Source organism: Nymphaea colorata, chromosome 2 (genome assembly GCF_008831285.2).
Source record: "Nymphaea colorata isolate Beijing-Zhang1983 chromosome 2, ASM883128v2, whole genome shotgun sequence".
Taxonomy (NCBI): domain Eukaryota; kingdom Viridiplantae; phylum Streptophyta; class Magnoliopsida; order Nymphaeales; family Nymphaeaceae; genus Nymphaea; species Nymphaea colorata.
The window spans coordinates 28,781,344-28,832,419 of NC_045139.1; the positions used below are offsets into that span (position 1 = coordinate 28,781,344).

The 51,076-nt window shown below is 40.7% G+C and overlaps 4 protein-coding genes and 1 pseudogene across 7 annotated transcripts; 1 reads left to right on the top strand and 4 right to left on the bottom strand.

Moving 5' to 3' along the window:
• Positions 1 to 362: 362 nt before the first annotated feature.
• On the bottom strand, positions 363 to 3,765 carry LOC116249081 (cyclic dof factor 1-like). Its single transcript, XM_050075734.1, has 2 exons — positions 3,349 to 3,765; positions 363 to 1,727 (listed from the first exon to the last, which is right to left on the bottom strand). Exons 1-2 carry the CDS (start codon positions 3,748 to 3,750, stop codon positions 819 to 821), a joined length of 1,311 nt encoding a protein of 436 aa, XP_049931691.1. The 5' UTR covers positions 3,751 to 3,765; the 3' UTR covers positions 363 to 818.
• Positions 3,766 to 14,811: 11,046 nt separating this feature from the next.
• On the bottom strand, positions 14,812 to 16,535 carry LOC116248915 (uncharacterized protein At5g19025-like). The gene is made up of 2 exons (XM_031621949.2): positions 15,875 to 16,535; positions 14,812 to 15,695 (listed from the first exon to the last, which is right to left on the bottom strand). Exon 2 carries the CDS (start codon positions 15,685 to 15,687, stop codon positions 15,037 to 15,039), a length of 651 nt encoding a protein of 216 aa, XP_031477809.1. The 5' UTR covers positions 15,688 to 15,695; positions 15,875 to 16,535; the 3' UTR covers positions 14,812 to 15,036.
• A 4,580-nt stretch (positions 16,536 to 21,115) lies between these two features.
• LOC116248347 (peroxisomal membrane protein 11C-like) lies at positions 21,116 to 27,793 on the bottom strand (annotated as a pseudogene).
• A 9,930-nt stretch (positions 27,794 to 37,723) lies between these two features.
• On the top strand, positions 37,724 to 42,403 carry LOC116248279 (protein PHR1-LIKE 2-like). 4 transcript variants are annotated; one of them, XM_031620971.2, is made up of 8 exons: positions 37,724 to 37,863; positions 40,234 to 40,750; positions 40,846 to 40,922; positions 41,011 to 41,068; positions 41,165 to 41,252; positions 41,365 to 41,434; positions 41,542 to 41,691; positions 41,802 to 42,403. In XM_031620971.2, the coding sequence occupies exons 2-8, from the start codon at positions 40,621 to 40,623 to the stop codon at positions 42,273 to 42,275; spliced, it is 1,047 nt and encodes a 348-aa protein (XP_031476831.1). In that variant the 5' UTR covers positions 37,724 to 37,863; positions 40,234 to 40,620; the 3' UTR covers positions 42,276 to 42,403. The 4 variants fall into 4 exon arrangements, with proteins under 4 accessions (XP_031476831.1, XP_031476830.1, XP_031476834.1 ...); XM_031620970.2 differs by lacking the exon at positions 37,724 to 37,863 and adding an exon at positions 39,923 to 39,939; XM_031620972.2 differs by lacking the exon at positions 37,724 to 37,863 and adding an exon at positions 40,123 to 40,138.
• Positions 42,404 to 49,097: 6,694 nt separating this feature from the next.
• On the bottom strand, positions 49,098 to 50,679 carry LOC116246958 (E3 ubiquitin-protein ligase MPSR1-like). The gene has a single exon (XM_031618882.2). It carries the CDS (start codon positions 50,221 to 50,223, stop codon positions 49,354 to 49,356), a length of 870 nt encoding a protein of 289 aa, XP_031474742.1. The 5' UTR covers positions 50,224 to 50,679; the 3' UTR covers positions 49,098 to 49,353.
• Between the last annotated feature and the right edge of the window lie 397 nt (positions 50,680 to 51,076).

The following is a 51,076-nucleotide window of genomic DNA, read 5'->3' on the forward strand; positions in this document are numbered from 1 at the left end:
ATCCTTGATCAGCATTGCCCTGCACTGCAGGACGTCCGGATCACATTCCAATCCCACCTCCTCCAATGCATTTTGCTGCACTCCCCAGCCTTAACCTTATCATGTATAAAAGCTCCTTACACCTCCCATCGTCTAAAGCAGCAGCCAACCTTGTTTGTATGGGGAGGGACCCCATTACCATTACTCCCATGTCTAGTCCTGTTTGAAGACAATCTATGATTTTAGCCGTTCAACTAAAGTATCTTGATTTCAAGGCATACTTGACGTCACGAATGACGGAAAATAAGAGCTTTACCGTCGCGGAAGAGGCGCAGCATTTGACAGTTAAATCTGTATCTCATTACATTCCAAATTACTGCAATGCGTAAACTTAACAACAACACCTATAATCTTTATCGTGCCACGATCAGTTACTGTTGCAGGTTATGAGTGATGGCGATGGGGATGGTTAGTCTTTACAATCCACTATAATATTTATAAGACAATAACGTATAGACAAGGACCTTTTATGCATAAAGTATCCAAAACCAAAAAAAAAAAAAAGGAAGAAAAAAGACGAGCATTATTAATGATCCCTGAGCTCTCCCCTCCTTTCTACCTTCAAAATGAGAGCACCACCAGCTGTCTATCTTGGTCAACTGCAACAATTTAGCTAATCGGGGATTAGTCTTCTACCGCCACTCCTCAAAGGCCCAACTGGCTGCATCATCGTTTCTGTAGGAAAGGGTCGGCCAAACTAAGTAAAACAAAACTACCTCTTCTGTACAAAGATTCTGGTGATTTCTTCACTCAGGCTTATGCTTGCCTCCTCTGCTCGCTCACGGGCCCTCATGGAAACCCATAGATCGAGACAGAGCAGCGGGGTTTGCAATCAGAATACTAGTGATCTCAGCAGTGCGATTCTCATTGTGAACCTTCGAATCTTTCGTCTTGAAGAAACCTGTGAATGGTGATGGTGCACCAACCGTCTTTTCCGGCATCGTTCCCGGCTTCTTGTTTCCCACATCCTCTGAGACGCGCTCCTCCGCTGAACCCTTGTGCGGCCTTGGACTCATGTCCGTCGCATGCTTCCCTAGATTTTCAGAGTTAGGCCCCATACAAGGTGGGTAACAAGATCCGTTTCTCATGTCAAACCAGTATGCAGAAGGCTGAATGGTGTAATAAGCCCATGGGAACACGTTGCCGAATCCCTGCTGACTCGTCGCGTTAACCCAATTCATTTCTCCCACTGTAGGGTCTGAAAGAGTAGTGAGAATGGAGGAAGAGGAAGAAGGCCCACACAGATTCTCGCTAAGGCTCTCTCCATCCTCATTGCTCCTTTCTGCTCGTCTCTTGCTTTTCCGGCGACCGGCTCCCACAGGTATGTTCCTCATCGACCCTCCAGCAGTCCAGTACCGCTGGCACTTCCTGCAGAAGTGCCTTGGTTGGTTGACATTGTAGTTGTTGAAGTAGCAGAATTTGGTGTCCGTACTGTTACACCTGGGACAAGGAATCACATTCTCCCTGTGATGTTTCTTATCAGCAATATCCTTGGGCATCTTCTCGTCTTGCTCCTCTACATCTGAATTTGTTGTTGGTTTGTCGGACTCTTCTCCTTTGACGTTTGGGATTTGCGCTCCATCCACAGACGATGAGTTTATCTCTGATGCGTCGTCTTCTTTTGGTGAACTTGATGAACGGTCATCTCCCTTTTCGAGTTCAGCAGCTTTCTTATTACACGCAATCTCCTGAAAAGGATTGAACCCGGTGGGGTTACATACTAAATCGAGCATGAGAGAGCGAGACAGAGAGATTGAATTCTATAATTATAGCAGAAAATGTGGAAAACAGATAAAAGATTTCAGAATGAATGAACAGAACTAGGGAGTTGCACTTGGGGAAAGGGAGTTTTCAAATTTCTTATTAAAGCTTCACAACCATCACGCGACAACGAAATTGTCCTGAAAGCACATAAAACTAACACAGATAAAGCCCATAAAGCATCAACTGGTTTTCCTAACCAGAAAATAGAAAGTCAGGGTGCCAAAATCGTTTGAATTTTCAGAAAATCAAAGTGGACATCTTAATTTATCATTTGGAGCTACTAAAAGTCCCAGCAAAGCCGAAACACAAAAATCTGCCATGATTGTCCAGAGGTTCCGAGGAAAGAAGGAACTATGCAGCAGGAATACAGAGTAAAGTATATAAGGACCTTTTCAGCGCGCTTCGATCCGTGTAAAGAGCAAACCTTGCTCCCTTATGTAGAGCTTCAGCCAAAGCTGATGTTTTCTTTGCAATTTTAAGATTGGTATTGTAAAATATTAGAAAAAATCATTCCGAGAAGCTTGATGTATAAATTTAAAATCTATAGGGCTGCTAGATATGTGACTTAAAATGCTACCCTTTGTGAGGCTGGTTGAAGAAATAGACTCTATAAGGACATGTGTGATAGCCAACCAAGGCAAATAAATCATTAAACGGATTAGTAGCTTCTAGGGATTCTACTGTCGAATGCCAAATTTTGATTAAACAGGTTTTGCTACTTAGGCTTACCTGGAAAATATACGGTAGCGCCACAAGTCCATCAACTTTGAGCAAGAAACATTGACAACTTTGAAAAACCTTGGGAACAGAAGACTCAGAATCTGAGAACATAGAGGCAACGGCTTCTCCTACCCAAACACCCCAAAACGGAAAAAATCTGAAAGGCAGAAAATAGGACATCTAAAATTGGCAAAGAAATGATCGTTTTTTTTTTCTTCTTTCTTTGTCTTGGTAAACAAGTTAAAACTTCGGAATGCTTTTACTGGAAATTTGTTCCCGTCTGCAAAAATCAGACACATTTAGAAAATTCCCTAAAATTCAAGAAGCCGTGCTGTAACTCAACAGCATAAGCGATAATTTGAGAGAATGAGATCGCACAAGGAGAAAGGGATCCAGAATGCCAGAAAATCGCAGAGAAGTAGTTCAAAGTCGAGAATCCGATTTCGAAAACGACTACGTATCAAAGAGAGAGCTAACTACATTCAGCCGTCAAAATTTGTCCCTCACGATCGCGAAAAGCATCTTGGTAACAGTTTCAAATTTTTCACAAAGCTAACAGGCCTATTCCTGCAGAACAAAATCCAAATTGAAAGCTCGGAGCATCATCTGTAAATGAAACTAAGTCCCGACTTCTTATCGACTGGAATGAAAGTAGCTTCTGATCCCAAAGTCCGTCCACCTAAAAATCTGGTCGCGAATTTCAAAAATCTCGGGGGATTGACAAAGAGACTGCTCCGAAGTTCAAAAACTGCCGCAAATTTCCGGAGGATGGAGAGGGGGAGAGAGAGAAAAGGATGGTGATGATGACTCTGAAAACGGTGGTACCTTGTTTATCTCCAATTGAGGAAGGAAGACGGTGGGATCGTCGACCGTCTTCTGCTTCTTGTTGGCCGCGGAGGCCCCTGCGTCGTCATCGCCGGCAACTCTCCGGCAGGATATACCGGGACCGAATTCGTGAATGGTCTTGCCGAAGAGCTTGATTCCGGGATCTCTGGCCTGCAGCGTTCCCGCCATCTGTTGGTCGCTTCTGTCTGGTGACACGAACACGATTACACGAAGAAGAAAGAAAGGGGAAGAGGAGGATAAAGAAGTGGCGGGGAGATGAGGGTGTTGCTTACTAACGGCGTGGATAGACGGCGACGGAAAGGAGGGGGGTGCCAAGTCAGCAGAGGGGAGGGCGACGGAGAGCCACGAGTTTAGGGTCAAGTGGGCTTTTGGGGCTTCCATTATTTGATCCTCTAAAGCGGGATACGGGCTCCTCTCCTCTCCTCTCCTCTCCTCTCCGCCCACGGGTTCGAGCTTTCTTTCCCGGCCCCTCCTTTTCAATTCCTCGCCGATCTATTCGCCCCCGCCTTTTGCATTCTTATCCACTTCCAATTCCCAAACCGCGACTGCGACGGACACGCCTCCTAAGATCTCTCCCCAACTCTCTTTTTCTTTTCTCTTCTCTTGTTTTCTTTTTATACAACAATCAATACACAGTTAGCTACTCTTCTTCTTCTTCTTCTTCTTCTACTCTCCCGAATCCCATTCAATTTGTCTATATAGTTAGTCTGCTTTGAATAATAAATTTGAATAGTTATTGGTTGAGATTGAAGCGGAGAAATCGGCTGCGGTGGCCCCTCTCCTCTACCTACTGAGACTGTGTCTTGTCCTCTCCTGCACTTGGAGTAAGCTTTTTGCATTGTGGATGTCGGGGCAGGGTATCCAAGTCTCGATTTTTTTTTACTTCTTTTCTTACACCATTCTGGCGACATGAATAAGGACAACTGATGATGACGATGACTCTCAGCATCCATCTTCGAACATAAACGGAAAAGGCAAGGAAAAATCATAAAACCTACTCCAGAAATTGGTCGGCCTTTAATTTGCTTGCATCCAGTGGTACCAACTTGAAAATTCCTTTTTATTTATTCCAGATATTTTGAGAGCCATTCAGACATGTCCACCATTCTCTCTCTAAAGGAAAAGAAAAGAAAAGAAAAGAAAAGAAAATGCTTTCACATGCACAGGCATCATATATGGTTTTCCATATCATTGGGAAACAAATTCAAAACTAACTACATACGTATCCAAGCCCGTGGAGCAGTTTTTATAATGTTTGCATGTTTCATTTGTTTAACTTGTAAAAATTCTTTCCAGAAAACTACTTCCATTTTAGCAAACACAACGCGCGCGCGACCTTGTCCCTTGGAGAAGTAATCGCCCTTTTCTGTCAGAAAACACACGAACTGGTCTCGCTAGGCCGTCCATATCTTCTTTTTCAACGTTAAGTGCGATCTTATAAAAAACAATGTTAGGCAACCGTTTCCTGGATTATGACGTCCGTTGTTATGCATTTTCCAAACATACCTATATATTTTTAATTATGCAGTTATCATTTGCATATTCCAAAAGTATAAAAGAACATGGGAATTATGTTATGTATATATATATTGCAAATGTAGAATGGGGAATAGACGATGTTTGGGGTGCGGCCGATTTAGCGGGGCGGGGTTCCACGTGAGCAGGGCGTGATTGGAAGGAGGCACGTGGCACTAAGAGCCAAGAGAAGAGAAGGGAGTTGCTTTCATCTCATCTCATGGTATTGATGATAAACTCATTGCTGGGCCGTCCATCTGGCACCACCTCGTCCACGTGTGAGAGCACAAAGATTTGCAGGAGCCCTGGGGGCGGGCGGGCGGGTCGCCGTCGCCGTCGCCGTCGGCCGAATCTTTCTCGTGGCCACCGTTGCTCGCACGCTTCTTCCTACCCGCGCTCCGCTCGCACCCACAAGTTCCCCCCCCCCCCCGACGGACCCACACCGCAACCACGAGCGCCCTCGGTTCGGTTTTGGCTTGGGTCCATGCTGGTTGCGGCGCTCAACCATATTCAATTGCCGACGCAACGCTTTTATTTCCATACCCCAACAACAACACATCCTCTGTCCATCACAGTAAAAGATAAACTGTGATGTCGCGCTCTTATTCTTCTTTCATTTGCCAGATATTTTAAACGCCCCTTCCGACTATTGAATTTTAAATGATAAACTGGTATGTGATTAGAGATAGTTAGTTGACAAAGCTGAAGGAAGGATCCACGGATTCTGCGCTTTTAGGATACGATGCCATTTGGACTCGGTGATAGACACCATCAAACCTTTCATTTGCGGCAGATTCCTCTCATTTTTCCTTTCATAGAACCCGTGGACGCTAACTCCATCGCTTAATATTTAATTACGTTTCAGTCCTTTGATTACACAGGTGGCAGTTGGAGCGCAGGGCAGTAGGCCTCCCGGGAAGCACGCCATCATCTTTTAGTTTTAGTCCTTCTCTTTTCTTTTCTTAATCTCTTCCTTCCCCCTCAAAAGCAAGACCACCTGTTTGTCCTCTACAAGGACAAACGCCAAAACATTATTTTTGTCATTTTTTTTAAAGTAAAAAAAGAAACTGGAATACCTTCAAATAAAGCTTGAAGTGAATTTCTATGCTAGCTGTATTGCTTTTATCCAACTTGTTTTGTTTTGGCCCTTTATCTTTCTCCCCCTCATATTGAAGGCAGTCTGTTTGTCTCAAACTTTTTTTTTTCATTGGAACTCAAGCTTTTATTTGACAGCTTTCATGAAAAGCATGATATTTTTTGAAACTATGAAAATTTTATTATACCTTTTTCAAAAAAAGAAAAAAAAAAAACTTTTTCTAAAAATTAATAAGTGAAGTGAGCTTTTGTTTCGTTTCCGTATAAATTTGATTTATTAGTTATGAGGAGGGATTAAAGAGGTGAGAGGGAGATAAGGGTACCGCATTGACCTTCAAGGGCGCTTTTCATTTCTTTTTCTTTCCTTTCCAGCAATAAAAACAGAAAAGAGATAAGGTTGGTGGGCGAAGAGGACGCGGAGAGAGAGAGAGAGGAAACATTGCTTGATTGGTGCATGTCTTCTCACTTTTTTATAAAAATGCCAAGTTGCTGATGGAAAGCGAGAGGAAGGCCCGACCCACCGCTGCACACGTGGCACATCTAAACTCCAGCGCCTTATAATCTTCTATATTATAAACAACTAATTTACTTAATATTTCAAAAGATAGATAGATAGATAGATAGATAAGCACTTGTGATACATCTGCTGAACTAACAATTATGCGAAAATATTCCTCACATCACATAATAAAACTATACAGACAATTAGAAAAATAAAAATATTTTGAAATCTAAATTCCATCAATCCACAAAAGAATATATATATATACATTGTTGGTCTAAAAAGATACCCTTCTATTTGGGGGCGAATATTTGTTGGAGGTCCACGGCCATCCCCCGTAGGCAAAGGCAGAGATGAGTTTGTGTCATGAGACCCACATCCGCCGGGGGGATTAAAGTTTTAGTTTCGAAACTTTTTCCAGTAGCCAGGTGAATTAGAGCTCCCTTTTCCACGATTTGCTAGTGCAAAAGTTGGATGACCCAGAAAAAGGAGGGAGGAGGTGACTTTTGTACCCAACAACAAAAAAAAAAAAAAAAAAAAAAAAATCAGCGGGCCCCACAACTCACTTTTCCCAAAAAAAAAATAAAAATAAAAAGTATTCTCTCTCTCTCTCTCTCTGGTATGGTGTATGAGAAAATTAAAGGCTGGCCTGGCAGTGGTGGGTGTATTATACGGACGGTTCAAAATACTTACATAAATTCCATGGTTGAAAGTGCATGATTGTTATTTGTTCATGCAAGTTGCTGATGGATGATGGCAAGAGTGAAAGTACGTTGCAGGTGAGCTCCAAATAGGAAACAGTGTATAAAAATCCACAAAATAAATCCCCGACCACCCAAACAAAAATTGGGACGATCTTTCAATCTTCATAAAATTGTTATTAAGCTTTCAGTTTAGCCATCCACTTGTTTATCGTCGTCGATCATTGGCTCGAGTCCTTACATCGAGTGTTCGTTCACCTCTTGTTTCAATAATGGCAAGAAAAAAAAAAGGGGGCGTGATGCACAAACTGAAGTGCTACAGGCTTCCACCACAACTTTACGAGAGGAAGTTGAGGGCTTCCGATCTCGTTCCTTTCCCCGGCTGTTGAAATTTTTAACATACAACAGCAGACCCCACAAATGCAGCCACACGTCCACCTTTCGAAGCATGGGAAACCCCTCATAGTGCACTCGTGCTTCTCAAGGAAAAAAAAAAAAAAAAAAAAAAACTGTCCTGTCTCCCCCTTCTTTCCTTCTTTTTGTTTGTTGAATCTTTTTCCTTTCCTCCCCACCCCCACCCAAGTCATCATCTATCACGGAATTCTATCCTTGCAAACTCAAGATCCATCTCCACTCTCCCTCACCATTAATGCTTCCTGTCATTGTACATCCAACAATTCCAATTCCTCATCATGATCAACTTTGAGTTCATCTCTCCTCTTCTGCTTCCCCCTCTTCATAAGCACTAATTCAGATGGTCCTTAAGCTCACCAGAATAGAATATGATCCTCCAGGTCAGTCCTTTTTATTTTATTTACTTACAAAAACTTCATTAATTTTCAGCTTTTTTTTTTTTTTTTTTTAATGTAAGAGTGCTGCCCCTTGAAGTTTGAAATTTAAAACTTTTATAGTGCCTCTTAGCAAGATATTTCTGGCTCCACCACTACTAAATAGTAGGTTAAAATCTCTGGCGAAGACCATTTTTGGCCTAGCAGAAAGGGCCTCTACTCTACCGTTTGATGGGCAGTTGCTGTTCAAACTTAACTTCATGAGGTGCGGTCAGTCCCTTTTCCTATACAGCCCCAAACCAACCTTGGAGTTTGGTGTTGTATGTTAGATGAGGTCTTTCGACGAGAGTGCAGTTTCCCCCGCATGAAAAACAAAATAAAAACTAATAATTCATTGAAGCCTTTACCAAGCAATCTTTTCTGTGCGCCAACATACGTGCGTGCATTCACAGATAAGCGCACATTCGTGCACACGCACAAGCATGGGCATGGATATAAGATCATTCAGCAAATGGAGCACTAAAGTTTGTAATGTTGATGTTAATTTGGTGTTGGGTTAGGCCGATAGTGCCTTGTGAAAATGTGCCTGCCATAGCGGCCAATGTCATGTGAATATCATGAACGGCTGATCACTTCCACCGTCTATTTTAGCTTTTGCAGAGCACTCGAGAAGACAAACGCTTGACGTTGACTACGACATCGAAGGGGGAATGTGCATCTGTATATGCGTATCTACACACACACACAAATATATATATATATATATATATATATGGGATATCATCACACGCGGAGTTTGGTGGTTGTCTGCACCAGAAGGGCTGTGATCTGAAGAAAGAGATCACAAGCAACCAGGACTGGATATGGTTGTTGTACTTCAGTCTCAGTATTCACATTATTTCCCTACAGTCAAGTCTTCGTCGTGTAGTCAGAAAACTCCACGAGTTCGCCAGACAATCTACTTCTCTAATTTAGCCGAGCCAGCTAGGCTCCCACAGTCAGCTTTCCACACACACAGAACTTCATCTACAGATCATATTCACTTCATACATTGGGTCTGCTAGCGGCCAATAAATCCACATCATGAACAGAAACATTTACTTCTAGTCTTTGTAGCAGATAAAAGGGAAACACAACTAGGAAAGGAAGGCTTGTGTCTTTTCCTTACCCGTTAATTAACTTAAAGAGAAAACAAGCCAATGCTTAATTTCCATCCTTTTTTCTCCTTCAACGCGTGAAAGCATGTAATGAAACTTTGGCTGAACTCTGAAGGGATAGGCAAACTACACAGGCATGTCCCTTTACTTGAGTATGCTGGGATGGGGATCACCTGGCATAAGCGAAGTGAGGTTGGGCCACCTGCTGAAGATGGTACACAGAAAAGGAAGCGGAATGTTCCGAGAGTGATTCGCGATTTCTAAATTAATCTACGCTCCACAAGTTTTACAAATAGAATGGGTTGAGAGAAAGCATTTTCTGTATCAACACTCATAGTGGACAATCATTGCCTCAATGGACTTACAATGTGGCACAAACCCATGCATTTTTCTTTTCAAACTTTGAGTTTCATAAGAAGTCAGAAGTCTTGACAGGTGAGGCTGGAATTCATACCAGTTTGAACGGGTTCAGCTCTAGCTATCACAAGATGAATAACATGAGCCGAGTTCAGCTAGTGAAATGAACTGATCTTGGTGGGCCACATGCTAGGCTTTTCGTTAACAGACTTGCTAATTATAGGATAAACTGATTGTACAGGGTCGTTTGAATGGAAGGGAGATCTGACTGAGGACTTTAATTATTTTAAGCTCATAATCTCTTTCTACCATGTGAAACCAGGCGTGGAGACACACAGTCTCATTTTCAGCCATTTTCTCGTGCTTCAGTCGCACTGATAGTGGTGTAACAGAGAAGTAGGCATCACATGACACCCTGGCTCCTGTCCAATGGCACCGCTCTCTCCCATTCAAACATGCCTTAGCAGTATGTTGGATGGAGACAAAAGATATAGATGGGAAGAAAAAAGAAAATTAGTGTGAACTGTGTTTGGGTGTCAAATTATAAAGGAGGAAAGGATTGGAAGGTAAGGAAAGGATTGGACCAAACTACGCTTGAATAGGAAAGCAAGGAAGACAGGAAAAAGAAAGGAAATTTCCAATCCCTCCAAAAATGAGAAGAAAGAAAGTGTACCAAAAAAAAAAAAAAAATCTGCCCTCATTAATCTCTTCCTTTCTTTTCCTTCTCATGCCTTAATCTGTCAGTTTTTCCCTTATCATTTCCCTCGATCCGAACACAACCTAAATGAAGTAACATATTAAGAAGGCCTTTGGCATTTCACCAGAGACTTACATACTGTTGTTACAAGTTCCAACGTGTCGGCAGGAACATGTGAAAACGGCTGCTAAAATCAAGGGGATGATCATACAGACAAACGATCGGTCCATCACCCAGCGCATGTTGTCTCAAAATAGATCTGTCTAAAGCTTACGACCGAGTGAATTGACAGTTTTTGGTGGCTTCGCTTAACGCCTCTCGATGTGTTTCTCGACAGTCTCGGCTTCAGTTCTTATTGATAGAAAACACTTAAAACGTAACGGCATGTGGCCTATCAAACTCAATGGCTGTTCAGAGGTATCCTGAAAGTACTGGACAAAGATTACAGGTGGTCCGATGGATTCCGAGAGAGGGGAAGATCAGGTTTTGGCACGACAATTGGTCGGGAAAATGTCTGGAGTAGCCTGCTGAGCCCTGATGACTATCTTTGGGCTGCTCACTTCCTCCATCTCAAAATCGAAGAGCTGCTCAATACCGATCTACTTTTGGAACCAGACTTCAACCTGTTTCTACTCAGGGTTGGAGTTCAACGTCCCTCCATTGCTGCCACAGATACCTTAACCTTTTCTGGTCAGCCGGTTAACGCCAAATACTTTCTTGCTGTTTCGGAGAACGTTCGGAAGAAAGATATCAAGGAAGATTGGAGGGCTTGGATTTGGTATTCCTCAAATTACCCCCACGCCTAGTGGTTCACCCACTTGGCTGTAGAGGGAAGCCTTCCCACCCTATACCGACTCCAGAGAAAAGGTAACTGATGTTATTTTTGCAAAAAAGGTGGAGGAAACGGCGGTGCACATCTATTTCAACTGCGCTTTTGCTAAATCAGTGTGGGCAGCAACCTGTTCTAAGTTCAAAAAGACGCCTATAACAGTGCATCACATGGTTAACGGTTGAACTGAAATCCCTCCAGCAGGCGCGTTTAGGCATTAATGGTTGAACTCTGAAATCGTTCTCATTGGTTTTTGTAACACAATCGTATCTATAATATTTGAGATCCCTACTTACTTGTTCTCATTTCCTTCTCATATTTTCATTCATTTGATCCACACTCGTTTGCAAACCCGTAAAAACTCTACCGCAACGCCTACCCACATCTTTGAGTAAGTGTAGCCGCATCTACCTCGAGAAATAAATGCCGAACGATCGCATCTGAAACCGAGAAAAGATGGTCAACCAAAACCAACCTCCAGTAGCAACACTACATATGCATTGCAAATGACACTTCAATACAGTACATTCACCAGCTTGCACCACATCGTGGCTTGACAATTGCGACACAAGAATGACTTCCCATTTCTAAGGTTATCCAATTTTCAAAAAAGCAGAAGTTCTATGCAGAACAAGTTTCACCTTGTCCAGTTTGATTGGAAAGAACAAGTAAATCTATCTTTAATAATAATAAGAATGATTCAGGTAAAAACACTAAGAGTTCTTCATGCATTCGAATGTGATCCCTGTAAAGAAGCATAAAAACATCAATGTAAGCAGTTATCCAACTCCTAATTTTTTGGCTTTTTTCTGTTTCCTTTTCCATGCTTCCCTTTTCATTTATTTTTCCATGGTTTCTTAATTCTGATTTGAGTATTTTTGAAAGGATACAATTGTAAGATATGTCAATTTCTCCATAGTTTTTTTCCTGGCCAGTAGCAACTTCATCCACAATGATTCAGATGTGATTTTCAAAGAAAACCAGCAGCGTTAAAGCTGCTCCAGATTATGAGTCTCAAGGTTCGAGAACTTTACAAAGCACACATGATTCTGAACAGCATAACTCATCGGAGTACAACTTCCCACTGAAATTACTCCACGGTTCTGTGGAGACCTATGCTATGGTATAAGAGAAGCTACAACCAAGGCTTACAAATGACGTAGGCAGCAAATATAAGCAACATTAACATTTTTTTTGCATAAATGTACAGAAATGATTCAACAGTTTGAACACAAATATCAATGACAAAGCTCAGAATTGCATCAAATCTAGCAGCCGGCAACAGAAGCTGGGCTGTTTTTCCATAGTTTATGTTGATACTTATGTAATCAAAATGGTTCAAAAGTCTGCATGACCAGATTACCACCATAACATCTGAATAACTTCTCGACCTGACAGATCCAACAGGAGCATCACAATGGTTGATGTTACATTACATAAAAAGATCATGAAAAACATAAATTTTATATTTCAAATAGGAAGTATTTCCTTTATGACATCAGAAATAATATCTAATCATGGGAATTACAACTCCAGGCCATATCATGCCAGAAACATTATGCACATCCTCTTGGAAACATTTCACTAATAGCGGAAAAATCAGCCAGTAGTAAGCCACCTTTTAAAAGGAACTCAGTTTTCCAAATTATAGAAGCAACGGTTGCCTCATGTAAGGAGTGAGCAACCAATTATACATGACCCTCATTTTGCTCAACAAATGAACTTGGAAAATAACTTCAATGGACTTTTTGAATAATAAGTTAGACTGCTTAATCTTTTGTTAGAAAACAAAATATCTTCAGTAGCTTCAGTTTGCATTTTCTCGTATCATCAGCATGTTTAATGACAAATGCATTTCAGTTTACTCTGTTTAGACATTGCCAATACAGATGCACATATATACATTTTATATCCATGCACATGCTTTTGTACTTACAGATTAGTGCTCTAGCTGGATAAGCAACCGTATTTATACATGTTATCTGCTTGCACCGTGTTGATACAAATTAATGTATTTTTACTCTTTGTAGACACTTGAATTATGTAAATATTTTATACATTTTTCATCACCAAAGAAAACTATTCATATATATGCAAGTTGCCATTTTCATGATATAAGATAATAGATAAATTAAACAATACAGGCACACATATTCAGGTACTTTTTACACATGTAGAAATAGAATAATTGAAGACTATGATGCCTCCAAAACGTTTCCCACTTCCCAATCATTCATTTACCTTTGTGGTTGTTCTTGCACATAAACACAAAGGAACTAACATCCTGGTTCGGTCAAAATTTCCCTGCTTTATTCAATTCCTGGTGAAAACAATTCAATCCAACATTGTAAGCTTGTGACACTTTCTAACGCTTATCTTATGGCTATAGAGCTGAAAATATCACAAGGTATGTTCCTATTGAAGCAGCATTTATTTAGTAGCTTTCTTAGTTTCATGCAAAAGATGGCTAAATAACTTAGACCACCAAATCTTTAAAGCTGAACTTGTTTTCCTGCAGAAAGTTCTTCATTCTAAAGAGTTTGATATCAGGAATTTATAAATTCAAGATTGGAAAGAGAAATAAGAAAAATAAACACAAAACTTCAGAAAAATGATGAGACTTTGACACCTGTCTACTTCTGCAGAATAATCGGTCTTCCATTACATGTTATTGTTCTCCAAAACATTTTATCCAATAAGCAATCATGACAGGATAAGTATTCTTGCTTTATCTCTTCGACTTCTAGCAAGTATAAAGTTTTCAAAGTTACTGTTTTAGCTACACTATGGCATCTACTCTTATTTAAATCTGTAGTCATTTAATGGGGCTAAGGGATGAAAAAATTTACACACTTCAGCACTCTTAGTTGATTATCAACTCTCAGGTTCTTGGGCTCCCAAGCAAGACAAAGGATGCAAACCCTTCAATTAGGCATAAGAGAACACATTTTCTGGGTACTGCTTCATTTAACAACTGCTTCATTTAACATAGGCATCGTATATAGTTCCAAAAATAACTGTTGAAAATCATCCTTCCACCATGCTCTGTGGTTATGACACAATGAAACTTATAAAAGGCTTCACACGCCTTGCCTCACCAAATCCTAATTAGTGACATCACATGCATTTCTTTTTGATAGCAGGACCAATAATAATGAAGTTGTATGGCTGCCTTCTTACACTAAATTTTACTCTAAATATTCAGCTACGTTATAGAAAGACCCAAAAGCCCAAAACATGTCTTAATTCTGGTACTGAACCAGCTTGAATCCATGACTGCAGCAGATATTCTTACTACTAAATTAGGGCAGATGCAATAACAATTAACAAATCCTATGGAAGCAAAACATGAAGAAAGGCCAAAAAGCTAACAGGAGATGTTTCGGTAATACAGGGCATGCAGATCCCCAATCTTTAGCCACGTTCTGAATGCTATGCAGGAAGCAACAAACAGCGTGTAGTTTAAACCAAAAGCTGCACAGATGCATCAAAAGTTCTGGCCCCAAAACGATAACGTGCACAATTAGGAGATAGGAAAGCGATGTCTCCTTGAAAGTCCAACGAGTGCAGCTCACACCATATGGAGTTATTATTATTATTATGATTATTTTAATAGAACTCACTACAAAATAATGAGCATAAAAGTTAAGCAGGTTCTCTAGCACATAAAGATTAAAGGCACCTGAATGTCATCGAGGTCATAGGACCTCCTGCAAAGCCAAGTAACTGAAACTTAAATCCAAAAGGTCGCAGTTTATAAGAGCTTGAGATACTAACCAAGAAAGATAAGCAGGGGAAACGGAAAAAGAACGAACAAGGGAACTATATTATTATTGTGATTCAAGAATCGAATGAGTGCATATTATTCCGCTATATGACTGACATTATATGGAATATAGTATGTAAACACATAATTTAAAAAGACATACGACTCATCTCCTCTTTACTAGCTAGCCAAGAAATAAGCTGAAGGGCAATGAACAGCCATCAGTATGTATCAGCCAATTCAATCAGCTTCCACGGGATTCACTTCTTTATTTTCCCATTTTTCTTATGGCCCCAAACCTCCACTCTTCCAATGGGACAGCCACACTTTGCCCGAAAGATAAGAACCGCTCTGCCATTCGGAGGTGCCAACTTCCTGAGATCTTCTTCCAAATCCTTGTGTTTGTCCCCAAGTTCAAACAGCCCTCTACCACCATAATCATCTCTTGAGGCGGACTGAGAATTCTTTATGCACTCCTCAGGTTCGAGCTGGATATCGAATTCTGCGGATTTACGGAGGCCTCGGCAATTTGGGTTGTCGCATTTTCTGGTCATATAGCGAATGATCTCCCAAAGAGATATTGAAACCAACAGGGAGGATGCAATAACTGATGCATAAATAGATGGAGCTTGACTAACCTCTTCCACAATGATCGAGAAGGCAGCATGAACGATCTGCGACACCCCATGACAGAAGAATTTGACATAAGGGAGGACCAAGAAGCCATAAGCACCGAGAACAAGGATCAAGATTATGATATCGACGGCAGCGGCATGCGATCCATCGCAGAGAGAAACAGACGAGGAATTTGACGAATTGGGGTGTTGGTGTTTCTTGTTCCGGTGATTGTTTTGTGGGTACCTGGAATGGCCAAGATGGGGGCAATCCGCTTGGGCGATAGAATAAGCCATGCCGATTCCTAACAGGAGCAGACAGGCACCACACGAAAACCATTCATAACAATGAACCGTCAGTACAATCCCAAACCGACGAAAAACATAGAAAGGTAAGAAAACCGCTACTACCAACGTAAGGATTGGATGAAACCTACCAGGAAGGAAAACGGAAAAGGGGGGGGGGGGAATTTTAGAGATTTACCTGGACAAGAGTTGAATTTTGGGGAATTGCGTCCCCGTCGGTTGATCCTGAGAACGATGAATTCGTAGGCCAAAGAAAATCTAGTTGGTAATTGGGGAAAAGGGAGATCCTTCACCGCCTCACGGAATAAAGCAAAGGAGAAAAAGAAGGCATATGGGATTGCTGCCCTCCAAAGGAAAGGGCTCCTAAGAAGGCTGAATAAGAGAGAAATCCAGAAATTCCCTTCTCTAGGTTTCTGGGGAACAGAGCAACTAAAGGCCAAACCTTACTTGCTTCCATGAGGAGGCCATCTCCCCCAATCCCCCACGCATCGTTATGCAATTCACAAGAGACTCACCACACCAATTGCGGAATTCCTTTGTAACGAAAGTCAACCAAGTGGTGGAGGAGCTTAGGGAGGGAGGTAAGAGGAGACCCATGATCCATCCCACCCAACACCCTGCAACCATTTACAAGTTTTTGACCAGGCATGCCAACGGACCAGGTCCACCCTCCTTGCTTCTCACCGGCAACGGTTGTTCATGCCTTGTGAGAGGTCTGATGAGCTCAACCGTTTCACGGTGAGCTACAACTGGGCTCGGCCGGACTCCAACTTGGCTGGGGCCGCACACTGGCTGACTCGCTATGCGGGGAATCACTGGACCTGGCCAAGTCAAGTTTTGAAGGAATTTTAATCAGATCCTACGAGAGCGAGCCAGTCAAATGGCCACTATGGGAGACGCCGTATCTTCCGAAATAAGTCAATGGGAAGGGAAAGCGCGAGTGGAGTGGAAAACTCTCTCAAGAGAGAGCGGCAGGAGGACTGTGTGTCTTTTCTGGATCCCACAAGACACGCCTTTGCTCTGGTTTTTGCCTCTGGAATTTCTCCATCTCTGACATCCATCGACTTGACTTGCGTAAAGTCGAGTTGAACGCTGAATTGATTGCAAGAATGTGTGCAGATACACGCCTGTGATCTTCATCTCGCCTTAACTTATTACTCCCATTACCTTCTTAATCGTTTTCTAATGGGCCGGCTTATGAACCTCGACGATTCTTTGTTACCATGCGCGTTACTTGCTGGGAAGTATGCATCTGTCAAAGAAAGAGCAGATTATTTTAGAAGCTCGCTATTTTTCTTGTGAAATACTGATTACCAAATGGATGTGTGCTCGTATTTTTTCGGTTACCAAATGCATGTGTGCTCGTATTTTTTCGGTTACAGAATTTAGTATCAGAATTGGTACCAAGGCTTCTTGGGTACTCTTCATTTAATTTATAAAGATCGGGGCCACCTGGTTGGGTATTGATCGAGAAGCTTGTGGCTGGCCGACATTATCCTTTCTTCTTAGTTTGTCTTCTTTTTCTTTGCTTCTTTTTGTTTGGACCCTTCCCAATAAAAACAAGGCGCCCTAACTGTTATTACCACGCGAGAGACAGAACCAGTTGTGGATCTGGAGGCATATGTGGTCTACATCTAGATCGGATGCGCTTGGCAGCCTTTTATCCTTTCCAAAGAAGAAGTTCCATGCCAAATTAGATCCATCCTTGCCCTACAAACGAACCACTTCTGGTGAAAGAAATCTATTCAAACTCGATCTTCGTAGAGAATGAAAGTCTACCAACTTCTCCAAACAATGCGCTGAAGCTTGGTGCTCTCTACGATGATCGGTAGCCGAATTTTACAGGCATTTCGCATTACTTAAGATCGATTGTTAGTCAAGACTGATCAAATAATAACCCACAGTGAAAAATCAGTTTTTTTTTTTATAACAATATGTGGGCGAGGAAGGTGAAAAGGAGAACAGAAAACCATTATCTAGTGTCCCCATTTTGTTGACGAACAAGAAAGCGTTGGATGGACATTCAAAATGACAAGAATAAAGACAAAGACTGCTTTCGTGTGGATTGAGACCTCCTTTCTTTTCTTCCTACTCGACGTTAGCCTTTTCTTTTTGAGACTTTAAACACAAGAGTTTACGGTGCAGATGTCTCATCTGGTAAGAAATTAGGAAAAGTGACGGTGGAGTCACAGCCTCAGCCCTTGAAATGAGGATAGATCATCAACCTCATGCAACCCCGATCTCTTCCTTTTCTTCCTAACATCACCAGATGTAAGAATATTTGACACCAACTGAGACCATCTTTTTCATGTAACTGTCACATGCTTTACGTTCACTAATGGCGGAACTAGTATTGCCAACAAACTGCTCTTTAAAACCAAAAAAGAAAAAAGAAAAAGAAAAAAGAAATGGAATGATGCTCTGGTTCTTGAGGACCACACCAGATTGACTCCAGAAGAAGGTTGTTTTCAAAGCTGAAACGAATGAAACTATGTTCCTTGAAAGATGCAAACTTTCTTTTTTTCTTTCTTCTCGTCTCAAGCAAGCTATCAGATTATTTATGGCTACAAAGTCAAGCAGCAAGTATTTAAACTTTTTGACCTTCTTCAAGTTGGAGGACTCGCACCAGCCCACCAGCCAGGTCCTACACCTAAGTTTTCTCTTTTCAATTTAAAAATCAGGATGAGCTCAAGGGAGCAAAATGAAGCACATTTTAATTATTTTAATATTTCATCATCTGACTAAAAAAAAAACATATTTTGTCTATATTGCTGTCACATATTGACCCTTTTTCTTTAGAAGCAGAACCAATAACTTTTCACATTAGTAGCCATCCTATGACATTCATCAACTGCCAGGGAGCAACGCCAACTAATGGAAAACCACTGCGCTGAGCAGATGCGAGGGATCTAAGGCACGTTTGGATTGTAAAAGTTTATTATTTACCATGAAATCTAGATGCATAGCGAGTTCATAAAGTTGTCAGGATCATAGGGAGTCCGTCCCCGATTTGGGTCTTGAAACGATTCAATCTGTCCCACTAGGTGAGCGGATGAAGCTGACTAGCTTGACAGTGTAGCTGATCACTTGAATCTTAACACAGAAGGTCAAATTGAACAACGTCCTGCGAACTCTTGCTTTCTTGCAGGTAAGGTAGAAAAAGCGATGCACGAGTTGATGCTGCTGAATGGCTGATGTGCTCGTGGGGTAGAATTACGATGACTTAAATGCTTCAAGGAGGTCGTTTTAATGGAAAAGAAAGCAAATATGAGCAGCAGCCCCACTGTGTCTTTTCTGGGAAATCGAAAAGCGTTCGGCAATCGCCCACTTTCTTCGTCGCCTTCTCCTGATTTCTTACGCCAAAGCCAAAGGAAACCACCCAATAGTGCAACCGCCCCTTCCATCCACAGTGATTACAACCGCAAGTTTCTGAAGCCCACACACGTCGGTGCCAATAAAGTGAAGTCCACGTTGCTCCTTAAATTTCATATTCACGCAGACCTATGCATCGCCGGTTGCCCATCTCAAAGAATCGGCTGATATAAGGCCGAATTAGCCGCCGTATATCGACTGATACGGCTGTTTAGCTAGCTAAAATTAATCTAAGCTTTCAAAGTCATTCTTTTAAAGTCGATACTGGCGAATGGGTACATGCCCAATTATGGGTCGGTCTTCGAGGTTTTCCGATACAAAACAGAAATGAAGATTCACAACAGTGCCTTGCAGTTCATGTAAATAAACTTGTGAGATGCATATCGGTCCTATGTATCATCTTCGATGTTGCGTCAAGTACATACGAACTCCACCCGTGAAGAAAATGAAGCTCATTATTCCTTGCAGTACAAGGGATTGTGGAAGACAAATAAGTCAAATAGAGATGGATGGAACAACCCTATGTCACTGAGAGGCCATTTTTTTGTCCCCGTCCCCTTGCCGACAACCAGAATAACCGGAATGTGATATACCTCAAAATTACGTTTTGTTAGCTTTTTAATGACCCAAAAGGGTATAAATTTATTATTATACTTCGCTAAATTGTTTATAACTCTCACTGGTTTTTCATTACAATGACTTTTCAATGTCAAAAACAGAGGATTAAAGAAAAAAAAAGGCATGTTCACTTGTCAAAACTTAACAAAATGAGATACCAATCATTCAGATTGTAGTTTTAGATCCAAAGAAAGGCTATAATGAGATTTCATTGGGATTGTGGCAAACTCACCCTGGGGGTTTAGTTCTAGACGTCCCAACCACATAAATTCTCCCGTGCACTACTTAAGCAGAACCCCATGAGAACCATAAGACCATCCGAGCAAGTTCCTCAACCTACAGCCCACAACAAAGTGAAACCACAATCCACAAAACCTTCTAGAAACAAAGGGGGAAGGAAAGATTTACTTCTTGTGAATGCTAATCCCATTGTCTGTAACAGATCAATCCATGGTCATTTGATGCCTCTTGGAAAGAAGCTTCCTCGCATACAGGTCCAATTAGACTTCAAATGCTGGGTGACACTTGGGGCTTGGCTAAAAGCTGCAAACCATGGACTCGAAAACCAAATGGTATCTAATCTACAGGGATTCCAATGAATGAAAAGCAGGGAAAATAACAGGACTTTCTCTAGATTGATCTTCTATGTTATGGAACTTTATGGAAAAGGAAAGGCCTTGAAAATCCTGAATTCAAATCCTTGCTTTTTCATAAGGCTCCGTGCAAACCTCACGGCAGAAGACCGCGCAGAAAAATCAGCATGTACAAGGATGAGATATCAAAGGGTATCTCAAGTTTCCTCTATTTATGTTTAAATCAGCTCATTTTGACCATACACTTTAAGGGCCTGTTTGATAGGAGGAAAAGAGAGAGAAATGAGCAAAAGGTGTTTGGCTGCAAAGAAATGGAAAGAAAAAGAAAAGAAAATGAGAGATTGTTTAGTGTAAATCTCTTCTCTCTCAAATCGGACGGATTGGGAAGGAAAGGAAAGAAAGGTAAGTGGAAGAGTTTTTTATTTCCACACTACCCGTCATTTTCTTTCTCTCCTTTCTAAATCCATGTGCTATTTAGTCTTTTTTTTCATTCCATTCATTTTCCTTCCCTTTCTATCCAAACAAACTTTTTAATCAATTCTTTCCATTTCTTTCCATTCCATTCCTTTCCCTTTTCTTTCTCTTCTCTTCTCTTCCCTTCCCTTCCCTTCCCATTCCCTCCCTTTCCATCCCTTCCTTTCTCTCCAACCAAACAAAGCGTAAAACTAACATAGAGGAGCAATCTGAATCTTTTTATACGCTAACGGTCAAGACAGAGGTAGTTATGCAGCTGAGTTCACAAAGTGTCCACGCATCTTAATCTACATGACCCTGGAGATTCCATCCACATCCCTTGGAAATCATGAATGCTCCATGCAAAACATCACCTTCCACCTTCACGATGCCTTGCTCTCTTCTCCTGAGGGAAGCAACTGTAAAAAACAAGTATGATGTCCTCAATATTATTGCACAAACTACGATTCAACATGAAAACATTGCTTTTTTGGTAGCTAAAATCACCTGGTAGCACGAGATGAGGGAACTGACGAATCCAAAGCCTCCAGTTACCCGAGGAGTGACTTTCCCTGGTGCTAGCTGAAGCAGACCAACTGCAACTATAATATCAATAGAAGCTTTTGTTATAGTCGTGTCCCCCAATAAGAATGCTTCAACAACAATAAAATAGGGCAAACCACCACAAAACTGCTGAAAAACGGAATTACAGGGCAGCGTGCATAAGATCAAGATTCCAACACCAATGTTGCAGCAATATATATCAAAATATATGCTAGAGATGCAGAAAAAAGGAGACACCAATTTACGTGGAAAACCCCCCAATAATGGGGTAAAAAACCATGGGCAAGAGAGACTTTCTATATATCAAGAAAGGGAGCCAAATACACGAGCAACAATATCCCTACTGTTTTAAGAAAAACAGTGAACTCAAGAGAGCAATAACAATCTCTTATGCGAATGAAAGAAAGAGCCCCAAAGATTCAAGAAAGAAATCACCCAATGAAGACTCCCTTCATTTTCTCTTTCTTCTTTGTCTTTCCTCTTTCTTCTTGGCGTGCCAATCGACCCACGCGCCTTGCTTCTCCTCTTCTCTTCCTTGCCTTCCTCTTCTTCCTCTCCTCTTGATGTGAGCAGCCACAAGATGAAACCCTTTCTTCTTTTCCCAAAAGAGATAACGAGAGAGAGAGAGAGACGTGAGAGAGGACCGTGAGGAAGGGGCACCATCGGGTGCCCTTCCTTTCTCCCGCCCGTCACTTAAGTGACGGGCCGGGTCGGGTCTTGAGGCTGAACCCGACCCAACAAACTCCCCCTCCAGCCTCAAGAGAGGGAACATACCTGCAAAAAGAACAAAATTAATACACTGCCTTAAAGGCAGTCATCCCCACTAGGTCTCTACACATGTCATGTTTCTCCTTAGGTAGAGACTTCGTCATCATATCTGCAGGATTCTTCTCTGTCTGTATCTTCTCTAACTGAATCAATTTCTGCTCAAGCACATCACGAATCCAATGATATCTGACATCAATGTGCTTAGTCCTTGAGTGGAATGCTGAATTCTTCGCCAAGTGTATAGCGCTTTGGCTATCACAATGCAACACATAGGTCTTCTGACTAAGGCCTATATCATGAAGAAAACTCTTCATCCACAACAACTCTTTACAAGCTTCAGTTGTTGCAATATATTCAGCCTCTGTAGTGGAAAGAGCAACACACTTATGCAACCTGGATTGCCATGATACAGCTCCCCCTGCAAAAGTAAAAACATAACCAGAAAGAGACTTCCTAGAGTTCAAATCACCTGCCATGTCTGCATCAACAAATCCTTGTATCTCTGGATTAGATTCACCAAAACATAAACAGTAAGTGGAAGTACTTTTCAGATACCTTAGGATCCACTTCACTGCTGCCCAATGCTCCTTGCCTGGATTTGACAAGAACCTGCTAACTACACCAACTGCATAAGCCAAGTCTGGGCGTGTGCAAACCATAGCATACATGAGACTCCCTACTGCGGAGGCATATGGAACATTCTCCATTCTTTCTTTCACATCTGTTGAAGAAGGACATTGCTCATTTCCCAATTTAAAATGTGCTGCTAAAGGTGTACTTACAGTTTTGGCATCTTTCATGTTGAACTTACTAAGCACCTTCTCAATGTATTTCTCTTGTGATAACCACAACTTCTTGACCTTCCTATCACGAACAATCCTCATGCCTAACAATTTGTGCTGGCCCCAAGACTTTCATATCAAAGAACTTGCCCATATCGATCTTCAATTGGATAATCAATTGACAATCCTGTCCAACAATAAGCATGTCATCTACATATAACAATAAGATAATGAAGCTACCTGATGAGAACTCTCTGATGTAGACACAATGATCTACGGCTGACCTGCGATACTTTTGATTTATCATAAATGCATCAAATTTCTTGTACCACTGTCTAGGTGCTTGTTTAAGTCCATACAAGCTCTTCTTCAACTTACAAACCATGTGTTTCTTCCTGGCAACCACAAAACCTTCTGGTTGTGTCATGTAGATTTCTTCCTCTAGATCTCCATGAAGAAAAGCAGTTTTTACATCTAACTGCTCCAACTCCAAGTCTAGACAAGCCACCAAACCAAGTATTACCCTGATAGATGACATTTTAACAACAGGAGAAAAAATTTCATCAAAATCGATACATCTTTCCTCCTTGAAACCTTTCACCACTAACCGAGCTTTGTATCTCAACTTGCCTTGACATTCATTTTTAAGCTTGTAGACCCACTTGTTCTGCAACACTTTCTTACATTTTGGTAGCTCTACCAAATCAAAAGTGTGATTCTTGTATAAAGAATTCATCTCATGCTTCATAGCTTTAATCTATTCATCTTTATGCACATCATCTAGGAATATCTAGTAGATGGTATACGTGTTCTTTTACCTCTACCCAATTGCTCCTCAATTGGCTCTGAATGCGAAGGAAGCTCCCCCTCCAACTCATGCTCATAATCAGTTTGAGTCTCCATAGGGCTGTCATCTGTATACTGCTCATCTGTCTCTCTTTCCTCTTCCTATACATCTTCATCAGTCTCACCATGCTCAGATGAAAGTTCTTCAGGTTCTGCATAGGTTGGCTCATGAACACCACTAGCATTCACACCTGACTTCGTGGCTCCCATGACATCTTCAATTGTCTGATCCTCTTTGAAGACAACATCACGACTCATGTAGATTTTGTCATTCTTTGGATCTCATAACCTGTAACCAAATTCATCATCTGCATAACCAAGAAATATTAGAGGAATAGCTTTATCATTTAATTTGGTCCTATGTTCTTTAGGTACATGCATAAATGCTTTGCAACCAAAAATTCTGAGGTGATCATACTTAACCTCTTCATCTGACCAAACTCTCTGTGGAATGTCTCCATCTAGAGGCACTGAAGGAGTCCTGTTTATTAAATAAACTACAGTACGCATTGCCTCTGCCTTTCTGCAACTCCATTATGCTGTGGAGTATAAGGAACTGTCTTTTCATGTCTAATACCATGCTTTAAACAATAATCTCGTAAAGAAGATGTTATGTACTCACCACCATTATCTGTACGCAGTCTCTTCATCTTCTTACCAGTCTCGCGCTCAACCGCTGCATGAAAAGTCATGAAGATACTACTTACTTCACTTTTGCTTTTCATTGTAAAGGCCCACACCTTCCTAGATGCATCATCAATAAATATAACAAAATAGGATGCTCCACCTTTAGATGTCACATTTATAGGTCCACATACATCTGAATAAACTAAATCTAAAACATGTTTAGTTTTTGAAGAGCGCTTTTTCTGAAAGGAAACTCGATGCAACTTACCAACCAAACAATGATCACATGGAGATATCTGTGCACCATCTGCCTTTGGTAACAAATTCTTCTTGGTGAGCAAGTCCATTCCTCTTTGACTCATGTGACCTAACCTCTTATGCCACAAGTCTGACGAAGTACTACCAGTAACTGCATTGACATCCACACTACTGATTCGAGACTTCATCCCATACAAAGAGCCAAATCTGTCACCTCTAGCCAACACTAGTGCCCCCTTGGTAAGTTTCCAACCTGTCTGACTAAACGAAGTACAATATCCATCTTCACTTAGTCTTCCTGCAGAAGTCAAATTCATTCTCAAGTCTGGAACATGTCTCACACCTCTCAAAGTCAACTTGCATCCTGTGCTCGTTGAATGCAAACATCTCTTATCCCAACAATCTTCGAAGTGTCACTGTTGCCCATGTGAACTACTCCAAAATCACCTGTTCTGTATGATAAGAATAACTCTCTACATGGTGTGGCATGATATGATGCCCATGTATCTAAAATCCATGTAGAATCACCATTCTGAACTGTAAGACAATCATTTTCTTCAGATAAAAATAACACTACCTCATCATTTGAAGCAACTGCAGTGTACTCTTTTGACTTCACATTCTCTTGAGTCTTCTTTTTCTGCTCTTTTTCTTCTTTTAATTTCCTGCAATCAATCTTCTTATGCCCTGGAATACCACAGTGAAAACATTTACCTGTCATCTTGGGTCTTGATTTGGACCTAGAGTTTGACCTATCATGTCATTTGTTACGGTTCTTCTGTCTGCCCCTGTCTCCCATCACTAGCACTTGCGAGCTACCAGTACCAAGAGACTTTCTCCTTGTTTCTTCATTTAGAATGCTGCTGGTTACATGCTTCATCGTAAGCACACCATCTGGAGCGGAGTTGCTCAAAGAAACAACTAAAGTCTCCCAACTGTCGGGAAGAGAACTAAGCAACAAGAGTGCCTGTAACTCATCATCTAATATCATTTTCATGGCTGACAACTGATTGATTATGCTCTGCACTTCATTCAAATGCTCTGACACTGGTTTTTCCTCTCTAAGTTTCAAGTTTACGAATTGCCTAATCAAGAAAGCCTTGTTCCCAGCTGTTTTCCTCTCGTAAAGATCATGCAACTTCTGCCATAACGACTTCGTGCTCGTCTCTGCGGATACCAAATGAAAAACACAGTCATCTAACCATTGTCTGATGGTGCCAATGGTTTTCCTATCCAACAACTTCCATTTTTCATCTGTCATATTAGCTGGCTTTTGGTTCTCAATTGGTGCATACAGGTCTTTACAATACAGTAAATCTTCCATTTTAGCTTTCCATATAGTCCAATTGTTTCCATTTAAAGAGACCATCCTAGTGGGGGTCGACTCCATCCTTCAATAAGAATGCACACAACCACCCTGGTGTTAATCTGGCGCTAACTTGGTGCTAACCTGACTCTGATACCACTTTGTTATAGTCGTGTCCCCCAATAAGAATGCTTCAACAACAATAAAATAGGGCAAACCACCACAAAACTGCTGAAAAACGGAATTACAGGACAGCGTGCATAAGATCAAGATTCCAACACCAATGTTGCAGCAATATATATCAAAATATATGCTAGAGATGCAGAAAAAAGGAGACACCAATTTACGTGGAAAAACCCCCAATAATGGGGTAAAAAACCACGGGCAAGAGAGACTTTCTATATATAAAAAAAGGGAGCCAAATACACGAGCAACAATATCTCTACTGTTTTAAGAAAAACAGTAAACTCAAGAGAGCAATAACAATCTCTTATGCGAATGAAAGAAAGAGCCCCAAAGATTCAAGAAAGAAATCACCCAATGAAGACTCCCTTCATTTTCTCTTTCTTCTTTGTCTTTTCTCTTTCTTCTTGGCGTGCCAATCGACCCACGCGCCTTGCTTCTCCTCTTCTCTTCCTTGCCTTCCTCTTCTTCCTCTCCTCTTGATGTGAGCAGCCACAAGATGAAACTCTTTCTTCTTTTCCCAAAAGAGATAACGAGAGAGAGAGATGTGAGAGAGGACCGTGAGGAAGGGGCACCATCGGGTGCCCTTCCTTTCTCCCGCCCATCACTTAAGTGACGGGCCGGGTCGGGTCTTGAGGCTGGACCCGACCCAACAGCTTTCACCAGTGCTAGAGACCTCTCATTTGATTTTTTGGCCTTCTTAAGGTATTGCTCATTCTCCATATAAGACGTTGAAAAGGATATACAAACTCCAAAAAGTGGAGGACCACTAACCTCCCAAGTTCTGCAAGCTAAAGACATAAAAACAGAAAAGCTTTCTTAATGATATTGTGGTATGCTGACTTTGTCAGTAGGATTATGCAAAAAGTACACAATTTTGACAAGTTTAAAGATCACAAACCTCAATTATGGTACTACAGATATTGGAACCCAACCAACAAAAGAGGGAAATCCTCCCGATCAACTCTGCCCTTTCTTTGTTCTATCAGAAGAAGAGTATAAACTGTAAAGCTGTTTCCTCACCGTAGATTCAAGAGGAAAAAGAAGGGTAGTAAAATTCCCACCTTGTAGATGCCTGTTCTTCCCAGCCAGACAACTTGGTCTAGAAGACAGCATTTTTGGACTGCAATAGATATCATTTAACAAGGCAGAAACACACACACACACACATATATATATATATATATATATATATATATATATATATATATATATATATATATATATATATATATATATATATATATATATATATATATATATATATATATATATATATATATATATATATATATATATATGCATGTGTGTGTAATGTATGTATGTATATTATATGTATAACAAATTCCACCAACCAGAAAATTCATACCTTCCCAAGTAAAATTAGTGAAAGGGGAGTTCCTCGAGGTGATGGGCTAATAAGAGCATGCAGATCATTGACAAACTGCAACTTTTAGGTAAAGGGCAAATCAAATAGTGTCATAAAACAATATCCGATAAGATCCCCTCAAATGGATAGGCGATGATATACTAACCTTAAAGAGTCGAAATACCTTACCTGCCAAGCTAGTTGACTTGTCAACATTTTGAGCAGTTCCTGGTTCGCCATTGCTTACAAATTTTGATCCATATTATATAGCACGACATATCTTATCCCTTGCTTCAGCTTTGTTCAGATATGTAACTAGGAGAGCAAGTTCTGCTCTACTTACACCTAAGGCAGTCATCCTTCAACTAGAATATTTGCTCTGCAAAAGATAGAAGTTAAATAATATGCACTTACAAGCCCTAGCTTCTTGAGATGTACAAGTTTATTTTAGCTATACAACTTTGGATAAAATGAACTCATTAAGTGCAAATACATTCACAGTTCGAGCTAAATAATTCATTAATGAGAACATATGAGCTCTGAATCCCGGACTAATGCACTAGCATAGAGCTACACCTCTCCAAACAAGGGTTCTTCGGTCTGAGCTTCACTGAAGGGTTTCTCAAGCTCAGCTAATAAGAAAAAAAGAAAGGTTACATGACATGAAGAACAAACAACAAAATGTTATTTTACAAGCTGATGGAAATAAGAGGCAAGTAACATAGACTCTTCAAAAGGGTTGTTGTTCTCAAGTCAACACAACCCTGGTAGTGGACCATTTCCCTTTTTATTTCTGTCATATCATTGCTTGAATCGTAGCTTATTAATTATTGATTATTAGTTTTCTTGTTTGTTGACTATATATATATATATATATATATATATAATATGAAAAGTGAATGTGCTGCTCACGGTTGAGAGAAAAACAATGAGAAGATGATTGACATTTTCATCATTTAGTATGAGTTTATACATTTTTCTTCTTTTTTTTCTCAACCATCTATCATGATGGATCGGCTAGCCCTCATGAGTGAGATGGGTGACTCTGAATAGGCAAAGTGACCATTCTCTACCCATCTTTTCTTGAAAAGTGCTGCACACGCACCCACACCTGCATGCACACCAAGCACCCATGCCTGTGTGACAAAAACATAACTGTCATTTTGAGTCATCAAAGATGATTGCATATGTTCCACGCTAGTGTATATTCAAATAAATAAATAAAACCTAACTTTCAAGGGAAGCCAATATGTTGAAATGGACCACATTACATAATTTTGCAACTATATCAGAAAAATCTTTAATTTAAAGGGGCATATTGGGACCTCAAACTGGAACTTAGCCAACTACGACAACTTTCTATAGATGTGCTTAGCAATAAAACTCAAGGAATAAATTGTAGGATTTTGCCCAGTAAACTAAAATATGGAAAACGTTATCTGCTATAAACTTCCAGACTAACCCAGCTCGCTGATGTGAGAAAACAGGTTATTCATGGGGCTATGTTAAACAACAAGGTTAAAGAAAGTATGTCAGGGACTGGTGCAATAAATATGCCATTTCTAGGCACCAGTTAATATGGAAAGAGTTGTAGCGTATCCTGGCTCAGCCCACATTTACAGTGCACTAATTCATGATAGTTTATTTTGAAGATGACAAGTAATTTCTTAAAAATATTCTGGTTTTCAAACTTCAAAGCTATTTATTTTCTTTCAGCTATTACACTGAGCTTGCTTGATTTTATGATATTTTCACTGCATTAGGTGGAAATGACTGCAAAACATAGGAGATTAACACTAAGATGGATGACAATCATATATTGAACTACTTGCAGACATACTCCACACAAAGAAGAACTAGTTGATTCATTGCAACCTCTTATATCAAAGAAACAAAGGTCAGACATCATGGACGGCATTTGGTAATTCCAGCTCTTAACATATATGCGTCTATATAGGCCTTTATTGGAGGTGACCAATCACATTTTCTTATTAAGATTTGGTTGATTGAAATCTCCAGTCATGACATCAGGACATTTACGCAAGCTGATGAAACATCTTATAAGATTAAAGAAAGAACAAGGCAATATCAAGAACCAAGTTCCAGTGAAAATAGGATGCTTTTCCAGGTAATAAAGGAAAAATGATCCGATAAAAAATGTATAAGAAAAAGGGAAAGATGGCTCTGTTTGATAGAAAAAACAGTAGAAGCATTGTTGAATTATTATGGGAGGAAAGAAAGTAAGAGAAATAGAAAAAAGTTCCTTTTCAAGCTGATTATCATTTACTGTAGAAATTTCTTTCCGAAAGAATTTAGTTGCATTACTTGGAAATTGCAACTGATGCACTTCCAATTGAGTTATAACTATCAACTTCTTGTTTCATTCAAAAGAGTTGATTAATGCAAAACAAAAGGCAAGAAACATAAAGATGCTAAAGATGCGAGAAGATATTAAGGAAGTTGGCAATAACAAGCCATCTGAAGTTCTAAACATCAAATAGTGCTCTATTACGCAATCACATAGGTTTAAGTTCATAAAATGATCACGTAGGCCCAAAGTAACACGGGTATGGCTAGGAGGGTGGAGTACCCGTCCGGTACCGGTACTACACCGGTATGGGTACGGGTACAGGCTTGGGTATGGGATGGTGCGGCGTTGACCGTATCGAGTACGGTCAACGTACCAAAGGCCGTATCCGTCCATTTTTGGATACGGTCAACTTTGACTCAGTTCAAATCCATCCGTTTTTTATTTTTAACGATTATTTGATTTTAACTTTTAAAACCATTTTAACGTTAAAAAAAGAAACGAAACCCTTAAAACATTCGACTTTACTCTTTCTTACCTCTCACCGAGCGACGGCAGCTTCGAGCCTTCGACTGGCGATGACTTCTGTGAGTGTGCAGCGGCAGCGGCGACTGCGACCGGTGACGGCGACTGGCGACGGCAGCGGCGACCAGCGACAGCATTCGTTCCTCTTTCTCACGGTATTTTTTTTTCTTTCATTTTTCTTTTCATTTTCATCGGCTCCACCCCTGCCTTCACCACCGGCGATGATCGCCGACGGTGACTGCAACCACTTGCACACTCGCAGGAAGCCCTCTCCTACTGCTCGATCCTTGCCTGAATATTGAAACCTCTTTCGACAGTGTCATGTTATCGAAACAGAATTTATATTTAATGTGAGCTCTCTTTTTTCTTGTAGTATTAGCCTTTTTTAACTGCCGTGCCCTTTTAGATGATCTTTTTTTGTTCCCTTTATTTTATTATTTAGTTCTTTACTATCTTTGCAGTTAAAAGCATGAAACAGAGCACACACGGAGAAGTAAAAAGGAATAGGCAGGGGAACTTGGCTGTCATTTTAGTAGTGTTTGTAGGTAGCTCACAAGTTAGGGTACAGACCAACTATGCATCGTTTTCCTTCTATGCTTATTTGAGCGCCCACTGAACTGGTCTCAACTATCAAACCATTTGTCTAAGCACAAGATGCTGCGCTTAATCTTGTGATGCGACCAACTATTATTTTTTCAGTTGGATGTGTACAGCCGTACCCCGTACCCAAGTTTTTTAAAAATGGTCCGTACCCATGACACTCGTACCTATACCCGTACCTATGTGACAGAGGCTAGGCCCATTGTTAGCCTAGATACAGCAGGAGCCATGTGTTCATAAGCTATATTTGTACATTCTGGAACTAGAGAATGACATAAGGATTTTGTCATTGATAATCATTATGTGCTTTCCTTTTGAATGTTGAATAGAAATTGTTAAGTGTGTCGAGGCTTGACTCCTGTACATCCAGTATGCTGACGATGATGCAAACGGAGAAATAAAAAAGCGGTTCATTGTTATTTCTTATGCATGATTTATTGCAAAATAAAACTTCATATTTCCTGGTTTTTTGGGGCCCACAGTATCTAAATTAACCCAAAAAAACAAGCATATACTTCACAAAGTGTAGACGATAATGGGACATCTAGAAATGACTGATGCACTGAGGAAATCCAAACTATAATTTTCAATCATGAAAAAAGAAGACCCTGTACTTCACGAAATATTTTCTTTCATCATATTATATCCAAATTTCTGCTGGTTAAATAAAAGTAACAATTCATATTTCATAGTACTTCATTGCACATTCTCCCGTTACATTGTTATTGCTTGATAAAAAAGTACTTGACTTTTGGAACTTTCACAGTTTTTTTTGTTCCTTGTTCTCCAAATATCCATTTAACACATTAGATCTGCAATGCTCTTGTTTCTGGTTTCTCCTTTGGCTCATAAATAGCTATTCGATTACAGGTAACTACTTGTCATTCTTTACCATTATAACAACATAAATTGCTGACTGAAAGTTTGAAACTCATTTCAGTTGCAAGATGGTTATGTTGGAATGAACAAACATGACAATGACTGGAATTTAGATTAGCAGCAATATGACTTTGTGCTGACCTAAAGAAGAACTTTTTTCAGCTCCCTTCCAAAGAAAGATCGAACAGTAGCCATTTGAGCACCTCATCTGCATGCACATACTCACAACCAAACACATGCTTGTGCTTTTTTGGGGGTGGGTGGGGGTGGGGGCTGATGGGAGGGTAAGATAAGAAAACACACATACACAGACATATAGAAATAGCGTAGGAAAGAGCCACATCGAAACTTCACACGGTTGGATATATTATCAAAGGGACGCTCAGTTAATTCCAATATAAGGGAGGAAAAACAAAATCCCGAGTTCTCTAACAGAAACTAAAAGTTCTCAACTATTCTAAACTCCTTGTCTGCACATGAAGAGGAAAAAATAGAAGAAAAGAAACGGTTATAGTAACTGCATCACACAGAGAAAATTCAGAAATACCAAAATATACAGGAATTCTCACACAAAAGAAGGGTAACCTCAAATTATTCTATTAGTTCAACAAAAAGGAGCGAACCAACATATGGGAACATGAAAAAGTAATATCAGCACGGAGAGATATCCACTCAAACAAAGAGCAAGCTCAATCTAATGGAAGGACAAAGCGACCAACAAATCGATGCCCCAATATCTCATTATTATCAAGCAATAGGAATGCCACAATTAGAAAACCACGAAAAGCTCATGATCAGTGGAAGCTGCTGACATAATAAGAACATCAAGCTCAAATTTATACGGAACACCGCAAACAACAGACCAAATGCCTCAAACTGTCTCTAAATATTCAAAGAACAACGCCACCAACATCAGCAAACCCAGAGGACCACCAAATATGCAATTGCGTAACAGATCAGACCATCCAAATTTCAAGAAAAACTTCCGTCTGTGTCTGTCTGTGGGGGCATTTGTGTGTGTGTGTGTGTGTGTGTGAGAGAGAGAGAGAGAGAGAGAGAGAGAGAGAAAGAAAGACCTGAGATCCTGCACTGAATCAGATCCTCCCTGGCTTAGCGAAGCGGAATGGAACCTAGTAAGGCTGCCATCAAACGATCAAGAGGAAGAGGATGATGAGAAAAAGAGGAAAAAAAAAGGATGAAAATCTGGACTTAGCCTTTTGTGACGTTCAGGTTCGTCCTGCCCACTTCTTGGGTTCAAGTTTCTTAGAACATTACCAGCGATCACTTGTATATATTGTTACTCTTCTCTAACAAAAATGAATCAGCAAAAAGTTCACTGGCGTTGTGGTCACTTCTTGTGCAGTTACTTACGAAACCATGTACAATTGACCCTTAAACATAAATACATGGCTTATTTAAAAGGAAACTGTGTAGATGTAATTTAAGACGATTGACTGCATAGGAACTAAATTTTTAGTCATAGCTTTCTTATATAGAAAATATGTTCTTATAGTTGCCAATTTTGATACGTTATCTTATCTTCACATACAGTGTATGAGTTCAAAGGTCTATTCTTGTTAAATCTTATGTTCAGATGAAGGGGGGGAAGTCTATTCTCGTTATGTCATCTATGTAATAGTCAATCTCATGAAATAGCAAGATTTGTGGAGGTTAAGAAAAAGAATTGGAGTTCGGCCACGGATTTCTGTTTTTCAAGAGATTAGATCATGTGAGGGATGACAAAATACAGCACAAAGTGCCCTCTAGAACTGCAGACTACCCATCTCATGCAGGCCCCCAAATTCTGCGGAATTCTGCTACTCCATGCATGATGCAATTAATATCTTTTGTGAGACGGGAAACCGTGGTCGTGTCGTCTACTGAGTCAGGTCAGGTGGATTGGCGATCCACAAAATCTGCGACATTTTAATGCGGCGACCTGCTCGGCACACTACATTGCATCCTTAATGAAATAAAACGAAGGGTATACGCCCCTTGGCAATGACCCTACAGGATCTCACTCCAAAGCAGCTTGTCCATGCAAAAAAAAAAAAGAGATTTGTATGCTGAGAAGAAATGGATGGTCACATACAACAACAAGAAGCTTTTTGTTTTAAAAATGATTGACTTGCCTACTTGGCTACAAATATCACGGAACTTGGTAACCATGCGCCCGAGTTCATGTACTCCCCCCGTTTTACTTAAAAGTATGCGAACGAATTAAAATTTTGGTTTATGCTTTTCAACGAAGATTACAAATTTGACATATTAAACAGGAAACTAGTGAAAAATGAGAATCATGCACGTCAAGCTGGTCTCTGTCATTTAATATCCTTGGACCTTCTGTCTGGCACAACCTTGCGTCTAAAGGACGGTAAATTGGTGAGAAGCATGAGCGTGGCAGAGCAATAAAGTTTGTTTACTATTGATGTTTGTGCAAGAACATTTTCTAGCTAATTTGGCCAATAACGAGAAATGGGTACACAGGATTGAACAAAACAAACACCGATTTTTGTTTGGTTTGGGGTGGGGTGTTGTTGTGGGGTAAGAATAAAACAAAGCAAATCTAGATCTAGATCTGAGGTTGATTTAAGATCCCTTTTATGTGGGATCCACAGTATAAGCAAACACTTGATTTTATCATTATGTGAAAAAAAAGATTTGTGATATTTCTCAGTTTATGGTGAAAACTTCATGTTTGAGATCGGACGGAAGGGGGGTCTAACCTAAATCTGTGTATTTGAGATTTCCAATGATCATAAATTACCTCATATCTCAATCCTAAGACTATCAAACGCTAAGTTCTTTTGGTAAGACTTGCAGAGATTAGTACACTTGTAATTTCAAATGCCATTTGCCTCTTTCATGCCGGAGGAAGTTGTTTGAGAATTACGTTGACAACTTGATCGCCAAAATGTAACGTCTCAAAAGTTGAGCAACTTTTATTTGTATTTCATCAATCATGCGTAGCTGGCTTATAGTTTCCTGGATATGAAAGGTCCAACACCATGTGTTCCCGGAAGACTATGAAAATCTGATGTACAGATCAAATTTTATAGTTATTTTACAATTAATGGTGTAACCATTCTCGAGTCGTGCCATCCGTATGGGTACCCATGCATGAAACACTAGGCAGCACGAACAGAACATCCTGTATGTGCATGTATACATGTCCACTACCGGAAGAAGGCAACGAACATTAATCCATTTCTCTTTATCATCTTCTCGTGACTTTTTTCTAGTATTTGAGAACATCCCTGTATGCAATTCATCCTTCTTTAGGAGGAACCTGATACTAGATCATCAGTTACCATACATAGGCAGGTAATTTCAGATTTTCGAGTATAAGCATTTTTTTTATTAGAAAAAAACATGATGAAGACTTTGTTCCTAATAAAAAGACCAGGATAAAGGTACTTATACCGTCGACTTGGCAGCATGTTGAGACACCAAGAATTCACAATTGTTCACAGCCCACAAAAAGGTTGGAAATACATAAAGGATGGGGTGGATGTCAAACCCTTAGACTCATCGCTAATAATCTTGACAGGAATTGGTTACTATAACTTCCTAATTCTTCACCAATTTTGAACCGTTTGATTTTAAGATCCTCATAAATTTAAATTTTTATTTGTATATAAGATTTCACTGAGTTTTTGTCACTCCCATCGATCGATCTGAGTTCATCCGTCAGGCCCAATTGGGAAATCACAAACAAACAGGCGGATGGCTACAAATAATGGTTGGGCAACATCAAACTGATACGGTGGAGGAGGAAGATGAAAAAGCTGCCCACAAGAAAATGCAAACGATAGCTACATTACAAAAGCAAAGAAAGAAAGAACGTAGAGGAAATGGGATTTGCGAAGGAAGAGGTCATGAGACAGGAATTCCATGAAGATGAGAATGGGAGAAATCAGCAGCTGAGACTTTTGATTTTCAGAGGAGCTGTCGCCCGGCCGGCGCTATAAGAGTTTTAAGGTTTTCTGGCACTCAGTTCAAGTTGGTAGAACTTAAAGTTTCTTGGTACGAACTCCCTTCCCTGCAATGGTGAAACATAGTGCAATCAAATGGAAGTAGAAGAAGGAACAACTTTTCTGCCCGTCACTCTGTCTTAATTGGGGCCGTAAGTCCCTCTTTGTGTTTAAATCCAACCTTACCTGTTCCTTCTTGGGCATATCTCCGCCCCTTTTAAGCATTTATTCATGCTGCTGTTCGACAGCTTTTTGGATGACATTAATGGTTGTTACGATTAAAAGGCAATCCCCAATTATATAAATAGTTGCTCGATCGCTTTACGAAAACATAATGCATCCTACATCTATGGTGGAGAGCATATGGAGAGGCATCCAAAAATGATGCTAAGGTGGTGATGGTGGACCAAGTTTTCACCATTTGCTTTTTCATAGCATCGTCCACGTAAATTACGGTGATGCGGGTAAGTGCATAGAAGTTTTACCCCTTCCGCCGCAGCTAGGGTTCATTCAACTCTTCTCTTCTCTCTCTTTAAGGTTGCATTTGATAGCTTCCGATGATAACTCTGTGACTGTGGTGCATACAACAGTAAAATAAAAACAAATGAAGCCCCTCGTGAGTTCCACTCGTTGCACAACTCTAAATTAATTAAATGTTGGCTGGAGTACTGTAGTGAACACGTCTGTCCACCTTTTCTTCCATATTTTGATCGAGAAGAAACGTTCTTCCCCTGTCAGGGCATTTTCTCAACTGCACACCACCACATATACCTCTCCGTTTCTTTACCCAAAAAGAGAACTCTGTCCAGTGTTTAATTCTTGCCTGTCTTCCTTTCCTGGAACATGCATCGATACGGGCATCCCATACTGGCTGGCTTCACTTTTAGCCGTGCAAATGTTTCTCAAAGTTTGGAGACCACACCTTATCGTTAGCTAATACATCATCAATGTTGTACCTTACTTTCTTTTCTCAATATGCATAGCTAAGATGTTTATAATGGATTCCTTAGCTTTTCTTGTATCTTTTTTCTCTTTTATCTGCAGTACTACGGGTGCTCGTAATGGTGCTCTATTACTTTGCTCTCTTCTGTTCTGCATGGTAACAGAAAACCCTTTCAAGGGCATGCTTGCTTAATGGACCCTTGAGCCCCGTCCCGTGTCAAGCTTTGCAAGGAGGAAATGTAAAAATTGGATAACAGTACTACAACTTAAATCTAAGTTCTTTGCCTTGATTTTATGTGGCCTTAGAAATCCCATGACTCTCTCTTACACACAGCTCAAAACAGTGCATACTGCATTGCATTAGGTTGGATGCGTGGAAGTTAAAGCGGACCGATGATGTCCGGCGGGTGGCTGTGAGTGGAATGAATTCCCATTGGCCGTAGGGATTCACCTTCCATATATATAACCATTAAATATCTTTTCCTTTCCACGAGTCATCAATCTTGTATTATAGAGAATTGTTGTGAAAAAGAAAGGCAGGGAAAGCCCATCCTTAGATATGAATGTGAATGTGCGTGCGATAGAGAGGAAGAGTATACAACAATACTTAACGGACACGGCTTGTCCTTTCAGTCTCGTGAGTAAAAAGAGGGAATCTACCTAAGCAGTGGAACGGAATTCTATACAAATCGAGGGAGATATGATCCACTTCCAACATAAACCCTAACAATTGAAGGCTCCGGGATGAGTCTGAACGAGGGGTTAACTGATGTGACAACCGCACTTTTCTTTTGAAAGAAAAAAAAAAAAAAAAAGGGAAAGCTTCATTGCTTTTTGAGCTCACCATTAGCCCACGCGTTTGAAGACAATCAGGGGAACTTTATGTGGGTCCGGCATTTTCACGGTAAACTGTAACTCTGATCATTCGCAAATGCACACGACGGTGATATCATGCCTACCCATTATAAAGCTTACGATTAAAATCATAAAAAAAAGTAGGCAACCTTCAATGATGACGACCGCTCATCGAATTCCATTCCACTTCAGTAACATAAATCCCCAAAACCATGCTCTAACTATTTACGTCTCAGGGTGCGGCAGAGGAGATCCGATGAGCCCCTGTACGCACGCCGAGAGGATGACGGAGTCTGGACATCATCTTCGCGTAAGATGGTAAAAAAAGTGAAGTTACAGCTTAAGGTGAGAAACTGTGGAATTTGCTGTTCTATATCACGCAATGGAATCTTTTGGGCACTGTCCTTTTCATGCTTTTCTCTTAACATTCTATGTGGTCAAAAACCAGGTTGTTTTTCTTGCTGCATATTGCTTTTGGATTTAGCAGATCAACTTTTTATGGGGCCTCGGGAATAATTTTCTTGGGCACTGCTTGTTTTACTTTTAATCACAATGATGACCCCATCTGGTTTGAGAGACCCTCCCGTCGCTCTACCGCCCAAAGAAGGCTGTTTGGAATTTGATCCAATGCGGTTCTCCACTTTTTCGTGGAATAAATTAAAGCAAGCAAGTAGTTGGAAGTAGAGCAGCTGCTTAAAAGAAGGAGAGAATAACCAAATAAAGGTGCGCAAGGAAGAAAGGAAGGACTTCCAGTAGTAGTCCTTTCCTGTTCTGAGTCTTTGATTCGATCTCAAGGAAGAGATAGAAACGACCATTCGAGTTAAATCATATTCCTTTTCACTTTGGTCGCGTTACATTTCTGCAAGAACTTGAGCAAGACCTGCTGCTATGTTATGGAAGAACCCCTGGCTCTCTTCTGCAAAGACCATGGTTCCCTATTTCGTGATTGACGGCTACAAAAGTACGTGTTGAAACTTTTGTGACATTTCAACTTTGTTTCCTTTTACTATCTTCTTTTTACTGAAAAGTAAATCACACTAGAGTGGTAGAAATGGAAAATCTCCCGAGAATCTTTCTCAGATGTATCCAGAAATCTCTCCATTTTCTTTTGAACATATTCTTCTGAATTTGTATGATGGGCAAGGAATAACTCTGTATGAATTGGTTCCATTCAATGTCCCAATCAAATTTCATTTTTGTGTGTAGTATTCTAAGCAATTCCTTTGCAAACAAAGGCTTTCGTGAAGTTCATTGTTTAGCGTCTCTTCCAACTTTTTTGAAGCAGCACAGGATGCATGCCACCTCGGTATCCTAGTAAAAGAGGGGAAGGGGGGGCGCAGAAAAAGAATTGTGTAACAAAGATATAAAGTAACGCCTGATTCTTGATAGCAGACCAACTGAATGTGTAGGTGCACCACCATGGATGGCGTGCAAGTGACAAGAAGAGAATGTAAAGGGTGTCAAGTTGAAGACGCTATATCATGTCTTAACTATGTCATTTTTGTTGCCTGAGCTTTTCCATGCTATTGTCTTCGGAAGACATGGCGGTAAGTGTTCACTTTAATGATAAAAAGAACAGAACAACGGAAGGAGTGGGGCTTTGATGCTTACGCAGTTCCTTTCAAGATCAAGAGCGTTACGTTAACAGTAGCGATCTTGCTAATTACAAGAGATAGTTCAAAGCTATAACCTGAAACTAAATAGGGTGGATGAGACCTTGTTTGCCTTTTCCGGATTTGCTGTCAGCCATTAACTTCTACCTTTTATTTTGGCGTTCAATCCACGAGTTCATGGTTGATTCCAAATAGTTGTTCTTTACGGATAGACCATTTTAGTTATTTGAAAAGTGCACATGCATTATCACATTTTTATTTGGTTATTTTCCAATAGGGGTTTAAACTATTTGACTGGAAACCTATAACTAGTAGTAGGATATGTGCGAAGATCTGAATTTTTGTTAAAATGGAAACCGAAGATGTCTCTTTACTGTCGATGGATTCACATGTAATAAATTGGTGAAAGGGACGAAATAAAAAGCTGTCTTCTGAATTTAATTACAGAAAAAGCAGCTTTCGGACCCAAAAGTTACACAAGGATGAAAAAAAATCATAATAAAACACGTATAACCATTTCAATTTTCTCTGCCCGAAGCAGAAGAAGCCAACACAAACCTAACATTCTAATGATTTGCTAATATAATAAAAGAAAAGAATAACAGGACAAGAATTCAGATAGCATAATAACACTAGGCAGAATTCCCAATAGGCGTGAATCTAGGGTGATGTCCCCATTATAAGATGCTCAACTAGATTAGTCACCCATCGATAAACAAATCCAACCGTATCATTCCTAATCTCCTCACTGCTTCTCGATTCCACTACTTGCTTGGAGAAAAGTAATGATTTTCATTATTCCCCTACGGTAAAATTCCTGCTGGCGACTTTCCTTTTCCAATTTCTTAGCATCAAAGTTAAGCAGTGAAGCGAACTCATGTGTGTTTATAAGGTATACCTGATAAGGGGTCTGCTCATTGGGATGTGGAGAGAAATTAGATCCCCCAAATTCATTATGGTGGGGTAGTCCTAGGAGCAAAGGAATCAAAGAAAGAGTGTGAGCAGAAGTAGGCAAACAAGAAGAAGACAGGGCCACTTTTGCGCCTTTGTTTCTCTTCTCCTTTTTTGTTTTCCTAATCTTCATCTACTTACTGTATTTCAGACTCGGTCGAAGTTCGATTGTTCCTTTTGCTCTTTACTGCATCAAAGATTCTCGCTTCAAGTCAAAGAAAGAAGCACTAGGAGAATTGGTGAGAAGGGGGGAAGGAAGAACCAGAAACTCATGCATATATTCTTGCAAGAAGCCCACTTCTTCGATTAAGATATGCTCGAAGAACAATGACTTATAAATGATACCCCTACGGGCTGAGTTGTCAAGCCATTGAGGAATACTCAGAAGCATAGGTGGACGGCACCACAGAGCATCAACTTTATAGAGGAACTCTGGATCGTCTACCTGATCCCAGAAAGTCTGTGATCAACTCCACCCTGTGGAGAATGTGCTAACCAAGTAGACAAACGGCCCCTTCAGTGAGCACCGTCGGGCAGCATGAGTAATGGTAAGTTCAATGGAGACATGGGGCTCATGCTATCCACTGATCCAAAGCCCAGACTTAGATGGACGCCGGAGCTTCATCAACGCTTCGTGGAAGCAGTTGCTCACCTTGGTGGTGCTGACAGTAAGTATACAGCAACTGCGGTGGAGGAATGCCCATCCTTCTACTGTCAACTAAAAGAGCTTTAATTTTTAATGGGGCCTTTACTCTTCTGGCAGAGGCAACACCGAAGTCATTGATGAGAGTAATGAGGGTTCCTGGGCTAACACTGTACCACCTCAAGAGCCATTTGCAGGTATGAGCTCTCTATTTTTCATAAATATATGACTGAAGAAGGTGTGAGCAAAGAACAAAAATTAATTGTGCTTTCTTGATGGTTGCAGAAATACAGGCTTGGTAAGAACTTGAGTACAGAAAACCGCAGCTTTATTAACAAGGAAGGTAATACTTAAGCCTCCCAACCATTTTTTTCTTCTGAGATGATTGCTATTACCTTTTTTCTTATGTGGAACTTCTGTGATTGTACTACAATGACAGGTTACAGACTGAATCATTTCGATGGTAATGGCTATGCAAATGGTGGCTCCGATATGGTGGAAACACATATGCAACATCAATTGAATGAGTAGGAGGCTACACCAATCTTTCCATCTGCTTGCAATAATGTTTCTCCTTTTCTTTTCTCCTTTCATAACTTATTAAAAGGACACTATTATTGATACGGCTTTATATCTTAGAAACCTGCCAATCAATGAAGCACTGAGGTTGCAAATTGAGGTGCAGAAAAAACTACACGAGCAAATTGAGGTGAAACCATTAGTTGATTCATTGATGTTTTTGGTGTCCCCCACTCCCCCAATGCCCCGACTCTCTCTTCTATTTATGTTTGAAGACAAAGTGTGTACTTGATCTAGGTGCAGAAGCACTTGCAACTTCGAATTGAAGCCCAGGGAAAATACTTACAAGCAGTACTACAGAAGGCCCAGGAGGCACTCTCTAACAAAAGTTCGGTTTCTCTTGGATTTGAGAATGTAAATTCAGAGCTCTTGAAAATTGGCTCTAAGGTAATGAATGGTTGTTTGTGTTTCTAGTTGAACTACCAAAGCAGCAGATATTGATTTGCTTGCATAATTCGAAATTGTTGTGAATTTACGTGATCTTGTGCTCCTTTCAGCAATCTCCGTTCATGGATAGTTCCATTGACAGCTGCATAACGTCATTAGAGAGTTCAGAAAGAAATGATCAAAGACTAAAGTTAAGCATAAGCACGTTGGGTCTGCAACCTCCACAAGTGAACTCAGTGCACCACCAAAGAGGAAGCCAACAGAACCAGAAAGGTCGTTCTTTTCACGATCCATTAATGGGCAGTCACCAAGAGTGGCCTTCCTTTCAAGCACCGAATACCGGCATGTCGATCATGAGAATGAGGATGAACAAAAGAAGCTGCAGCACCTTGTCTGATGCAAGGGGAAGTGATATAGATGTAGATGGCACGTCTGTGGAGCAACCACTTAGTAAGAGGACTTCTGAGCTGGAAAGAAAGGTTGATCCGTTAAAACAATGGTGCGTATATTCTGGAGCTGAAGAGGCTCTTGACCTGAATGCCAAAACCAAAGAAATAGACCTCAATGGTTTTTGTTTCAACTAAAACATCAGAGTTCTTAGTATTTCCTTTAATGGAGAGGGAGCGAGCGAAAGAGAGTATGTTTCAGAAATTGAGACAATTCAGTTTTCACGGATATTCGGAGTCCAATATAGTAATTCTCTCTCTCTCTCTATCTCTCTCTTTCTCTCTCTCTCTCTCTATCTATCTAACTATCTATCTATCTGTGCAACAACACACACTCACCCCTGTCGATCCACATTTAGCCCATTCCAGTTTCAACTTGTTGATTGACGAATCTTGCGCTGGACGTGCCAATGAGAAAAGAATCTTACGTTACCAGCTGTTTTGTTTCCCATTGTACGTTGGATTAGTATAATATCGAGCAACCTTGGACGGCTCTGGGTTGGGACCATGTAGAGGACACCCAGGGGACAGTTTCCCTTTCTGGGCACTGGCTGCAATTGCATGTGAAATGCATTTTTTTGCAGAGATGCTTTTAATCTGACAATTCGTAGGATGGGATGATTCTTGTAGGCCACTTGTGGCAGGCCGAAAGGATACCAAATCCCTTCACCGCTACGCATTGTAGGTGTGAAACCAACCTGTTGAACATCAAATATCTGTAACTCTGTTTTGTGCGACAGGAAAATAATGCCTCTCATTAAATTTCAAACCCTCTGTTTACCGTGATGATCTGAGCCTGCCGTGCGCACGATTTGAAAGGCGATAAAATTACTATCGATGGTCGGTGCCACTGCCTGTGCCACCGTTTCCTACAACTGGATGCTTGTGCTCGTCGGTGAGGCAAAGGTGCGGTAGCCATTTCTTTGTTTTAATCAGGCACTGCATATAGATTTTGCACGATGTGATCGATGTTGCATGCTCCACAAACTTGACCCAATGCTAGTCATTGTCTTGCCATGTCCTTGAAGTAGGTTGGTGTTACATCAGCTTCTGTTTCTGATTCATCACCAACCAACAATTGGAATACGAGCTAACTGAATGGGCCACATTTATCATACAATCGTACCAAAAAAAAAAAGGCTTTTATCAGCAGATGAAAATAAATGTTGAGGGTCCGTATAGCTACTCTGTTTGCAACTCACAATATTAAATTCCTGCAATCGTTGTTCATGATTCTGTACATCTGTATGCGATCGAAAGGAGGTGGACGGACTACTGGCTCTATAAGATTGTATTATCAACAGAATATCTCCTGCGAAGTCAGTTCTTGTTCGACAGGAAAATGCACCACCACCATCACCATCATTGTGTTCAATGCCAGAAAAATGGAAGAACACTTTGGTTGTATTAGTATATACTGATTTATGCCAAGCTGCTGTATGGCCATGTCCGTGACTCTGCGATTCATCATTGCTTCATCTAGTCTCGTCCCGACTCATTAAATCACGAGAAGGCATCTTGTGTACCTTTGCTTGCTGCGAATGGAATGAATTTTCTTTTCCTTTTCGTCCCAAGAGGAGTTTCAATACGCTGGCTTTGTGGTCAGAGCTCTTTATTCCTGTCGAACGCAATCATCTGCCTGGTCCTACCACTTCTTCAAATTACATGATGCTTGGATGCCTACTAACAACCTGATTACTCGGTTAGACTAATGGAAATCCTCTCGGGCTGTGGGAGTTCAATTAACTCATTGCAGCCGAGAAAGGACCAGTGTATCTGTGTAAATTGGTTTAAGGATCGAAATTTTGGGAGACATACAATAGAAAGAGAGAATATTGTACCTACCAACTCAAACTCCGGTACTACTGTAACCTGCTTTCTTTTGCAAATCTATGATAATTCATTCTTGTCAAATTCTGGACGGGACCTAAAATGTAAACTTGGGATTCAAGTGATTTACACCATCATAAGGGGCCTGGTCTAAGACTAGACGGGAGATTGTCTGATATTAAGTCCATGAATTTGGGAAAATTGAGGTTCTTCAGATTAGATCATATCTAAGGTAATAAAAAACCTCTTCAGCCTGCCCAATGAAGGAAAACTTTGAATTAGCCTCAAGAACACATAAGTTTGTGAGATGACAACAGCTTTCATTAGCTTTGGATCACATGTTCCAGGAACAACGGAGAAGTTTGGGGGTTCATGAATCTAATATAAGACTCAAGGTTCTGCACATAGCATGGCCAAGTAATGGTTGACAATGTACTCAAGATGTGTACACCTGGGTTTGCAGATTAACAGCTCCAGCATCTTATGAAAAAATGGAAACGACTGTTGCAAACAGCGGGTTAGAATATTCAACTTTTAATGTGAGGACAGGCCAGGCCTTCTTTCAGAGACAATATTTAAATTGGTAGGCTACTGTGGTAAAGGAACCCTTTCGCGCTACCAGTCATGCAAGTATTCATGCGATTGGGACTTTACTGAACCTAACCCCTTTTATAACTTAGACCTGGTTCTAGACATTGGGGTCCAATAAGATTAATTAACGAAGGGCACAAAAAGGGACCGGAAGATGCCCAAGATTGATAGTACAGCTTGTCACACAGAATTAAAGAAATACGTAGAGGCGCCGCAAAATTGACTAATATCCTCTTACGAGGGCAACATGGGGAGAGATCAGGCAGCATAATGGCAAGGTTTTGATGTCTTTCAAATTCTCCTCTTACCACCTGCCCTTAACCTAAAATTTCATATATATGCATGCCCAAGAAGTAGAAACAGGATTGAGATTTTATATACGCCTTATTTGCTTAACATCTGAACATGTAGTTCGGTTTTTAACAATAATCATTGTTTCTGAATCCAACCTATACTTGATTTTATTTGTCAATCTTCATGTGGCTGCATGAAATCCAACTTACTATGCATTTTGGTTACTGAACATCTTACTCACAAGTTTCGCCTTATCAATGGACAAAGCCTCACCAGAGCAAAAGGTTTGCAAGGGGCGCAGGAATTACAGAAAAAGTTTTTGGTGAGCTTGTGCATATTAAGATTCAGCAGGCCACTAAGTTCCAACACGTGATTCTGCACAATAATCCCCACTGTCTTCCAGCCAAGTTGCATACAAGAAAAAAAAAATGAAGGGGAGAAAGTTTTGCTGGTTCATATCTTCTGTGATTTTTCATATACAGGATCAATCAAACTGATATTGCTCTCTTTCCAGCACCTTTCGAATGCGCCCGGATAATTGGATCACTGAGTTCAGGGATAGGTCCAACTAGTTTGCTTCCTATAAGAAATGATGGGTATGCATGGTTGAAGGCACCAAAGTGCTGTAAGAACAAGCAAGCAGTTAGGAATATGGCACCATGAACAGTGGCGGACATGGCAGAGAAACGTATGGGTTGTTGTATAGTTGGCTCTGCCACCAAAAATGGCCTTCCTCCTGCTGGTTTGGGCTTGGGCCCTTTTCTTGGCCTGGGTTCGGGTGAGAACTTCCCCTACACCGAGCCCAAGGTTTCCAGGGCTTGGGTTGGACCCCATACATGGTCATGATCAAAAGGCGAAAGCAAAAGAAGGAAACTTTCATGTGATATGTTAATGCGAAAAAGTACTGATAGTCGCCTACAAAAACTTTTGTCTCCACAGCTTTTCTCGAGATGTCACAACGTTTTGCAAACATAATTATGGAGCTTTGAATTTCTTCCACGTTCAACATTACTAATTGGTAAAAAACAAAAATTTGCTGCAGCGCCCGTCCTTATCAGTCATCCCCAAGTAAAATGTTTTCCCTTTTCTCCTAGGACTTGAAAATAGTTGTATATGAAAGACACAGAAATCTTTAAAGCCATATACTTCTCTTTTATATGACCATTAATTCTTTTGATTCATAAGTTTCTTTGAAGCTACTGCGGTGAATTAGGAACTGCATGTCAAATGTGTGACATTGATAGAGTTTGATCTTAACGTATGGAAAGATCGCATTGATGTGGAGATCAAACTTGGCGTCGGGAAAGGAGTATAGGAGAATGTAATGGCACCATTTGAGGATCATGCTGGTCCATCTCTCAACTAGAAAGGTCGAAAATCTTAGCTCATACGACTGCCATGGTGAGAGACTTTGGCTCTTTGGGCAGGTGCTTCCCCGTCATCCTCTAATTGTAAAAATTTCTGAATTGATGGACTTAGGGGCCACATATCATATAGCTATTGACACAGAAATTCAGCCGTCAAGGCCAACGGTTTCAAACCCAAATTCAAAGATTATGGTGTGCTCATTCCTATAGAACTAATTGGTCTGGCAAAGTCCTCGTCTACCTGATCTCAACGCCAACTTGTTTTCTAATAGCTGGAAAGCAAACTTGTTTTGTAAAGTTTTCTCCCAACAAGTTTGAGTTTCAAGACATGAAAACCTTGAATATGATTGAGACACTGGTAACAAATGGACTATAAGAAATGCGATGATCATATTTGCACCTGTTGTAGTATTTACGACGATGTTAGTAAAGTTTTCTCCCAACAAGGTTGAGTTCCAGGGCATGAAAACCTTGAATGTGAATGGCAAGAGAGACTGCATGCTAAAATGGACTATACGAGATGCGATGATCATATTTGAACTTGTTGTAGCATTTACGACGATGTTAATGACTGCTTCTAAGATGAATTGCTCTCTTTGCCATAGGCATCTTTTTTAACGTGAATTTGAGGGGACTGGTTTTTGCCCCTGACCTAAGTGGACTATATATATATATATATATATATATATATATATATATATATATATATATATATATATATATATATATATATATATATATAAGACATGCAAGCAACTTATTCTCTTAGTTATTTACGCCTTGTTTGGTTGGAAGGAAAGGGAGGGATTGATCAATCCCTCCTGTGTTTGGTTGGCTAATTAGAAATGAATGAAAGAGAGAAAGTCTGTTTGGATGCGAGGGGAGGGAAAGGAAAGGAAAGGAAGAGATTGTATAGTGTAAATTCAATATCTCCCAAATCGGACGGATTGAGAAGGAAAGGAAAGGAAAGGAAGGAAGATGAAGAGTTATAGCCTACCCACAATACCCTTCACGATTTAAACACTATGGCTGGACTGGATCCATGTGCCATGAAACCAGGTTATGCATAGGGAGGTCTGGGCTTGGAGTTTTCAAAATCTTTGACGGCAGTATAAGTCTGATTATATATTTATCTCATTAGCCGAATTAATCCAATCTGCTTGCCGTTCTAAACCTATCCTCCTTAGAAATTCAAACATATATTTGTGGTGTTATGCAGGGTATTTGGATAATGAAAAGGCCACTTCTTCTACTCTGGAGTCAGAGGGTTGGCTGAAAACTGGCGATTTGTGCTACTTTGATGAAAACAAGGAACAAAAGGTGAAAGTTTGCGTTTTAAGTGTTGAGTTTGAATATAGAGCTATGACTGCTAGGGTCATTGAATTCATGTGGACTAACTAACTACTTGCTTAAAACTTTATTGATTTATTTTGTGACAATAAATTTGATATTCATATAAGTATTTAATCTTATGTTCAGACAAGGGCCATGGTAGAAACTTTTCATTAGAGAGACCAGACTATAATTTCAAAATTTTGACTAGAACCAAAATATAATTTTTCAGTTTTTTTTTGTTTGTATAGACTAAACAATTTGTTTTAAAATTACATGTAGAATTTGTTCAAAATTTCTGAAGGGAAGGGGGCTGAAGGGAGGTTATCGCCCTTGGCGACCCTCTTGGCTTTACCCCTAAATATAGAGATCGACCGTCACTATATTTGGAGGATATGATGTTCATATTGAAAATCTAGATATCCTTCACAATAGAAAAGGATCAAGTTCTGGATGACTCTACTCATTAAGGATACATAACACTTCCTTGAAAAGTTTAATCCTAATGTGAAGAATTTAAGCAAACTTATAAAAGCGGATGTTAAGTGACATGAGACTGAAATTGAAATTTCTAGAAGGCGGGTTGAGTCTGAATCTGGTATACAAGTAAAGCTAAGTTGTAACAGTTGGTTGATTATCCTGATTTTTTTATGTTATAATTGAAGCTCAACTGAATCAGCCAAACTGGAAGCCCAAGCTTGTGTAGAAGTGAAGCAGGTTTATGCCCAATGTTGGGAGAAATTAGAGGAGAAACCACCTCAAAATAAATAAACAAAATTGAATTAGTTGTGATCGATATGCTTGCCATCTATTGCTGCATATCCCTATCCGAAAGATTGTAACTGATCTTGTAACAACTCTAGCTACAGTGATATGTATTACACCTCATCATCATCGAGCAAGAGGGTTCAGTTATTTCTCGTGTCTTTCTCTCTTTGCTACTAAGGCCACAACTTTTTACCGCAGAACTGGGATCTTCTTGTTTATACAGTGCATTTTACACAGCGGCGATTTGGTATGCCCCCAAATATGAGATCCGAGGGGAGACGATCATGGCCAGGCGCTGTCATCCCTGTTCACGATAATGGACAGACCACCTTTATCGTGCCCCGATCTCTTGCTCTCGTAAAGATATTCGTTGGCGAAGCTCAATATAATGGATGAGAGTTTAATTAAATATGCTTCTGGTGTTGCGTTGTGGATGTAGTTCCATAAGGGATATAGCGGAACCTTTTAAATCTCTATCCTCTGCTTTTATAGTCTGCTTTTCGGTTCCGTAGAAAGGGAAAGCCACGGACGAGCGAGCGAATCTTTTTTCCCTTTTCAGATGGCCAACACTAACGACCATCGTTAATCATATTCATCTGCCAAAACATTTATCATTTTCATTAGAAAAGGATCATCATTTTGCATAGAAATAATTGACCTCCTTCCTCTCCGATCCCAATATTTGTGTCGTGCGTGAGAAAGAGAGGGAGGGTGGTTGTGGAGCTTCGCATAATCTCAATTTTAGAATTTTGTAACCAGTTCGCTACAAATTCAATCATACCACAAATATGTGCATCAAATATATGCAGACCTGAACAAGGTTTAGGAGCCGTTCGCGAACAAGCTTGAACAAGGCGAATCGTTCAACTTCGGCTCGTTTAGTGGCTCCAATACACAGAGGGAGGAAGTACCATCCTAAACTCTTTCTTCCTCGATTCAGAAAAAAATAAAAAAGAAGAAGAAATTTACAGGCCACACAAAAGAATTGCAGATCAGACCAAAAGAAAATGAAGGCGACCCACCATCTTACGGAGCTATAGATCATGCTGATCTCCTAAAGTAGAACCGGACTCTTGTCCCAACGTCTCTGAATCAGCATCAGACCTCGCCGCCACCTCCCTCCGCCTCAAGGACATCAATTCGCCGATAACCAAGGGAACCGACAGAACCACCGTCCTCCTCCTTCTCCTCCTCCTCCCTTCTTCCTCTCCCTCAACACCACCAGCAGCAGCCGGCTTCTTCTCTTCCACCGGCATCTGAAACCTACAGACAGGGCAGGTGCTGTGTTTTTCCAACCACTTCATTATGCAGCCATGGTGGTACCTATGCCTGCAGGGCATCTCCCTCGCCTCCCCATCTGCGCCAAACCCCTCCAAGCACACAACGCACCGAGCTTCCTCATCCTCCACCACCACGCTTGCCAACGCCTCCACAGCTTCCTTGGAGGCCGGAGAAGAAGAGGGCTCGCCGCCGCCGAAGATCCAACCATTCCTCAGGATCTCGTTCTCTATGAATTCGCTCAGCAGCTCATCGGAGCTCCTCGTTTGGACGATGATGGCCTGGTTTGCAGGATCGACCAGGATGATCCTCTCCTCCACCTGGTCCTCCTCTCTCCCCTGGCTCTGCTCCTGGCTCGTCTCAGGACCGGCATCGGAGGACGGTGTTTCAGGGGAAACCGATGAAGCACTTGGGTTTGCAGGAGAAGCGACGAGTCCGAAGAGCAAGGGGAGAAGGAGGGGGATGGAGCCGCTACTGATCTGCTCCAGGAAGCCTGTGTTGCAGTAAGGACACTGCAACTCGGGCCCATCAGCAGTCGCCGGGTTCACGGTCACCGTTCTTGAACAGGTGTGGCACCAATACGGAGGTGCGGTGGAGGGAGGCAAATCGATGGTGGTAGCAGCCATGACCTTTTCTTTCTCTTTTTTTTTTCCTGGGTATCTGTCGCCTGTTGGAGTGGAGGAGGAGGAAAGGAGGACGAAAAAATATCGGAGGGTGGGAAGAAGAAGACAGTGAATCTAAACAGGGACAAAAACAGAGGAAAGAGACTTTATACGGGAAGGTGAAGGTGAGGCCGCGGGAAGGCTCGCGTGAAGGTCTGAGAAGGATCTAGAAAGCGGCAGTCTTTATCTGATGCCGTCACGAACAATTCATTAGTAGGGGGTTGCCATGGATGTGGCTCCTGAAGTCGGCTGTCAATAAGTCGGTCTGCCATGGCTCATCAGTCATCCCCACAAGAGCGCACATAAAATCTTCACCGCTCCAGGTGGGCTCTCCGGCGAGCTCGGGCTCTCTCTCTCTCTCTCTCTCTCACGCACACACATACACAAGTGCGTGCCAACGCTTGAAATGAACGCTATTTTCTCTAAGGCCCAACTATCGTTGACATTGGAATGTAATGAATGTTAGGTAGCCACCTTCTCATTTCCCTTTCAAACAAGGGAAATATATTGGACACCATGTTTAAGGCAACAATTTTCCAAATATTTGCATTGTTATACCTTTTCTTTTATGCATCATTTCCTGTTTTCCGCCCCTTTTTAAAACATTCGCCCTCGCTAGACCACTGTTGAACTTGTAGAGAACCCTGTATTTGCTTCATATAATAAACTCGAAAAGATCATTAACATGACATATGTATGCAAAGGCAAACTCGGTCGGAACAACAAAACAAATCATTCAACATAAGTCCTAGCTAGTAAGAATTATTTACAACCTAACCTAGTTTCTACCATCCATTTTTTGTGTAAGAGAAAATTT

What these genes read in the sequence shown, in the direction of transcription:
- LOC116248915 (XM_031621949.2), bottom strand. Translation starts at nt 15,687, where the DNA reads ATGGCTTATTCTATCGCCCAAGCGGATTGCCCCCATCTTGGCCATTCC.
- LOC116246958 (XM_031618882.2), bottom strand. Translation starts at nt 50,223, where the DNA reads ATGGCTGCTACCACCATCGATTTGCCTCCCTCCACCGCACCTCCGTAT.
- LOC116248279 (XM_031620971.2), top strand. Translation starts at nt 40,621, where the DNA reads ATGAGTAATGGTAAGTTCAATGGAGACATGGGGCTCATGCTATCCACT. An exon ending in ACCTCAAGAGCCATTTGCAG is followed by an intron (nt 40,923 to 41,010) that starts GTATGAGCTCTC and finishes TGATGGTTGCAG; the next exon opens with AAATACAGGCTTGGTAAGAA. An exon ending in ATGCAACATCAATTGAATGA is followed by an intron (nt 41,253 to 41,364) that starts GTAGGAGGCTAC and finishes TTTATATCTTAG; the next exon opens with AAACCTGCCAATCAATGAAG.
- LOC116249081 (XM_050075734.1), bottom strand. Translation starts at nt 3,750, where the DNA reads ATGGAAGCCCCAAAAGCCCACTTGACCCTAAACTCGTGGCTCTCCGTC. An exon ending in CTCAATTGGAGATAAACAAG is followed by an intron (nt 1,728 to 3,348) that starts GTACCACCGTTT and finishes AATCCTTTTCAG; the next exon opens with GAGATTGCGTGTAATAAGAA.